General features: G+C 45.7%; 1 protein-coding gene across 1 annotated transcript; it reads left to right on the top strand.

The window, feature by feature from the left end:
- The first annotated feature begins 9,034 nt into the window (after nucleotides 1–9,034).
- Nucleotides 9,035–59,121, top strand: ADRA1D (adrenoceptor alpha 1D). Its single transcript, XM_069856650.1, has 2 exons — nucleotides 9,035–10,045; nucleotides 57,136–59,121. The coding sequence occupies exons 1-2, from the start codon at nucleotides 9,079–9,081 to the stop codon at nucleotides 57,702–57,704; spliced, it is 1,536 nt and encodes a 511-aa protein (XP_069712751.1). The 5' UTR covers nucleotides 9,035–9,078; the 3' UTR covers nucleotides 57,705–59,121.
- The last annotated feature ends 12,968 nt before the right edge of the window (nucleotides 59,122–72,089 follow it).

Consider the following 72,089-nt stretch of genomic DNA (forward strand, 5'->3'; position numbering starts at 1 on the left):
GCAAACATCTGGCTAATGCTCTTACATTCCCATTCCTACGCCTGTTGCTAAATTCATTGCCACTTTTAACTCTGTAGGTCTCATCAGGTTGCAATATTTGAAAGAGCAGCTAGAGATACAATTTCCCTTCTCTTTTGATAACTTTGGATATTTATATATGTGCAATCTCTTTACTGGAAATCATATTCCCAGAGTAGGAAACTACTGGGTTAGCATCACTCATTGGGACGCTCTTTTTGGTTCAGTGTCAGGATTGGCAGGAGAAGAGAGGAAGCATATGAGGGATCAAGCAAAAAGACCCAGAAATGCATTTCTTAACTTTCATGGGGAGGTCAGGGAAGGCTGAGCTGATCCATAATGAGTTGAAATATGAATAAGGAGATCTCCTCCTGCTGCTCTCAGTACTGCCACAGGCTTCCATTTTGTGAGGGATTACATTTTGACAGAAGGAAAAAGAGTGGCATACAGAAGATATTTAACTCACTCAGACCCTGATTACCCATCATATAGAACCAGACAGATCTTTAAGCTTGTGAAGCACAGAGGTGGCTGAGCTCAGTCCAGCCTTTGCACACTCCCCTGTAACACACAAATTCCTGTAACAACCACGTTCGGAGCACAATCATGAGCAATTAAGGAAAGCCTGGGCTGGCTGGTGTTGCATGTCATCAGAACTGGCAAGATAAACCTCTGCCAAGAGGGATTTCATTTGGGCTGGATGAAGGAGAAAGTCAGCTGGAGAGCATTTTGGTATATTGGGTCAGTTTTCTCAGAAGACATAAAACAGGATGGCATCATTGTTTCTGTTGGGGAAAAGGTATCAGAATTTTTTCCTGAAGGGGTGGTAAATGCTTGTGTTTGTACTGAGAGAGACTACATGAACAAGCCTTAATTAGGCATTGCCAGTCACTGTTGGCATTAAAAGCAAGAAAAAGAATGATGCATTGGGGGTTTTTTGCCCTCACACTCCCTTTGCTTTGCAAACATTTCAGAGACAAGGCACTCGTGTGCTTTTATCATAGAATAATAGAATGGTTTGGGTTAGAAGGGATCTCAAAGCCCATACAGTTCCAACCCCCTGTCATGGGCAGGGACACCTCCCACTGGATCAAGTTGATCAAAGCTTCTTCCATCCTGGCCTTGAACAGCTCAATTTCCACTGTGTAAACTTTGGTCTCTGTAATACGCACGGCAACTGAAAAGGAAACAGGAGAAACACCATCAGCAAATAGGAGACAACCAAAGCTGGCGACTCAAGGTATTAATGCAAGAGAGATTTTCTTCTAGTTGAGGATTTCACAGCAAGCCACCCTCAGGCTGTGGCTGTACCTATGCCTTGTGTCTTTGCCCACCAGGTAGCCAGCTTCGAGAACATATTTTATTGACTCCTACCTCAAGGTGGACATGAGGTGAGGAAGCCAGTCAGGGGGTGAACTTGCTCAGTGCCACAGAAATAAATGAGCCTTCATCCTCTAATACGTTAGTTGGTTTATTAAAAAAACAAACCTCATACACATTGAACCCAAGTTTTTTTCTCTGTCAAGAGGTAGTTGCCAAAATGCCTCTGGTTATTTCTAAGTGAAGGCAAAGTTAAGGAACAGTACTCAGTCTGCAGTGTTTAATTTTAGTCTGAGCCTATGCCACTCATTTTCACGCCATGTATTTATGTTTGTGTTTACTGGTGCTAAATTAGAGGGTGGAAGCCTGGCAAGTTCCTGTGCTCACTTAAGAAAGCAAACAAGATACTGGGAGAAAATGCAAAGTAGCTTGAATTTACAGAAATAGTATGTATTTGTATTTGTATTCGTATTCGTATTTGTATTTAGAATCATAGAATCATAGTATCACCAGGTTGGAAAAGACCCACCGGATCACCGAGTCCAACCATTCCTATCAAACACTAAACCATGTCCCTCAGCACCTCGTCCACACGTCCCTTAAACACTGACTAAAACCTTTTGGCAATGCAGTTTGGATGATACACCCTCACCATAAGAAGGATGTTGAGGCTCTGGAGCGAGTCCAGAGAAGAGCAACAAAGCTGGTGAGGGGGCTGGAGAACAGGCCTGATGAGGAACGGCTGAGAGAGCTGGGGGTGTTTAGCCTGGAGAAGAGGAGGCTGAGGGGAGACCTCATTGCTCTCTACAACTACCTGGAAGGAGGTTGTGGAGAGGAGGGAACTGGGCTCTTCTCCCAAGGGACAGGGGACAGGACGAGAGGGAATGGCCTCAAGCTCCACCAGGGGAGGTTCAGGCTGGACATTAGGAAAAACTTCTTCACAGAAAGGATGATTGGGCAGTGGCAGAGGCTGCCCAGGGAGGGGGTTGAGTCACCTTCCCTGGAGGGGTTTAAGGAATGGGTGGACGAGGCGCTGAGGGACATGGGTTAGTGTTTGATGGGAATGGTTGGACTCAATGATCCGATGGGTCTTTTCCAACCTGGTGATTCTATGATTCTATGACAATTTCTCTATGTCGGCCAAGTCCTACTTTGGCCTCCTTTTCCTAAAGATAGTTCTCAGGACTTTTATTTGTAATCAAAAAAGTCAGCTGTGAGAGGCAAACCTTCACAAATCAGAGGGGCTTTGGTTCAGGACTCTACTTATACTTGTCGCTTGAAGCAGCTGGTGGGCTGAATTTCTAATTGGTAGGGAAAAAAAAATACAGTAACAGCAAATAAGTGTCGATGCTTGGGGGAGGTGACATTTCAAAAAGACACAAAACTGCCAACAAAAATATTTTTCTGTGATAATGGAGAAACCCTTCACTGCAATTTTGACCTTTTGTAGCTTTTTATTTAAATATTTAGTTACGCTGTGATTTATCCTTTTTGCTATCATTTATTTTATTCTATATATCGGTGTCTGCATTTTGCCTCATTAGCAGTTGTTCTGCTAATTGTTAATTCTGTTAGTAATTTCTGAAGCAATTTGCCATATGTTTTGCTCAACCTCCCTCAAAAAATAGCTTTTTGAAGTACAGATCTAAAATGTTCTGTTTGGTATTTAAGTATTTCATTATATGGCTCTGAACAGAGCAAAAGACAAAAAAAGAACATCCCTGAGGAATGCTTCATTTTGAACACATCAACATTCCCACTGAAATAACAAACATGTCCAACCAGCCCTATAAAATACTCTTATCTGCTTCTTCTATCTACCCATCCCACCTGTCTCGGCTGCCAAGATATCAGCATGCCACACAGAGCTGTTCTCCTTGCACACAAAATATCTGGCCTCTTTCCCTGGCTCCTGTCCACTGCATTAGGCTCTGTCTGAGATTTGGGGAAGAGGTTTGCTCCTCCTGAAATACCCCTAGCCTACGCATGTCAGCAGGCATCGATTGCCAATAGCCTGAAAGATACTTTACCACCTCGTTTCATGCCAGCTCTCATTTGTAGACTTTGGGGCAGCTTCTCTAAGCTTCTGCTTTGCTTCAGCACTTGCTCTGTCAGCTCTCGCACCTAGAAAGCCAAAATATTTTCTAATCTTGTGAGTCTTCACTGTTAATCACAGCCAGGCTCTTTAAAAGTGCCTTCATTTTACAGAGTGAGGTCAGAAATAAGGAGTTATTGTGCTTGGTGACCCTTTTCCTTCTTTTTTTTTTTGAAATTTTTCTCTTTATTTTCTTTTTTTTATATTCAGTTGCCCCAAAATTAAATTAAAACCCACAAGAGGGAAGGTAAGAAATTACTTTCTGCATAAACAGCAGCAAACCATGAAATAGCAGCAAATTTTTGGCTTGATCAGGGAAGACCTTCTAATCAACAGCATAAGGAGGAATTGGAATCCACTGCCACTGAAGAAAGCCACAATGAACGATGGGTTTGGAAGAAACAACTCTATCTTTGGTAAAAGGGCTTGGACCAGGTCATCACTACCCCACCAACGTGTGGTGTGGGGACCACTGATGGCCACCAGAACTGCTGTAGGGTAGCAGAGAGTTAAAAATCAAACCAAACTTAAAGCAGAAATAAGGTAGATAACTGAAAAACATAGTTAATGCAGTAACAGTGTTGATCCAACAGTGGCTGGGTGGCTCAGGGGACTAGGAAGGCAAGGGGAAAGGGAAAGTACAACACGGGTCTGGGAAGTTTCAGGTAGATGTTATGAGAGGACTGTCTGATTTTCTTTTCCCCCTCTTTATCACTCAGCTAATACAAGCTATTTTCCCTCCTTATCCTTCTTGCCTCATGAATTAAGACATAAACATTCAAAGTGTAGTCTGATTTTTCCTAGACTTAAAAAAAAAATAAAATTGCAGCAATACAACTGTATCATTCAAATATGCATTCATTGGACAGTCCTTACAAATCTCACTTACATCAACAAAAAGAACTCCTGACACCAAAGTCAAAATAACCTCATCACAACACTGACAAAGGTGGACAATTAACCACACTCCACCCCTCTTCTCTTAACTACAAGAAAAATTCCCCACAAAACTATGTTCTTTGGCAATGTCCAGTCCCTATTTTGCCCTTTACCTCTCCCAATTACTGTCCACATCTCAAATTTCTTGAGAGTTCCACATTGGGCACTTCAAGGGACAGCACTACAGGTTTTAATCACCCCTTAAAAGTACTTCTAGATTGCTTTTTAATATGCTTGAAGACCTGGGGTCAGCTGGACACAGGAGCCAGCAGAGCTAGACATCCTCCAGTGGGAGTGGCACGCAGCAAAGACTGATCCCAGCTTCCAGGGGACTGTTGAATTAACTGCCCGTGACATGGAAAGCCCATTTTTACAATCACTTAAATATTATCATTTCAGCACTGTTCTGCATTGAATATGACCAGGGTCCATCTCACCCGGTTCTGGACCTGAGAGATGCTCTAGGCGTCTTCACCACAGTTTTGAAGAGCAAGGGTGCACTCAAGGCTTGACTCTCCTTCATGTGCCTTGTATAAACCTGGAGTACTTGCAAATGTTGATCAAAATCCTTTAAGCTGTGGTCTTTTGTACTGAAAAAAACTGCCTTTCCTTTTCAAGATTCAAGCATAGCGTATAATTACAGTGTGACAAACCCTGTTCATCAGGTGTATCTGTCTTTATTTTTATTAAAAACTCTATTCACATCATTATATAGCAATACCCAAGTCCTAGGATAAACTCTGCCCCAAAGAGATAAAGAAAGGTAAGAAATAGAGAGGAAAGGGATGTAACACATCAAGAGCGGAAGGACCTGCACCTCCTTCCAGCTCAAACTCAACAGATTGGCAAAGTCCTGGGCACTCACATATCTCCATGTGTGTTTACTCCAAACCCTTCAGCTCCTCCATGCAGACTTACCTAAACTGTTATTTGGGTTTAAATGCATTACTATAAACTTGTTCATTAGTTTAAATTAACCATGATTGCCCTGGTTTAGACTGAAACAAGGAGGCAGATAGAAAGCATTGATGTAAATGGACCTTAATAAGTTAATATTCACTAGCTGAGGTGTGGTGATGGTACGGAATGCGCTGTCTCCCTACCCTCATTGGGAGGGGAAAGGCATCAGTGCAACCTCAAAGGTTTATGCATGGCTGGGACAGATCTATCAGTCCTTAGCAGCACACGAGGTAGCAGTCCCAGCTGTAACCCCACCAAAACGTGCACCATCATCTCAGCTATTCCATCCCTGCATCCCATTCGAACCCTGCGGTCCACTCCAGCTCCAGCCTCTCAACAACATGAGTAAGTAGTTTTTGAAGAGGTCAAGAGAGGAGGAAAGATCAGGGGATGCAATCTCCACTCTAATGGCATTTCCTATCGTGTCATTTGGGAGTACCCCTTCTTTTCTGGTCAAAAAAGCTGGTTAAAATCCCACTGTGCGTGAGAAGCTCGGTCCAGCCTTAAATTTGGAGAAAGGCACATGTTTTCTTTATCTCTGTATGTCACTGGACAGATTAGATGAGATATATTTATCTAGACCACAATCTGTGTAGCTGCAAAGATACAGCTACAAAATTCCATGGGTTGAGATTATCCCATGCTGAGTTTAGCATCCCAGTAAGAAATGATACTTCATTTTGGTGGTTGACATGTTTTCACCAAAACATAGGGAAAACGAGAATGTGACCTCAGATGCTGGGTGTTTTGGCGTATAGGGTTTTTTAATTCACATTAAAAACAACTTAAAGGGTTTTTTGAGTGGGTTTTTTTAAGCAAAACTAACCTTTTGAACATTCTTCTTGTACATAATTTGTTGCTGTTTGCTTGTGTTTTCCAGTTGCTCTACTATGCTTGTTCCTAGCATGGTCAAAAATCCAGTTCTAAGTAGGAAAGTAAAACCTTAAGGAAAAGAAAAGTGCATGGAATAAATAAGGATGATCATAAATGTGTCATTTCCTGCCATGACTGTCAAGGGAAATAAGGGAACAAATATACACTTTTTTTTTTTTGTCCTCCCTCATATCCCATGAACCAACAACAGATCTTGCATGCTGACAGAGCAGCAGTTAAATCACCTCCTTGTCCACTTGGACTGCCCTTTAAAGTCATTTTTTAAGAAAGAAAAGTTGAAAAATCATGGATAAACACAGTCTAAGGAAATATTTCCTGTGTACAGTAGAAAGGAGTCAAGGGCAAGCCCCTGTTCAACACAGGGGTCAATCCCCATGGCAATGTATGGAGGCAGGAGAGTAGAGTTACTGGGAGGAAACTCATGTAAAACAGGATCTGCTTTTATCAGTGGGGGGGGGGGGAACCAATTCTGTTTAAATTAGCCAGAAATATATGCCTATATGTTTTCATCACAAACTGCCATTTCCAAGTCACGCAGCAGGGCTAAGGCACAGCTCCTGATCATACACTGTCCCTGAATGCAAGACCCTGATGGTCCCGTCTGCTTTCTGAAGCAAATAGCGAGGGTACTTGGGTTGGGGTGACAGGATTGGAGGACAGAAAGGAGACCTGCTAGCCTTGCAGAGAATCCCTCCTGGTGGGATGATGGAGTCAGGGAGGACCTGCCAGCCTTGCAGGGCATCCCTTCTGCTGGGATACTGTGGCTGGAGAGCCTGCCAGCCTCACAGGGCATCCTTTCTAATAGGATGCTTTAGCTGGGAGGGGAAGATCTTCCAGCCTTGTAGAGCATCCCTTCTGATGGGGTGCTGGGGCTGGAGGGGGAAGACCTTCCAGCCTTGCAGGGCATCCTTTCTGGTGGGATGCTGGGACTGAGGAGTGCCTGGCAGCCTTGCAGAGTATCCCTCCTTGTGGGATGCTGGGGCTCAGGGGGACCTGGAAGCTTTTCAAGGTATCCCTCCTGGTGGGATGCTGGGAATGAGGGACCTGCCAGCCTTGTGGGGCATCCCTCCTGGTGGGATGATGGGACTGAGGAGTGCCTGGCAGCCTTGCAGCATATCCCTCCTTGTGGGATGCTGGGGCTCAGGGGGACCTGGAAGCTTTTCAAGGTATCCCTCCTGGTGGGATGCTGGGACTGGGGGACATGCCAGCCTCGCAGGGCATCCCTCCTGATGGGATGCTGGGACTGGGGGACATGCCAGCCTCACAGGGCATCCCTCCTGGTGGGATGCTGGGACTGGGGAACATGCCAGCCTCGCAGGGCATCCCCCCTGATGGGATGCTGGGACTGGGGGACATGCCAGCCTCGCAGGGCATCCCTCCTGATGGGATGCTGGGACTGGGGGACATGCCAGCCTCGCAGGGCATCCCTCCTGGGGGGATGCTGGGACTGGGGGATCTGACAGCCTCGCAGGGCATCCCCCCTGGTGGGATGCTGGGACTGGGAGACCTGACAGCCTCGCAGGGCATCTCTCCTGGTGGGATGCTGTGGCTCGGGGAGCCTCGTGGCGGTGGGGTGGGGGTCCATGGTCTGCAGTGAGGGGTGCAGCCCAGGACCCCGGGACGTGGGGGGGACCCACCGGGTAATCCCTGCGCTCTGCTGCCCCCTGGCGGCACCGGGCGGCGCGGCGCCGGGGCGGCTGCAGCGCGGGGTACCTTCCCCTTCCCCCGGGGTGCCTGCATCCCGGTGCTGCGTGCCCCTCACCCCCACGAGTGGCTGCCTCTCCGTTTATGGGGATGTCTTCTCCCCTCAAGGAGCTGCCAGCGCCCCAAGAGCGGGTGCCTGCCCCCAAGTGCCTGTCTACCCCCTCCGCTGGTCCTTGGACCCCCCGAGTTGTGCTTGCCCTCCCTCCCCGAGTGGGTTTCTGCCCCCCATGTGCGTGTTTACCCCCTCCTTTGCTTCCTGAAGCCCCTCGTTGTGCCTGCCCTCGCCTCGGAGTGTGTGTCTGCCCTCCAAGAACGTGCCTACCCCTTCCGCTGGTTCTTGCACCCCAAGTTGTGCCTGCCCAGCCCTCGGAGTGCATGACATCCCTCCAAGAAGGTGCCAACCCCCTCCTCGCCCCCAGCTGTCCCTGCCCTCCCTCCCCGAGCGGGTTTCTCCCCTCCCCCTTCTGTCGGTCCTTGGACCCCCACAAGCTGCGCCTGGGCTCCCCCGGGAGTACGTTCCTGCCCCCCAAGATCCTGCCTAACCCCTCCGCTGGTCCCCGGAGCCCCGGAGCCGTGCCTGGAGCGGGGACCTGACCCCCCTCCCCATCCCCTCTCCTCCCCCTCGGGCGCTGCTGCCGGCTTCACCCCGTCCCGCAAAGCAGCGCTGCTGCCGCCTCCTCCTCCTCCTCTTCCTCCTCCTCCTCCTCCTGGCTCTCCTCCCCCTCTTCCAGCGGCACCTGACGTGCGGGGCTCCCTTCCCGCCCCCCTCCCGGGTCTCTCCCGAGCGGAGCCGCCGGGCGCTGCCCAGCGCGTCCCCCGGAGCATGCGAGGGCAGCCGGGGGGCTCCGAGCCTTCCTCGCCCCGGGGCGGGCCGGCAGAGGGGCTGAGCGGCTCCCGGAGCCCTCGGCAGGGAGGGGGACAGCGCTGGGGACGGCTCGGAGCCGGCTCGGGGCTCGGGAGCGGCGAGGAGCAGAGCATCCCGCTCTCCCTGCATCCCAGCATCCCGGCCGGAGGGAGCGGGTTTGGCCCCGGGGAGCGGGGACCGAGGGGCTGAGCCGGTCGGAGGGGGTGGCGGGGATCATGCCGAGGGGACCGAGCCTCGGCGTCGCTTTCTCCTCGCTCTACATGGAGCCCGGACCTTTTCTACAATGACTTTCCCCGAGCTGAGCAATGGCAGCTTGAGTGGGAACCGGACGGGACAGGGCAGCCGGAGCGGTGCCAACTGGTCCTGGGGGCTGCAGGGTGAGGAGATCCCCGAGGGCAACGGCACCGCGTTGACTTTCACCTTGGACGTGCAAGCGGTGGGCGTCGGGGTCTTCCTGGCCCTCTTCATCCTCTCGGCCATCGTGGGGAACATCCTCGTCATCCTCTCGGTGGCTTGTAACCGGCACCTGCAGACGGTCACCAACTACTTCATCGTCAACCTGGCCATCGCCGACTTGCTGCTCAGCACCACCGTGCTGCCCTTCTCGGCCACTCTGGAGGTGCTGGGCTTCTGGGTTTTTGGGCGCATCTTCTGCAACATCTGGGCAGCGGTGGACGTGCTGTGCTGCTCGGCCTCCATCATGAGCCTGTGCATCATCTCCGTGGACAGGTACATCGGCGTCAAATACTCCCTCAAGTACCCCACCATCATGACTGAGAGGAAGGCGGGGGTCATCCTCGTGGTGGTCTGGCTCTCCTCCATGGTCATCTCCATTGGGCCACTGCTGGGATGGAAGGAGCCGCCACCACCGGACGAAAGCATCTGTAGCATCACGGAGGAGCCGGGCTATGCCCTGTTCTCCTCCCTCTTCTCCTTCTACCTGCCCCTCATGGTCATCCTGGTAATGTACTTCAGGATCTACGTGGTGGCCAGGCGGACCACCCGGAGCTTGGAAGCAGGGGTCAAGAAGGAGAGTAATAAATCCATGGAGGTGGTGTTGCGTATCCACTGCCGCAGCGTGCTGGAGGAGCCTCTCTCCAGCACCCGGAGCAAGGGGCACAACTTCAGGAGCTCCCTCTCTGTGCGACTTCTCAAGTTCTCCCGTGAGAAAAAGGCAGCCAAGACTCTTGCCATCGTTGTGGGTGTTTTTATCCTCTGCTGGTTCCCCTTCTTCTTCGTCCTGCCTTTTGGTAAGTGACCCCATCCCCCATCCCCACCTCGCTGTCCATGGCTGAGCCCCCAGAAGCCTGCTCCTTGGGAAAAACTTCCAGGTTACAAACTAATACATGGAGATGAGGGATAGGTGACTAAACCAGCAATGAATTAATTCAATTAATTAACACTTATTCAATATTTATTAATCGGAGTCATATAATCAATCAAAGTAAACAGCAAATGAATAAAATAACAGCATAATAATTGGTTTAATTAATTCATTCTGCGTTCAGCTGTTTAATTAGTAAAGTTCAGGCAGAGGAGGAAGCAGCTCTGTTTCAAACAGGCTGGAATTATGGCACAGTGGTCTCCAAGCAGCATTGCCGTCCCTGCCCCCAGCCTCCCTTCCTCTCGGTTTGCTGGAGGGCAACTGGATCTACCCCTGTGGACCCAGAACTCCCACCTCTGTTGTGACCCGGTGAAGATGTTGGACATGTTTGTTCCTCCAAGGACAGCATCAGAGCCTGGAACATAAGTCCTCCTTGGACACAGAAGGAACAACAGTGACAGGGGATGAGGAAAAGGCTGAGGTACTTAATGCCTTCTTTGCCTCAGTGTTTAATTGTAAAGAAAGTCCTTCCATCTGTGTACAAACCCAGGAGCTAGAGGAGCAAAATGAGGCTCCCATGATCCAAGAGGAGGTGGTCAGAGCCTTGCTAGCCCGACTAGACACCCACAAGTCTATGGGGCCGGATGGGATTCATCCAAGGGTATTGAAGGAGCTGATGGGGGACAGGACAAGAGGGAATGGCCTCAAGCTCCACCAGGGGAGGTTTAGGCTGGACATTAGGAAAAAATTTTTCACAGAAAGGGTCATTGGGCACTGGAACAGGCTGCCCAGGGAGGTGGTTGAGTCACCTTCCCTGGAGGGGTTTAAGGCACGGGTGGACAAGGTGCTAAGGGGCATGGTTTAGTGTTTGATAGGAATGGTTGGACTCGATGATCTGGTGGGTCTCTTCCAACCCGGTTATTCTATGATTCTATGATTCTATGGTTCCTGACTTCCCAGCTTGCCAGTGTTGACCAGGGGCCTGAAGCAGGACGGGGTCTTATCTACAAGGTCCTGAGTGATTTCCCAGGACCAATCCACCTCCTGCGGGAGTTGTGCCCTGAGCTCCTGTCCCTGCCAGGGTGTCTGTGCCTCTGGATGTTCGTTTGGGGTGTCTGACAGCTTGTGCTCTAAAATTTAGGCAAGTTGGAGCCCAGTGCACCAGTTTCTCCTGGTGTAAAGGACGCAACCCTCTGCGTGCAGAGGAGTCTGAGCCGGCACAGAGCCCACTGGGCAGGGGGCACGTGTAGCCTAAAGCAACATCTGCTTCCAGCACCCGTGCTGCCCAGAAAGTGCAGGGAAGCCAGTGCTTTTCATCCTCGCCTCATCTAACAGCAGGCACTCAGTTCAGGGCATCAGATTAACCTTCTGGAGTGGTGTAGCTAGACCTAGGAGGAGACAAGAGGTTTAAATAACATACGAATATAGAGGATGGACTTTACACAGAGCTCAGCGAAGCAGAGAGGTCTGTCACTTTGTCTGCTGGGTGGGACCCACGTGTCCCACAGCCCACCAGGGACTTGTGTCCAAGTAACCCTGCAGCCAGGGAAACATTAGAGCAAGTTCTGCACTTTCTCTCAGGGTTTTTCAAATCTGCTTGCTCGCGGCTGCCTCTCAAGTCAGTGGAAGCAGAGCATCGTGACTGCAGGACTCATTTTGACCTGCTGAAATTTCGATCTCCCTCCAGCATTGTGGCTGTCCCCCTGGGGACAACTGGAGCCTAAGGCTGTTAGACACCTGATGGGGGCCGCTCAATGCCAACCTGCCTTCCAGTGGGATAATTCACCAGGATCAATGATGTCTTGCAAGCTGAGGTGTCCCTAGGGTCATGGATCAAGAGTGTGGGTGTCTGGTCTCACTGTGCTTCTGTCTTGCACTTCTTTGTTTCAGTTTCTCTCCATGGTGAGGGTGGTATTTGATGAGTTTATCTCAGCTCTCCATAGGGGTGAAATTGCTTCTGTGAAGAGTTTTCACCCTCTGAGAGCATGAGGGTTTGTGGTATGTCTCAGGCAGGCAGCATTAAGGCTGCAGTAAACTTCTTTCACCGCAAGAACTCAGATGAATTATCCTGTCTGACTGTGCCTCAGTTTCCTTTTAATTCATCAGCTGTATTGAGGGATTTTTGTAGCCTGCGAGTAAATAGTTTGGGAATTGTAGGGCTCAGAGAGATGCTAGTACCTGAAGGCTAAGCTCTCTGGACAGTCCCAGTCTGACACTCACCTCCTTAGCTGATCAGAAGGGCAGAAACTCTCTCTGACCCTCATGCACACCTTTACACCTTACAGCTAATTAAGCTGGGAGTCGGAATACTGTTCCACTAAGTTATTCCTTGTACTTGGAAACAGAACAAACATCTCACAAATACTTTTTTTGTTAGAGAAGTATCATTTTTTACCATATCTGTCCTCCCTTGAAGCCCTTGAACCAGCTTCTCACTGATGTAAATCCTCACTGTTGCACAGAAGTCAAAGGAGACACTGATTTACGCCACATAAAAATCCAAACTCCATTCTTAACGTACCTCCCGTGAACCCATTTGCTTCCTCCAAGTACACAACCTGCCAAGTTCTTTATAAACATGGCTTTGATCTTTATTTCCTGCTGTATTATACATGTAATATAAACAAGGCGAAAGATCATTTATTTTAGAACTACAAAATTTGCTGCCTTTGATTTCACCCCCTTTATTAACTGCAATTTCCTATTCAAATCTGAGAAACATTCAATGTTTTCTAGGAGGAGAACAGAAACTTCTGCAAGGTTTAATCTCTGATTTCACAGCTCAGGAGGCAGTTCTGAAACTCAGAGGAATCAGCAAAGTTCACTGTAAATCCACGAACTGAAACATGCTGGGGACGATTCTCCTTGGAAAGAAGATTGGGAATGGTTCAGTAGAATGGCTTTTTTTATTTATTTGTTAGACAAACTTACATGAAATAATTGTGCAGCCAGCAGGGCGAGGGAGAGGATTCTGCCCCTCTACTGTGCTCTCGTGAGACCTCACCTGGAGCCCTGTGTTCAGTTCTGGAGACCTCAGCACAGGAAAGAGATGGATCTGTTGGAGCAAGTCCAAAGGAGGCCACGAAGATGATCTGGAGGCTGAAGCACCTCCCAGACAAGGACAGGCTGAGAGAGTTGGGGTTGCTCATCCTGGAGATGAGAAGGCTCCAGGGAGACCTTATGAATGGTCTTCCAGTACTTACAGGAGGCCTACAAGAAAGCTGGGGGTGGGCTCCTTTTCAGGGAGTGCAGGGATAGAGTGAGGGGGAACCGTTTTGAGCTGAAAGAGGGGAGATTTAAGCCAGATATTCTGAAAAAAAATTTTACCGTGAGGATGCTGAGGTGTTGGCACATGTTATGCAGAGAAGTCATGGATGCCCCAACCCTGGAGATGTTCGAGGCCATGTTGGATGAGGCTTTGAGCAACCTGATCCAGTGGAACTGGATGATCTTTAAAGTCCCTTCCAACCCAAACTGTTCTATGATTCTATGAATTTGGGGCCAGCTGGAAATTATATAGATATATATTTTAAATGAAAATGAAGACGAGAAACAGAAATCACTGTCAATTGAAGTGAAACACAGTGTTTCAATTTAAGCAGAGAGTGAATGGAAGATTATTTTAAAAAATGAGTACTCAGATACATTTCAAAATGAACTGTCACATTAAAGTGAAATGAGGAAGTGATCTGTTTTCTTCTAAAAATATTGAAATGCTTTGATTTCTTTTTTTTTAATTTGACATGAATTGGCAAGAAGTTGACAATGAATGACACATTCTGTTGATTGACTCTTATCTGATCATATTTTTAAAGGAGAAGTAATTTTGTCAACTGGAAAAAGATGTTCAGCTTTACTTAGCATGGACTTAGGAATTAGAAACTTCTGTACTGGCTCTGTCACCAGTGTCTGTATGAGTCTCCACAAATTGTTTCATCTTTCTGAAGTTTCCGTGTCAGTTAAAAAGAAGTAATAATTATCCCATCAGCGTTGAGAAACAGAAATAATCAATAATTAAATAACGAGACCTATGTTTGTGCCAAATGCTCTCTGCCATTTCTCCATGACTGAGTAATCTGCAAAGATTCTTCTTTAAATCAGCTCAAACTCCCCAACACCTCCACAGTCGATTTATCAGCTGAGTAATTTAGCTCACTCTTGGGTTTATAACATGTCCCCAAGCACAGGATGCCACCACCAGGAGTTTTAACACAATTAACAGTTTCTGTAGCTAATGAGACTCTTTAAGCAGCTCGTTGTGCAACAAGAGATGAAATCCTAATTCCCCACACAACTCGTTTAATGGAAGCAAGACATCTAGGTGAGAGAAATCTCCATCCTGTGTCAACCAAAGCTTTCAGGAGAGAGAGAGAATAGAGAAACTTTCTCTTAAATCACACAGCCACAGAGGCTTGCTCTTCTGCTAATGGAAAACCCTGCTAAAAGTTAGGGGCTGGATTTGTCCTTGCGGTAGGGTATCAATGCAGTGGGTCAAGGAACTAAAGCCACACCTATAGATAGACAGTCACCTGCTTTCTCAAACCTGATCCAGGAGGAAGCAAGTAAGAGCAGGAGGAGGGATGGAGCCCAGCTCCCTGTCCACACTTCAGTAGCTGGGGATCATGCAAATACAGTATGGGACATCTCAGGAGTGGAGGCAGACCTTCACCATGACTACCCTAGAAGCATCCAAGAGAAAACAACTAACTCTTTGGATCAAGAGTACACTACTCAGTACCCAGGATAGTAATTTGTACTCCTCAGTTACCCTTGTATTTTAAGAAGGATAGTCTACTCTGGGTGGTGTGCTCCCATGTTTGTTATTCTTTGGAATTGGTTAGAAATTAAGACCAATGTGAGAAAGGCACAGCAACAGCTGTAGCTAGTACCTCACAAGGGAGAAAACCATAATTCAAGGACCCCTTCACTCTGTCCCTCTGCAAGCAGCAGGTTACCCGGACAAGTAATTACTCATGGCAGAAGGGTTGGAACTGGATGATCTTTAAGGTCCTTTCCAACCATTCTATGATCCTATGAATGACTTGAGAGAAGCCTCAGTATGAGGAAAACTCTCCATATCCATGCATTGGGTTGATGGCTTTGGTGTGGAAGCTGGTACTCATTTCCAGCTACGATCCAGAAAAATAGTCTACTGTCTCTTTTACCTGCATTCTGAAGGAAAGGCATCTGCTACACACACCAGGCTTAGAAAGGTCTCCTGCAACCAAAACAAAAATATTTTCATAGATGCTGCTTTGCACAGGGCAGAAGTCCTTTCACAAAAGGTTTTGCAGAAGGTTTCAGCAACTGTCACTTATAAAATGTATGATGAGGAAGACAGCACAGTAGGTAGAAGCACATTTCAGATGAAACCAAGTCTGTTCTGGTAGAAGAGGAGAATCCAATTCTATTCTGGCAGGAGAGAATTTAGTATGGTTTCCTAAGGGAAAAAGACTTTACGTCATCACTCTGTGCCTATGTGCATGCAAGCCTTTCCCTACCACCTGTTGAACTCTCATCAGTCTCAGTCACATTTGAGAAAGTGCTAAAAGACCTCAATATACCAAGTTCCTATTAAAAATGGGTGCATAGGTAAAGGAATGTGAACGTTTATACTCTCCCATACTGCAGAGTGAGCTCAGCCCCTGGTTAGACATCAGAAAGTGCTCACTAAAGATCAAGGCACAATTCCACCAAACCCCAAACTTCTTCAGTTCTGCTGTGCCCAGGAAGACCTGATCAAAAGCATGACTTAATAGGATAGGATGAAAGATAGACCATTCAATACTTTGATTGTCAGGGCAGTGTCTTATACCTCCTGAAATTTTCTGAGTCATGGCGAAAGTGGCAGAATTGGCATGGAAAAAGAAATGGGCAACTATTTTGGAATAATTAGCTATGATCCAGAGCATCAAATCAAACTGGAACAAGATCAATTGCAATGAACTATTCCATCTGCCACATGTCCCTCATTGATCCTTGTCCACAGGAAGAATTTGCATTCATTAAGAATGCCAGCAAAGACACTGACCCAGAGTCTCAAAAGCTGCTAAATACCGGGCTCCAGTTTGATTTATTGGACATCTTCCAGGCAAAAGGTAAAATCTGCTTTGAACCACTGGATGTTTCCATCAAATTTGCTCAGGCCAAATTAGCATAAATTCATTAAATTAGGGGATGGATTGGTCTTCTAGCCCATCTCCCTTTCTCAGGGAAAGATCACTTGTCTCCACACCATTCTTGACCTGTTTTTCAAGACCGTTCTTGAAGCATTGCAGTGTGGGTAAATCCATTTCTCTCCCAAGCAAAATATACTGTTGCTTCAGTAGCCTTCAAATGTGACTTCTACTTCTTTTTTACTTATTTCCCAGTTCAGAGTGTCTGACATTACATTAGGGCTGTGTTGTAGTCTAACAGAATATCACTTCTAGGGCATGATAACAAGGATGCATGTGGTGGCCTTGGCATGGGAGGTGTACATGGGGTATAGAGCCCAGTGGGATAGCACTGGATGAATAGTCCAGGCATGGGTCACCTGGCTGGGAGTCATGGGCATTGATTGCATCTGGCTAGTGATAATACAGTGGAAAAGCAGCCTGTGAGCTGGGTTTGTTGCCGGGGAGAAAATGTTGACATCCTCCAGAAGGGCACAGGAGAGAATTACAAGCAGGGACATGGATAACAAACCTGTGAGTAAACTGTATAGCTAAAGCATTTGTCAGTGTGGATTGACTCATTTTGCCCTAGTGTAGAAACTTCCAGAGTGCCGAACAACAGGGAAACAGTCTACATGTGTTTGAAAATACCCAGCAAAAAATTATTATCGGGTGTCCCAATGATCATGCTTTTCCCTTCCTATCCATTATCCTACAGAGAGGGCTTAGAGACAGACACAGAGGGTTGGGACAGTTTTTGCCATCTGTCTTGTTATGAGACATGCGACATTCTGGACCTCAAATAATTATTTGGACACCCAAAATTGAACATAGGTTTTGCCTCTGTCTGGCCAAAGCAATGCATTGATTCACTGATGTGACTGGGAATAAGACCTAGATCTCTCATGACCCCTGTATGGGATTACTCTGCTTCCAGTCTACCCACCACACCACCAAATAAAACTATTTAAAGCCAAATGTCTGTTTTTATATGGCAGTGTCCTGATGCATCTGGAGGCAGTTGCTGTAATGGATGTACCACAAACATGGAAAAAATAGATCCTCCCAAATTTATAAACTACTGTGTTTCAGTAGGCAAAATGTTATAAAATATCTCAACGGGAGTTTTGGAATCAATAGCAAAATACATCATGTAACAGTAAACACATCTAAGCTGAGTCTGATAGGTTTCTTATATTTGCTTACACAGAACTTTGTCCTGGGTATGCTGGGAAGGAGCTTTTAAGTATGCTGATCTATCTTAGTTAATTTATATTTGGATAAATACTTGCTCATTAATTCTGATAATCGCATTAAGGAGATGTATTGAAGACTGAATGGAAGGGTGGAGATGCTCTTTGGTACAATCATGCAAAGTTGTTGTTTAACCCTTTGCTACCAGCTGGTTTTCAATTGGTTTTGCTGTAACGAACAGCTTGAACCGGGTGCTAGCAACCATGCCATGTTGGCAAGTAACAGCTTTGTGCTACGGGCAGGGTTTTAATTAGAGGTGTGCTCACTTCAGTGAGTATATACAGCACTTTTGCCCAAGGCTCTAAAGAAAATGAGTATATTTCCTTGGGAAAACAACCCAAATTGTCATCTGATTGATCTATCGGGACTTGCTGTGATTAGTGTATTGTGTTCTAGGTAGGGCTGATAGTACTTATTAACATTACAGGATCCTGCTGGAATAAAGTCCCAGTTTCTAGTGGTAAACATTATCTATTAGATAAACTTTTCTGTTCCATGTCTTTGTAACAGGCTTAATTTGTTCTGCCAAATGAGAGACAAAATGAGATAGCTGTGTCTGAGAGAGATGACAGGAGAAAACACACCATTCAGTCCCTATAAGACATGTTACGGGGACAGCTTTGAGTTTAAAAATCTCTGGCAGTCATACACATCAGAGCAAGAACTTGACATTTTAATCCATCGGGGCTGGGGGTCGCTTTATGTAAGGACCGGGCAAGAATTAGAGAAAAGTGGCCCAATAAGGCCAACATCTGTGAAGAAAGCACATTTATGAGGTGTTGGCAAGGATGGGTAGTTTAGCAAGACTGGAGCTTGGTGAGAAAAGAGTTCTAAGACCAATGACTTGATGGTGCCTGGTGGACATTTCTACTCCTCTGCAGTCCCCTGTGCTGCTCGTTTTCATACTGTTCCCATCTTCTCGGATGACAAGACCATCCCTGGTATTGGATGCCGACAGTACACAGTCTTCAGCAAATTACTTTTCGGCTTTCTACATAACCAACAATGAAAAATAGGTATTTTCAGGCTGTAGTTCATCTCATCCTAATATTGCTACCTAACCCACGCTCTCACCCCAAAAGTATGTGCCTCCTCAGTGCTTGTGGGGGAGGCCAAAGATCACTAGCTACAAACTGTTCAGTACACAGCCTGGACATTAGGAAAAAATTTTTCACAGAAAGGGTCATTGGTCCCTGGCAGAGGCTGCCCAGGGAGGGGGTTGAGTCACCTTCCCTGGAGGTGTTTAAAGGACGGGTGGACGAGGTGCTGAGGGACATGGGTTAGTGTTTGATAGGAATGGTTGGACTCGATGATCCGGTGGGTCTCTTCCAACCTGGTGATTCTATGATTCTATGATTCTATGAAACTTGCTGAGATGAATCTCACAGTGAAGCCAAATAAGGGACTACATTTGTCAAAGCCTGACACACTTCCAGCTGGAGCTGATAGAAGTTACGCTTTAAGGATATGAAGTGCTCCATAAGATCAAGGGCCCACTCAAAATATAGGCATATCTTGGCATTGCTTTGTAGGTGGGCTGGTACAATGGCTCTAAAGCACATTTTTCCTCCTTGGAGAGCTGTGAAAAGAAAAATAGATTTGCTTGCAAAATATTTGGCCATAGCTGAGTGCAGTACCTTCAGATATCCATGAGGAAACAAATAGTTTTGTCATCAGAACGGAGTTTGGGTGAGCTTATGAAGTATGGAGCCACATACTAATCAGTGAGGAGACACTGGATATCTCAACTGAGCTATTACTTAATTGAACACACACCTTTCCTTGCAACTGGTGTGGCAGGGGCACTGCAGAGACAGTAGAGCATGATCCTGAAATTAAACTCTTTAAATATAAGAAGCTACCATTTGCCAAATGGGATTTTCACTTTGACCTTGCCGATCTTTTGAGTGCTTAACTTTGTAACTTCCTTAGCATTGATTTAGATTAGATACTAGGAAGAAATGTTTTCCTGTGAGGGTGGGGAGGCCCTGGCCCAGGTTGCCCAGAGAAGTTGTGACTGCCCCATCCCTGGAGGTGTTCAAGGCCAGGTTGAATGGGGCTTTGAGCAACCTGATCCAGTGGGAGGTGTCACTGCCCATGGCAGCGGGCTTGGAATTCACTGAGCTTTAAGGTCCCTTCCAACATAAACCATTCTATGATTCTGTGATTCTATTAATTTAGGGGTTTCATTATATAGGATATATATTAATTGGCTGCAAGTTATTGTTTCGTGTCTTCAATAGAAACCAGTGTTCTCCATAGTGGTAAAGCAAGACAAGACAATTTTTAATGCATAACCAAATTGCAAAGCAAACAATGTGAAAATCTCTTAAAATATTTGTTCTCTGTATGAGAAAATACTTTTTGCCGCAGCTGAATCCTGGACTCAGCATTTGCAAGGCTGTGGATTATGCACGTTTTTAGCAATCACCTTTCCATGGACACAGGTGGGATTCTGAGAGGTGCCTGCAGCAACATCTACTTTTTAATACAAGCTCCTAAATTCAAGTGGCTGATGAGGACAGGAGCTGCCTGAGGAAAGAGGAGGGCTCTTTGGAATTTCCCTTTCCATATTAATTCAATTCAGAAAATTACAGTTCTGCCCCTGGATATTTCTATGTAAGTTGCACGGCAACACTGGGATTATATTTTCCCTGTCTCTTACCCTTGTTAACCTTTATGTGTTGCTCCACCTAACTGGTCTGCATTTCCTAGTATATCCCACTGTCTTCCAGTTAGCCAAGATACAAGTGCTAGCCTATGTAGCACCACAGGTTGTATTATACCATCCTCCAGAAAAGTAGTAACAGGAAAGCAATTGAACTGTAACTTTCACAAGAAGGACATTGTCATTGACAAGAGAAAATATTTCAGGGTTTGGTTAGTTGTTTTTTGGGGAAAAAAAAAAAAGGCTGAATAAGTCTCGCATGAAATATATGTAGTGAAAAAAACAGTTTTCCATCTAATAGAAGTTTAGGAGTTTTTTGACCAGCCCAGGTTGTCCCAGCTCCTTATTCTCTTTATCCATTTTTCAAAGTCCTCCTCAGGTATCTAGCATTGAGGCTATTTAGCAGGGTTTTCATCCATCATTCCTTACAGGAAAACTTTATCCTTATTGTGTTGAGTATTCTCTGGAGGTTGTGAATCAGTTTTGTTTTCTGAGCAGACCTTTTCCCAGAAAAGCCTGGTACTGCCTACTCTTTGTAAATGCGGGTTTCTGCTCTACATGGTGATCTATGATAATTATTGCCTCTTTTCCTTGTCATGTTAGAATGAGGCAATAACCCTGAGATTGTCATTCACTTTCTCTTGGGTTGTCACCAAAGAAGATCTGTTGCATGCATCAACTCAAAAGAGCTCTTCTGAGGATAGTCAGTGGTTTATTCTTCTGTGCATTGGCTATGAAATGGTGGTGCAGGCATCGATGACTTTTGCATGGGCCAGACCCTAGAGAGTTCTGTTCAGGTTGTTCTTTTCCTTTCTTTGCAGCAGGTGCTACGTCATGGTCATCACCATGGCTGTACAGGGCAACTAAGCTAGTGAAAGGTCTGGAGAACAAGTCTTATGAGAAGGGGCTATGGGAACTGGGATTGTTTAGCCAGGAGAAGAGGAGTCTGAGAGGAAACCTTACCACTTTCTACAACTACCTGAAAGGAGGTTATAGTGAAGGGGGTGCTGGTCTCTTCTGCCAAGTAACAAGTGATAGGATGAGTGGAAATGGCCTCAAGTTGCACCAGGGGAGGTTTAGATTGGATACTGGGAAAACTTTCTTTATCAAAAGAGTGGTCAGGCATTAGAACAGGCTACCCTGGAAAGTGGTGGAGTCACCATCTCTGGAGGTCTTCAAAAAGCATGTAGATATGGCACTTCATAATATGGTTTAGTAGGCATAGTGGTGGGCTGATGGCTGAACTTGATGATCTTGGAGGCCTTTTCCAACCTTAATAATTCTATGATTCCATTCTATGATCATTTTTGGCTAGGGAAGTTGCAGCACCACTTACAGAACTGTGGTTATTTGGTAGCTCTCTAGTATTTCCAACACGACAGTTACTTCTGCCTGTCCTGCTTTCTCTGTTTTGGTGCTGCATAAAGCTTTCATATGGATAGAAGATTCTATTTCTCCCTGCACAGTAATTTATGGCTGTGATTAGCCCAAGGATGGATTTACTGGAGTGGCTGGAGCAGGATATGGCTCTTTAGCTACTCCTAATGAATAGCCTTTCTCTAAGAGGGCTTCTTAGATAATGCACTTGGAGCCAAGCCAGAGAACCACCACGTCTAGTGGCAGAAAACCAACTGCAAGCTCACTAAAGAAAGGGCATTTCCTCCTCCCAGGAAGCTTCCAACCTGAGGCAATTCACAACTCAATCATTAAGGCCCCTGAAATGCAACTTTTTTTTTCCCCCCTCCAGTAGCGGAAAAAAATATGAACCAAACATTAGGAAGGGATTCCTGCCCTAGATAAGTTGAAGTTGCCTTTCCTGATGCTCACAGTGGGTACATCGATGGCACTGAGTGAAGGAACACTGGCAGGAGATAGCGAGTACTGGACATGCCCCATCAGCTCTCTCCAACACAAATCTGTCCAAAAGCATCCTTAGAGCACTATGAATTTGAGACAGTTGGTGCCACTTGGGTTCAGGACCAAGAATCAGACCTGCCCCTCTTTTGTTCAGCAGTTTGTTTATTTATCACAGCTAATGGGATCTGCGTTTCCTGCAGGGAGATAAAGGCTACAACAAACTACAAGAGTTATCTCTCTTGAATTAAAGATCTCCTGGCTGCATTCCTCCGCAAGACAGCTGCAATGCAAGGCTGCAAGTGCTGAGAAAGCACGAGACAACAGCCAGGATGCAAATCTTCCAAAAAGGGTCTGTGGCAGAGAAATAAAACACATGTGGAAGCCCTGCAAGAGGTTTTTCTATGCCTGAATCAGTTATGCAAGCACTGAGCAGGGCAAGCCCCCACTATGAAAGGAGTCTTCCCCAGCCTTTTCCAGGGGGGATATACTGGAACTGGGTCCAGGTCTTCTGCCATGGACAACACCTTTGTGATTTAGGTGGAGAAAAGCTAACAAAGAAAGAAACTTTAAAGGGAAATTAATATCCTAATCTAAAACAGATTATTTCTAGTATAGAGACAGTGGGGATAACTTTATGATGCTCTTTTGTTGTGGTAATGAGACAAGAGGCCAACCGGACCAGGAAAGGGATGGAAACCCTCCCTGCAGCCAGGAGGATGGTTCTGAGTCAGGCGTTGCCAACCCAGGACAGGTCAAGGAGAGAAAATAACCAGCACAGAGAGCTCATGCCACATCTCATCACTGGCTGTTTTCCAGCTGCAGGTTTCCTCTGACCAGCCTCACAGGTCTCTGAGAAACGGCCCATGGATAATGATAGGGATTGTGGAGGGCACTGGCCCCAGAATCCAGGAACTCAGAGCCGCATGCAAGCCCCTAGGTCACCAGGGTGAAGTTGGCAATGGTGCTATTTCTTGCCTTAGGTGAGTAACCTCTCACCTGTGCTCAGGTGAGGGGCGTGACATGTGTTTCCACCCCATAAGTGATCTGAGAAATGCAATTTGGGTGGCCCTGGGGCACACACATGCACAACACAAACCTGAAGACACCATCAGCCACTCACCAACCTAGTCTGAACGCAGAGAGCAGAGGCCTTGGGTTCAGCGCAGCTGCCAGCTCTTGACCCTCTGCCTTTAAAGCCAAGTTCTGTAGGAGAGACTTGTCAGATTGCACTAGAAAAGTTTTTCAGCCGTGGGCTATTTCTGTTCCCTGAGCCCCTTCCATAGGAATTATCTGGAAAGCTGTGAGGATGTGTTGTGAAGTGGAGCTGGCGGGCAGCCAGAGGCTTGTCTGCTTCCCTCAGTGTGGCACTCAGGCTGGGGATTTGGGGAAACAAAACGGAATGACTTCACGTCACAGGGCTTGCTACTCCTCTCTCAGAGACAAGCATGCAGAGACACTGGAAGAAGGAGCAAAGCAGACAGTTTTCCCAGTATTGCATCTCTCCTTTTACTTTATACAAAGGCCTGTAGTGATAGGACACTAGGAATGGCTTTAAATTGGAAAGGGGAAGATTTAGACTAGACATTAAGAGGAGATTCTTCCCAATGAGGGTGGTGAGGCACTGGCACAGGTTGCCCAGGGAAGCTGCGGATGCTCCCTCCTTGGAAATGTTCAAGGCCAGGTTGGACGGGGCTCATGGTAGTGGGGGTGGAATTAGATTATCTCTAAGGTCCCTTCCAACTCAAACCAGTCTATGATTCTATGATTCTGTCTTGCAAAACCAGAGTTACTTGGGATTAATCATGTTGTGCTTCACTTCCAGTGACACCACACAGTTATATCACTTCAGGGCTGTCTGCATTTTGAACTCTCTGAGATCCATATCCATGCACAAGCCCATTAGTCATGAGCTTCAGCCCCTCTTGTGTCAGGTGTTGTACAAACGATAATGTTATATTTAGCATGGAGAAGCTCAAAGTAGTGAATCCAGATAGGTGTGGGAGGTAGGACAGCACCCAGTGGCATCTGCGTGCATTCAGACTGCAGTTTTCATGGTATCGAGGCAAAGGAGTAGGAAATAGTGGTGCAGGTATTAGCAGGTAACTTCTGCAGTGCTCAGAAGGCAACTGGGGAGAAAGGTCCAATTCCCACTGCATCTCAGCAGCTCCTTGGTTATCACCCTCTCTCCCTGAGTCCCCAGGCATGAATGAGAAGGGAAGCAATAGTGAGGAGCTGTTTCAGGGGAGGGGGCATTCAAGTCATTATTTCTGGTTTGCAAGTAGGTAAAAAGATTAGGGGGAGGACATGAGTCATAGGTGAAAACTTCTGTATATAGTTGTCTATGGGTAGGTGTCTGCATGTCAGATGGATGTCTCAGCTCCCATTATTGTCCGTGTCTAAAAAAAGCTGGATTGCAACCAGATTTGGATTGCAGTTTACTTCCCTAAGCGATGTCCAATGCTGTTCAAGATCCCCTAAGGCAGATGAGAGAATCATGTGGGGCTTTGAGTTGCAAGGCAGAACCTAGAGAATCCTTACACTCTTCTAGAGGGATACCCAGAGACCAGGAGGGACTCCCCAGGGCATTTATGTCTCATGCCAGTAGACAGATAGGTAATCTTGATGTCTGCTTTAGGATGACCAGGATTGCACCCTGGATTGCTTTCACAAGAAATTCAACAGAAAACCAGACATCTACATGGAAAATACTTCTGTTAACCTGCCCACACAAACATTTCTTTCTTTATCCCATAAACTGGAGTGGGGGTTGTGCCCTGAAGTTTGGTATCTTTGTGTGTCAATACCTCCACTCAGATGCACACTTCCACAGGCGAACTCTGAAAATGAAAATAAAAATAAAAAGGTCACTGCTGTTTTCTCAGGTGGCCTATGAGGAGCCAGCCTGGCTTCCTTTACATCACTATCAAGCATTAAAAACCACACCTAGTGCTTTGATGTAGTAATAGCAGGGAAGATATAGGAAATTCCTAGAAGGAAGGGCTGACTGGTAGAGATAGAGAAGAAAAAAACATCTGAGTGACTGGTCTGCCCTGTAGGTGTCTACTGTAGGTTCCTTTACTTGGCATGTGTATCTGGGCAAGTAGAACCCAGCTGGCCAACTAGGTGGAAAGCATGGAGTTAACTGTCAGTGGTGGGCTTGACCTCTCCATTTAGTACACATGGTGATAGTAAGGCTGTTGGATAGAGCAGTTGTGTGCACGAAGCTCATCTCATCACAGCTTTAGGTCTTCACCCACCTGCTAATGCTGAGATGTGAGAACAAGCTGAGAAACACACAGCATGACAGGCTCCTCCTGGGCTACATTAACACTCCTTGATGACCCCAGCAGGCAATGTGGCTGCTGCTCTCCTGCAGGATGGATCCATGAACCTCCTTGAAGGTCAGGGGAAGCAGGACGTGGGTGGTTTCATTTTCCTGCTACAATGACAGGGCAAGGGAAAGTATTTACATTCAAAACAGAACTTTCCCAGTGTCTGAGGCTTTTTAAGTCAAAAGCAGTGAGGGTAGGGGGCTGAGCCACGATTGTTTACATTGAATGTGGCCATCAGCCTGTCACGTTCAGCTGGGAAAGGTCTGTTCCTTCACTTGGTGTACACTCTCTGCACACCCACCAACATGCACTTAGAGGAACCAGGTGATTAAATTAGCAGCCTAATGTATGGAACAAAAATAATTTGCTCCAAAACCATTCTGAAAGCAGAAGTGGGTGACTCAGAGCAGAATTCAGGCAAGCTATCGAAAAGCAAAGAAGACAAAAATGTGATCCCATCTGCCATCCTACCAAATGCACTGGCAATCCCTCAAATGCTTTCTTCCTTTGTAGCTCTTCTTCTTCTCCCTGTTTCTCCTCCTGTATCTACTCCTCTGGGGCTCTGGTGTGCAAGTACCACAGGCAGCTGTCACCATTTCGAGAAAGGTGTAACAGCCATTGCAGATCTCTAGGTTGCATGATCCAACTCAGAGTTACCTGAACTCTATTTATGTCCCAGTCCCCGACCCACTGCTGTCTGTGCCTTCAGAGAGGCCGTTCTGGATCATATTGCTCCCAACTCTTAGAAACTTTATTGTTTGCAGCAGGAACATAGCTATGCCTCATTTGAAATTGTTTTGTATCCATACCATCATCTTCCTCAAGTATTTATATTCCCTCCTTGGCTTCCACTCTTCTGGCAGACAGGTGAGTCTGATGTCTTCTTCCTGTGTAGCCTCTTTTTATTGCATTGAGAAAATGAAAAATTATCCCACCTAATGAATTCCCTTTTTCTTTCATCAACCACATTTCTCCACTAGTCTGTCTAGATTTACTCCCCTTTAGGAGAAGATCACTTATGGTTTGGTCACTTTGGGAGACCAACCTTGTACTTTACACTCAAACTCTTGAAGTAGCACCAGACAAATGGATGTCTTGACAACAATGGAAAGGTTTTCAAGTTATGCCATGGGAAAATTAAATTGGATATTAGAAAAAAATTATTTACTGAAATATTGGTGAAGCATTGAAACAGGCTGCCTGGGGAAGTGGTGGAGTCGCCATCCCTGGAGATGTTCAAAAAACATGTAGACATGGCACTTTGTGATGTGGTTTAGTAGGTGCAGTGGTGTTGGACTTGATCCTAGAGGCGTTTTCCAACCTTAATTTTTCTATAATTCTGTGACAAGCAGTCCTTTCTGGTGATCTCAGTTAGCAACAGTAGTTGCAGATCACGGCTTCCACCTAGAGAAAGGATGGAGAAGTCAACCACCTGCACTGTGTTGGTGGACATCCCCTGTGGTTGCTACCATGCAACCTGTGCAGCTTGGTGCTCTGGCTGTTACTCCAGCATGGTTCGGATTCGTCTGAATCATTTGGGGTCGAGCCTAAATGACCTCTAAAGGTCCCTTCCAACCCAACCTATTTTACAATTCTATGCCACAGAGATCTTCAAGGATGAGTGTAATGGACCTGCCATGTCCAACTGCATACTCAGGATTGTACCAGAGGGTTTATTTCATGAGCTACTGAGAATTGTTGGGTCCACTGCTGCCATTTTGCTCCATGAGTAACTCTTCCAATGATCCTACTTCCAAACTCAGCAGGAAACAGCTCCCAAGGCCACAAAGCCGTGAGGTCCCCATTAGCCAGTGCTGAAATGCAGATTCAGAAATGCTTCTCTACTGTCAGATGTGAGTCATCATGCCTCTCGAACACTTGGTTATGGTCACCATGGTGACTGGGTCAAGCACCTCAGAAAAATGGTCAGGGAAAGTCCATTTTTCTTTCTCCTATTTACCTCTTTCACTTTCAAATGCCTGCATCTCACCCTTCTCCTCCTCCAGTCCAGGACTGACTTGCATTTCAAGGATAAAGCAGCTCACAGGAGAGCAAGTTTTATTTTATCCCGAACTTCAATTAACAAGGAAACAATTCTACCACATGCATTTGAAAAAAACGCCACAGTCCACGAGAAATCATTTTGCTTGTGAATAGGTAGACAAAGGGACTGGACCAGCCACAGGAGGTATCAGGGGCTGTTTTCCCTAGGACTCTTTTCCCATCAAATAGTCCATCAGTAAGATTCTCAGGTGGACAGGCATTGGAAGTTATTCTTGGCTACAATAAAGCAGGCTGTCTTCAATACAGATGATCATGCATCATAGATCCACCACCGCGCAGCACCCAAGAAAAGAAAACACCTTTGCACCAGTCACAGGAGCAAAGGGTATCAAGGTTAGACGCCCCTCTTGCATGAAAAATTTAGGACCCTCTTTCCTTGGCCGGCTCTTTGTTTATGCTTTGCCGTGCTGTCCCATTCTCTCCCAATTACACTGCCCAAATTGTCCCATTGACCTCTCTTTGCAAGCACCACCCAGCCCCTCAGGCAGGGAGCTTTGCTCTTCTCCCTTCTCCCCTTCTCATTGCAATGGAGACCTCAGAGGTTATAAAAAAAGTCCTATTCAGGGGTCTGGCAGGCACACAGCCAATCGTGGGGGCATTTTTAATGGCTCTGCAAAGCAAGACACTGAATTTAGGTGTCTGCATTGGGATTGCCACTGGAGTTACCACTGTTGTCGCCCTGATACCTGCACAGATCCTTGCACCCAGAGATAGTTTCATTCCTTCACAAGATTGAATCCTTCCTCATTTAGTGGCTGTTGGTCTCTACCCCACTCTGAATGCCTCTCTTAACCAACTCTGAATGCCTCTTTTAACCAATTCTGCTGGTCCTAGCCTGGTCACTCCAAAAAGTTTCAGCACTAGCAAGCTTTCCCTTGGTTTCATCCTCTCCTATGTTATCATTACTGCATGTTGCTCTGTTTCATTCCATCCATGAAACGGAAACACTATGGCAGGTTCGGGTTCCTGCAGAAACCACAAAGGCTGACATCAGCTCTAAGCAGTAGCTGTGCCTTTATTACCCCTGATACTGGTAAGAAGCAAAAATTATCCCGCTAGACAGATGTTTCCATTAAATATGGGAATGCCTGCAAAACCACTTTGGAAAGCCTTACAAATGAAAAGCCAACCAAGCTGTTTATTGCCATTAGCAAATAGCAAAAAAAAAAAAAAAAAAAAAAAGCCTAAACAAAACAAGAGAGAATGCAAGAATGTGACCATTTAGGAACGATTCATTATTTGTTATTCCTACTAATAAAATCTATTTGTACTGCAGTTACATCCAGGAGCATGTGTGTAGAAGCTGGAAGTCCCATAGGGAAATGGTAATTCCTCACTCCAAGGACTTTATTCCCTTGGTTTTGTGAGCTTAACTGTGAAAACTGTTGACCTCTGGGCACCATTAGGTTGTGGGACTACCACAAGTGATCGATAGCAGATGCACAGAGGAATATCGAGCATTAAAATGTGTATGTTTTCTGTGAAAAGTTAGATAATGAGATTGTTGAATCACCCAAGCGAGATCCTGAAGGCTGATAATGGTCTTTTATCAGGAGGTTTAAGTTTTCGTGAAAGAGGAGAGAGAATTACTGGGTCAACAGAAGAAAATTAAACTGTTTTTCAAAATGACCCATAACATCCCAATTTCCCTCTGTGTTTTGGTTAGGTTAGGTTCGTAAACTTAAATGTAGGAAATTTCAGTACAAAGTACTTGTCTGAGCCTGTTCCTCCGTATCTCAAAAGAAAAGTTTAATTTAGAAAAGTTTCCAGATTGAAACTTTACATTTGTTTTGCAAATACTCTTTCTCTCTCATTTGCATTGGCAAAAAAATAATTTGACAACCTTGTCCTAGGTAAATATTTGTGTTTTCCTCCTGGAATTTGTATGCTTTGCAGTGAATGAAATAGCTATCTGATTTATTTTTGACCTGATACCATTAGATGTCTTTTTGCTGGCAGGCTGCATGAGAATAGTGTCAAGAGAGATATCCTGGGACAGCCTGCAAAGTTCTTGGGAATCTATACATAAAATGATTAAGAAGGTTGTACAATAGAGCAGACACTTGTTACTGCTATGAATAACCATGACATTTCTTGGTTGTGCCTATTTTTCCATTTCCCTTTGCAGAACAAGTCCCAGACAGAAATGCACCATTGATGGAATTCCAAAAGCCATTTTCAGGGGACCAAGTGTCCTCTTTCAAAGGAGTATCATGGATTGTTAGTCACCCAGACCTTAAAAAATAACCGCTCTTGAGCAGGGGGGCTCAGTTTGACATTGTTGGCTTTCAAGTTGTCGGTGCCCTTGGCCAAAGGAGCAGCACCAAGGGCCAGGCACCAGGTGAGGCTCAGCCATGGAGCCAGATTCTTCCCAGTGTTGCCTCGAAATCCTTCTCTGGGGCTCTGGGCATAGATGGCATCGTACAAACCTCATTATGTGAGCCACAGCAGGGACGCTTGTGCCAGAGGAGATGAGGAACGAGGGCAGATGCTTGGCCGTAGTTTCCCAGGCTAAGTACCAAGGCAGCCCTGACAGTCTACAAAGCTAAACCAGAAACTGGACCGTTTCCTTTCTCTCAGAGAGCATCTAGGGATTTCTCCATGCCAGGACATCAGAGGAGATTATAACCAGCTGTCTCATGGAGCTAATTGATACCAGGCCTCTTTATTCCTCAGGGAGGTCTCTGAAGGAACCAAGCCAAGGAAGGTTGAAAGGAATGAAAAATACATAGATGTCCCAGAGTGGGAGGAGGGCAGAGACCACCTTCAATCTGGGGTCTCCTCCAGAGAGCCATCTCCCAGCTGGTCCAACACCTCCCCTCTTCCCTGAGAACAGAGTCCAGCAGTGGAATCTGGACTGATTTGTCACCTAGTACCCAGGGGAATATCTCATGTCGCCCAACCTCTTCCTTTTCCTGTTTAAATATTCTAGTGCAAGGACAGAACAGGATATTAGTACAGGGTGAAGGGATTGAGAGGAGCCCTGCAGAGAAGGAATTGGGGGTGCTGGTGGATGAAAAACTGGATATGAGCTGGCAATGTGCTTGAAGCCCAGAAAGCCAATTGTATCCTGAGCCACATCAAAAGAAGCATGACCAGCAGGGCAAGGGAGATGATTCTGTCCCTCTGCTCCACTCTGCTGAGGTCACATCTGGAGTACTGCATCCAGCTTTGAAGTCCTCAGCACAAGAAAGACATGGACCTGTTGGAGTAAGTCCAGAGGGTCGCCGTGAAGATGGTCACAGGGCTGGAACACTTCTGCTATGGAGCGGGGCTGAGAGGGTCAAGATTATTCAGCCTGGAGAAGCAAGAGCTCCAGGAGACCTTATTGCAACCTTTCAATATAACAAGAAGGCTTTTAAGAAAGGTGAAGAGAGACTTTTTACCAGGGTCTGTAGTGACAGAGCAATTGGCAATGGTTTTAAAATAAAAGAGAGTACATTGAGAACAGGCATTACGACAAAATTTTTTCCAATGAGGACAGTGAAACACTGGAACAGTTTTCGCAGAGAAGTCATGGACTCTTCCTCCCTGGAAGTGTTCCTGTTTAATTTGGATGTGGTTTTGAGCCACCTGGTCTAGTGAAAGGTGTTCCTGTTCATGGCAGGACGGTTGGATTAGATAATTTTTAAAGGTCCTTTCTAACCCAAACCACTCTGTGATTATGTGATGTGATGTCACCCCAGTGACTGGGAGTCATCTGGAAACTTAGAGGGGTAGCCATGCTCCGTTCCCTGTCTTCTCCACAGGGTCAGTGTAGGTTACCCTGCAACTCAGCAGAATGCCTGTGTGCTTTGATTTGCAGAGAAGGATAAGTTAGAGAACTCAAAACAGAAATCTCTCCCGAGAACAATCTGAAAATCACTGTCCATTTCTCAAGGCATGTTTTAGTCTTCACCAATAACTGCAAGGACTTCTTCAAACAGAAAGAGAAATTGAGCAGAAACATTTTGTCCTCCGTTCTCATCAGCGATGGAATGAGTAAGAAATCTCTGTTTCCCATTACTTGCGTCACTTCTGCACGTCCAAATCAGCAGCTTAATTTTTTGCCTAATCCAGCGTGGCTGAGGATGGAAGTTTTGACTTTTACAGCAGTCGGGGGTGCAGGACTGAAATGTCTGTTGGCACCCCTGCTGCTGCAAAGCACAAACGTTGTGTGCAGCCCTGCATGTATTTGCATTTGCAAACCTGAAATTGGCAATTCCACCAGATACAATTGGTAGTTTAACTGCCTGCAGGTGATTGATTGGCACCTTTTGCATCAATTTCCTGGGAAATGGTGTGTTACGTAAGTGAAGGAGAAGGAGTGAGAAACAAGAAGAGAAAACCAGTAGGCAGAGGTTAAAATGGGGATGGAGGAAAAAATCCATCTGTGTCACATCTCTCCACCCTCCTTCATGCATGCAGCCATGCCAGAAGGCCCTGTGCTCCCCATGGTCAATCCAGAGTCAGCAGAAAATGCAAACCAGACTCGTTTGACCTTCTCCTTGTTGTGTTTTGGGCATGGATTCAGCCTCTTGCAAATCTGTAAATGACTTGTCACTCTGGGTGCAAACGCCCAAAGTAAGTGAAGCTCAAGGCACAAGATTCCCAAGTAGTAGGTCTGGACACGGCCCAGTGAAGGATGATGTCAGGTGGAAAACCAAGTGGAAATGTCCCAGGTTTAACAACCTCTACTTCAATCACTACTCATAGCTCCTATTCAGGCCAAATTTCCATGGCCTTCTTACCATACAACCAGCAGAATGAAAACCTTAACAGCTCTGTGCTAAGACAGGGTTGAATCCTGGATCCAGCACAAGTAACAAGGAAGCCCAGAGAACCCTGGCTCCAGAAAGGGTTTTTTTCATGCTTCAAGGCTTCCTGCTACAAGTATGTTAATTTGGACGACTTTAAGACACTCCACATTCATAGAAACATACAGTCATAGAATTGTTTGGGTTGAAAGGGACCTTAAAGATCATAATTCATTAACATCAAGTTCCAAACCCCCTACCATGGGCAGAGGTACCTTCCACTAGGTCAGGTTGCTCAAAGCCCCATCCAGCTTTGCCTTGAACATCCCAAGGGATGGGGCTTCCCAGATTCAAAAATTCCAAGGACCACAGGACTTCCATCGCCTGATCTCCTGTGTTGCTCAGCCAAAGGAAAGCCCAGTGAAATTAGCTGGCCAAGGACTTCGCATCTTCTGTACCTTGTGCCTGGGGAGGCCCGAGAAGGAAGCAAAGAGGGAGCCTGCCCCATGGTGCAGATCCATCAAGTGATGGTTGACTGTCTCCATGGATTAACAGGTGTTTCCATTTTAGCTGATAGTTGTCAGGTTTCCAGGGATACATCCTTTTTAGACAACAGTGTGCACTGGAGGTTCTTAGAATTCATGCTTTTAGATTTATAATTCCTTGGAAATTTTCATTAATTATTTTTGTTGCTTTCTGGTTTTGAAAGAAAACTAATATCAAACACTGAATTTTCCCACAAACCAGGATTTCCAGGCAGCTCCGTTCCCAAGCAAGTATTGACACACTGAAAAAGATGAATCTTAATAATTCCATCTTGTCATATTAAAGTCCTGTCTGACCATGTTTTTAGTGGTGATTGAACCATCTTGACCAGACAATCAATTGCTTTCAAAGTCAATTATTCTGTGTCTCTAAAATCAGATGCAACTTGAGACCTGTGTAAGTCAGTAAAGTTATAATTGGCCCGATGTGCACACATTGTGTCAATCAAACTCAATGAGTATGTTATACACCTCCAGACATTTACAGGGGATTTAAGCACCTAAATTCTAATCACCGTGTAGGGAGATACAGGGCATCATGCTGTTTCCATTAAACGTGTACTAGGATGTCCTTGCTAGCCTCCAGTTTCTACTTCAGGATGTGGAAGATCTCCTGTGGGTCCTGTTGCCAGTCCTTGGTGAAAGTTTTGGGTGTCCTGTGTCATGCCAAACAACACAAGGCACTTCTGCATGGACATAGGAATTGAGCCTTTCACTTACATGCAGATAACTGAATTTAGGATTTAGTTTGTGAGATGAATCATAGCCTTGAAGACCCCCAATAATCTGGGTGCTCTTGCAGGACAGGGTTGCAATAGATGACCTTTAAAGGTTCCTTCCAATCCAAACTATTCTATGATTCTATGAAACAAGTTTGCTTGGATCCAGGATCAGCCCAAACTCAACTCCATGCCTGGCAGGGAGCATCTTCTTTTCCACTCAGACATGGATGTAATCGTATTAGTAATGGCAGCGTATTGGTGTTTTATAGCTACTTCTAAGAGGTATTAAAGAGGTTATTAGACGAGGGCAAGTACAGCTGAGCTAATCTGAGCTTTCAAGCCAGGACGGTAAAAAAAATAAAAAAAAAAAATAAAAAAGAGCTGTAGAGACTCAGCTCTAGAAATATGACATTGGGCAGCCACATGTTTGTGTGCAGATCTGGAAGCAAATCATAGAATCACCAGATTGGAAGAGACCTACCAGATCATCGAGTCCAACCATTCCTAAGCCCTATGTTCATATAAAATGATGAGTGGATCGTAGTGATTTGATTTTTGCAAGTATAATGGGAGGATATGAAAATGCTCAGAAGCACTAGGGAAAGCCTCACCTCCAGATATCCAAGGTTGAAGGCAGAAGTGTCAAGTCTCACATACTGCCTGTGTTTTGGGTCACATATACAGAGAAAGCAGCCCAAACACCTTTTTTCTTCACGCACGAGCCCCAACACACATGCCCACTCATCAAGATTTTAAGCAAGACCTTGGTGCAGTTAAAAAAGCAATTTTTTTAAGCAGAAAAGAAGCTGCCTGGCTGCAAACAGTAATTACTCCCCCCTTCCCTCCTGTCTTGGGTCATACACTCTGGAAGGCAGATGCATATGATGAAAAGACTAGGGTATCCAAGTGATGCTACGTGGCCCAGTGAATAATTGGGAGATAGCATCCATCAGCATATAGAGTGTTGGAAGAGCTGGGATCAGGGGATTTGTCAGCTTTCCTCTAGAGATAAATGCCAGGAGGGCATTCTATGTGTCATCAGGCTTAGCCCAACAGAGAGATCAGTATCCAAGGTACACTTGGAATAAACTGTATTTATTAAGGCATTCATCAGCAGTGATTGCTTGGCAGGCAGTGGAGACACAAGGCCAGGCCAGGCTCTGCAGTTCCTCTCAGAGCTGCAGCCAGCTTCTCAGCATAACAATCAGCTCTTCCCAAAAAAAAAGGGCACAGCAGTGAGAGAGACACCCAAAGCACCATGTGGACTTGCAGATCTGACTCCTAGAAAGTAAGAGTGTTGAGACAGGGGTGTGATTTTTTTCATAGCTTCATGCACCCTACTTTCCATCCACCTGGGACAAGTCCAGCACTGCAGCTTCAGTTGGAGATCTAGCACTGAGGAAAATGTATTTGTTGGACTGCAGTGTTCTTCAAGATATTTGATGAAAAAAGAGCCATACCCTCCAACAATCTTATGCTGACATGCTTCCCAGGGACTTAGAGTCTCACATCCCAGCCACTGCTCTTCTGCATTCACATTCAGCCTTCAAGTCTGCCTCTTCTAGACTCCAAAAAACATCCTGGTCAATTCATCAGAGATATTTTTATTATTTTTTTCTTAATATTCATTTCATTTTGCAGTACAGACCAGCTCTAGCTGTCCAGTTCAACCCAGAAGAGCTGTGAGGTTTTGAAAGTGCCATCTCTCAAAATATTTCTCTCAGCATCTCACAGTGAGAGCTCCAGGCGGCATTCACACCAACTGAGCCTCTGAGGGGAGCAGCCCCATCTACTCTGTGCCAGCAGGAGGCAAGGGGACCTCTCAAATATAGAAAAAAGGTGTCATTTACTGAAGACTCAGACCTCACATATGCAGAAAATAATATCCCAGGTGCATCTATGCTACAGTCATGGGACTGGGACCTTTTCATGGGAAAGCCCATATCTCCTACGAGGCATCTGACACCTGGAGTCAAAGGACTTGGCTAATGTGAAAAAAGCCACAGCACCAACCTCCTTTCACATGGATCTACAGGGGCAGGCGTGCAAGGGACAGATGCACTTACCCTGAGAGACATTTGAGGACCACTTCTTTGCTTTCTCCCTGACCCATTTTCTTGGGGAAAAGACGTTGTTCTTAAGGAAAACTAGTACGTTTCTCAAGAACTATGAGAGCAGCTGTGATGTTATCCCATCACCTGCTTTTGCCCCTTGAGGTTTATCTTGAAGACTTAGGCTGGTTTCTGGCATGGCAAAGGCCATTTCTGAGGCTCTCAGCAGACGTCTACACCACTCCTTATGAGTGGCAGGGGCATGGCAAAGGAAAACACAACAGACAGGGAGCGTTGAGTAGGATAGCCAAGGAAATAAAATGGAAACCTTAGCAAAAATCCAAGGAAATAAAGTGGAAACACCTTAGAGAGAGGAATAAGGTGGAAGGAAGGGAGAAACAAGGCAGTCACCTACCTACCACCAAGAGGAGAAGCAATGTGGGCTGATGGGAGTGCGAGGATGCAAAGCCTCCCAACTCCTAGTGCTTATGCTGTGTAGGACTCCAGTGCCGCTGAGCAACAGGCAAAGTTTGCCAAGTGCTAGCAGGCAGGGCTGCCCTGGGTTTGATTTTCCTCATTTGGGCATGGCCAGGAACGAGCATGTGTCCTTTGGCACCTGTCCCTGCAAGAGTGAGATGCAACTGCAGAGAGGAAAACACAGGAGCGAGTCGCTGGCAGAGGCTGTTTGCTTTCCTGTGCCAACAGGGAATGGGAGATGTTTTGTTGAGGGTCTTAGCACAATCATCACAAAGAAAGTGCTCTGTTTGTAGGAAGGGGGTGGGAGGTATTGCTTTTTAAAGCCATTTTGATTGTTTGAGGACTTTTTCTTTGCTTAGAATCATTAAGGTTGGAAAAGACTTCTAAGATCATCCAGTACAACTGTCAGCCCAACACCACCGTGCCTACTGAACCATGTCACAAAGTGCCACAGCTACATGTATGACACCTCCAGGGATGCTGACTCCATCACTTCCCTGGGCAGCCTCTTCCAATGATTCACGACTCTTTCAGTGAAGATATTTTCCCAAATATCCAGTCTAAATCTTCCCTGGCACAACTTGAGGCCATTTCCTCTTACCCTGTCACTTGTTACTTGAGAGAAGAGACCAACACCCACCTCACAACAACATCCTTTCACGGAGCTGTGGAGAGTGATGATGTCTCCCCTCACTCTCCTCCAGATTAAACAGCCCCAGGTCCCTCAGCCACTCCCCATAACCCTTGTTCTCCAGCCCCTTCACCAGCTCCATTCCCTTCTCTGGGTGCGCTCCAGCCCCTCAGTGTCCTTCTGGTAGTGAGGGTCCCAAAACTGAACACAGGATTTGAGGTTCAGCCTCACCAATGCCGAGTCCAGGAGGATAATCCTTCCCTACTCCTGCTGGCCACACTATTTTTATCCAAGCCAAGATGCCGTTGGCCTTCTTGGCCACCTGGGCCACTGCTGGCTCATGTTCAGCCGCTCTCAACCAACACCCCCAGGTCCTTCTCCTCCAGGCAGCTTTCCAGCCACTCTTCCCCAAGCCTGGAGCTGCACAGGGTTGTTGTGTCCTAAGTGCAGGACCCAGCATTTGACCTTGTTACACTTCATCCAATTTACCTCAGACCATCAATCCAATCTGTCCAAACTTGATCTTGTTTATATATTTTCTGCTGGACTGAGAGGCAAAAGTTCACAGGTCAGGAGAAAGAGATGTTATTAGGAAACCTCTTTTTCATGGAGTTTTACATCAATACATCTCCTTTTCCTGCTTTTTTGAGGGTCCTTAGAAACACTCCTATGTTTTGTGGGCAGGGCAGGTGGTCAGGCATCAAACAGCACAGGACAAGGACACCTGAGGCTTCTCCCACCAGCTGTCTTGTGTCCCCAGCACTACAAAGCCATATTGATGTGCCATTCATTGATTTCTTCAGTAGCACAAAAAATGCAGCTTTAAAACTACTAGGACCAGAAAAGCTGTTCAAAGCTGACTCACACCTCTGCTCATGGCACCCACAGGTCCTTGCAGACCTTGCCATCAGCACCAGCAGATAAGAGGAAGAATCCAGAAAGCTCCCTGTGGTGTTTATACCTTCCCAGCTTTGTTTGTTCTAGGTAATTACTAGTACACCAACGGATGTTAGCTCTAGATGTGAGAGTGCAGAGGGACTAACTCATCTCAAATACCAACACTGTAGCTCATTGTAATAATTAAATGTTGACATGATCCCCAGCAAGAAAAATCTTAATTAGTTTCAATTAAATCCCTTGACACAGATGCTGCACTCATTGTCAGTCCCTCTAATTAAGAGCAGATGCATCGAAACGTAGGCATCGAGGCATGCACATGTCAAACCTGGGGAAAGATCTTGCAGCAGGGAAGAAAGGTCCACTCCTATTCTCAATTAAAGCAGTTGCTGGAGCAGGTCAACTGATTTTCCAACAGTTCTTTCACTTATCATGTCTGCACCCTCTGTGACATAAAGATTTTCAGAACTCTTCTATCCTCGGGACCTACCACATTTTGGAATATAGTTTGTTAATCATCATCACAGTTTGCAAGGCTAGAAGAGACTGTGACTGTTCTGACTACAGGCTGTGATTTACAGATGACTGCACACCTCAGCATATCGTTCAATAATTTTTCAGCTCCTCCTTTTCTCAAAAACAGTTTACCTCTTAGAAAGACACTCAGCAGGACTGCAAATAATGGAGAACGCACATCTCTAGTTATGCTTTTTCCAGCTACTTTATATCCTTGCTATTAAACATGACTGCTTTCTTCACAGGGTAAATTTATCTAGCTATAGCTTCAAGCCGTTAAATTTTTCTATCATTCTGGGCTAGATTGAAGATAATGTTTGTTATCAAAACCAGCTTCCCCTGTACTTCACTGCAATGCATGAGCAAGTTGCTTCAATTTCTCTTGGATAATTCCAATAGATCAAGATCCTTTAATCTCATGCTCTAAGTCAAGTTTTCCAGATCTTTGTGTTGTCTTATAGAGCTCCTCAGGGCATTTGCCATCTCCATGGCTTCTTTTCTGCACTGCTGAAATGGGACATGATTTTCCATATGAGCAACCTCAATTTTTCATTCATCCTTGGCCTGGTTCATCTGTTCCTGTTCTTGGCTTTTTTATGATCTGAGCTTCTGTTACTATTAGTAAAGCTCTGTGAAATGCCACTCCTAGGTGGATCACAGGTGCCTTTATGCCAACAGCCTTGACAGCCTGTGATGGAGGAGCAAGTCATCTGCAAGAGCAAGTCATCAGCTGTTAGTGGAAGGAAAGATATACCTGGAGGTTTTCAGAGGATGTATAGATGTGGCTCTCAGGGACACAATTTAGTGATGGATTTGACAGTGTCAAGTTAGCAGTTGTACTCGATGACCTTAAAGGTCTTTTCCAACCTAAACAATTCAATGATTCTATGATATCCTTCTAAAGAACCATTTCATCAAAATGTTCCCATGTGCTACTGTTCAGGACAGGCATGAATACTAATCCAGAACTGATGGTATTGCTAATGTACTGGGATTGCTGCTGAGGACCCTCACATTCAGAAGGTAATTTCGTGCTTAATGCCCATGAGTTTAAGGAGACTTCAGTGTGTACTTGCCTTTAAAATCTGTGCCATAACATTTACATTAGTGATCTTCACCATCTTCGCTTCATTCAGTGTTAAAAGATGTTTGTCTCTAGGTACAAAAAAGTTGATAGCCATGAAGAAGCCTATAGCTGGTGTTGTCTGAGACACATGGTTTCAGCTGCCAGAGGAATTGCTGTTTCCAGCATTTTTAATAGCTGGAGGCAGTTCTGGGCCCCTCACCACAAGAAGGATGTTGAGGCTCTGGAGCGAGTCCAGAGAAGAGCAACGAAGCTGGTGAGGGGGCTGGAGAACAAGTATTACGAGGAGCAGCTGAGAGAGCTGGGGGTGTTTAACCTGGAGAAGAGGAGGCTGAGGGCAGACCTCATTGCTCTCTCCAACTACCTGAAAGGAGGTTGTGGAGAGGAGGGTGCTGGGCTCTTCTCCCAAGTGACAGGGGACAGGACAAGAGGGAATGGCCTCAAGCTCCGCCAGGGGAGGTTTAGGCTGAACATTAGGAAAAAAATTTTCACAGAAAGGGTCATTGGGCCCTGGCAGAGGCTGCCCAGGGAGGTGGTTGATTCACCTTCCCTGGAGGTGTTTAAGTGATGGGTGGATGAGGCGCTGAGGGGCATGGTTTAGAGTTTGATAGGAATGGTTGGACTCAATAATCCGATGGGTCTTTTCCAACCTGGTGATTCTATGGTTCTATGATTCTATGATTCTAAATGTAGAGTCTCTTTACCCTGCAACAGATTCATTGCATGAGACAAGACCAAACATCTCTGTTTGCAGATCCGCTGACTGAGACATGCTGGGACCCACTGGGAGCCCCTCATTGGACTCCCAGACTCCTTGCCTTTAGAGGATACTGCTAGTGGGAGTGCAAAAGCAAGCAAGTTATGCATGGCACTGTTTTCTTGTTCCCCTGTCTTGAGGACCATCAAAGTCTCCTGAGAAGGAGGTGGCAAGTCAGAAACTACTTGTTGATGATGGAAGAAGAAGACATAATCACCTAGAATGACAGCAGTCTTGACAGCAGCTGTCCACAAAAGCAGCGCTTTCCTAGGTAGGGGTAGAAAGTTCACTTAGGGTCACCTCCCTGGAACAAGAAGTCAATATGCAAAATTACTATATCCAAAAGATAATTAGGAGTCAAGGCCACATCAAGACATGGAAGGTACCTGATATCTCGTGGCTATTACTCCTGAACACTGAGTGAAGATCACAAGAGTCAAAAAGGCTTGTTTACTTAGCAAAATGGCAAGAGAGAGGCAGGCAGATGTCTCATGGGATGTACTCAAATTGCCATGAAAACTGAGTGCAAATTTCCATCATTTCCATTTAGGATCAGAGACTTAAAAAGAAATAGACATAGGGCACAGACGGAGCTGGAAGCATGTCGGTGGAGAATGAGTCTCATCACCACAATGAGGCACTTTGAGACACTCACCTCTCCTCAACAGAGATCCCATTGCCCCATAAAGGCATTTAAACCATGCAATGCAGCAGCTTTCTTGCAGTCTCTCTCCTTAAAACTCCATGTGGCTGTAAAACTTAAACAAAACTAGCATGATATGATGGTTGATCCGCTGCTATGTTTCTTGGTCTTTCCCAGCATCTCTTCATGCTCATCTCTATGACTAAGACAACCAGGCAGCCAGGTTTTGCCTCTTGTCACATTTTACTTTTTATTCAGGCATGACATCCAGGTGAATTGCTCCGGCAACAAAAAAGATGAATAGTTTGGGGTTTTCCCCCTTGTTATCCCTTCCCTCTGACAGGACCGGACACCACTGTGTGTGATTATATCTTGCCACCAGCTCTGTTGGAGATTTCTGTAGTCTGGACATCACAAATTCTCTCTTCCTCTGACACGGTGCAACCCATGCAGTCTCTCCCATGCACACTGCCAAATGTACTGCAGGATCACAGATACTGGGGCACAAATCTCATGTGTGCAGGAAACCTTTGCTCAGTGTTGGGTAGCAAAAAACACCTTCGGGGACTCTTTTTCCCAACACTCCGTGTTTGTGCAGCACTGAGCACAAAGTGTGGTCCCCTCAACACATCAATGCAAGTGAATAAAAGGCATCTGGATCAATTTTTTAGCCATGTGCCTGGCATTTCCACAGCTAAACCCCTGCCAAACAGGGACTTGCATACAGGTACATCGCTTGGCTCTGCTACCATTGCACCATCTCCACACCAAAGTCGAGCCAGGGTCCGTGTTAACAGCCTGGGTGCTCCTCAGTCAAAATCTGGTCCCTTACCTTGTCCGTATTCCCTGTACCCACAGAGATATGGCTTAAGTGCATCACTGCTGGACAACCAGATAAGAGATATACAGCTGGTCATATCAGACAGATGACATGACCCTCCCTGTGGAGGTGGAGGAAAAGGATGAGTGATCCTTCACAAGCAACCAATGCGGCATTAAATAGGAGACTTTATCCTTCAACTCAAGGGCTTCAGGAACTGTTGGGAGCAATGAGGATATTGTTATCTCACCATTTCTGTTGTATTTTTGGAGTCCTATTACTCTGACCCATTGTTTTCTGAGACGGGGAAAACATCTCTTTTTTAAGTGTACTGTTTTTAGAGCTTAGTATCAGCTGAAAGCTGGCTTTCAGGGCTGGGGAGAGAGAGATAAACTCTTTGCTCTTTCCCCTGAACAATTCTAGGTTGGGGGAGAAGAAGGAAATATCTTTTTTTTTTTCTAGTTTTCCTTCTTAGAAAAAAAAAAAGAAACAAAATAAAAAGAAAAGTCAAGCAATGAGAAACTCTGCAGATTTTTCCATGCAAGCTAAAGCCAGAAGGGCTGTACCTTGGAGCTGGGTGCGGAAACAGGGCAGGCGTTGGAGGGTTTTCCCCTCCAAGTCTGAAAAGAAACAAGAAGTTAGCTGCCTGGTCTTGAATAACACCTCCTGAGCCTGTAAAGCCTGTCACAATTTTACATCAGAGCTGAATATATCAACCTCCCCCATCTTTTCTTTCCCACCCTTTCCTCCATGACATCACAGCGCCCAGGTCCAGCAATGTGGCTCTCTGGAGGTTGCTGTTCAGCATCCTTCACAGCCAGCAGTGCCAGGAAGGGGGGAACAGGCTGCGAGTGCTACGGTGCCAGGCTCTGTGGCCGGTGACGTGCTGTCTGCCCAATTCTGATATAAACAGAATGTCCTTGGGACCAGCACGGTCAAAATGCACTGAGGAAGCTCCCACACCTCCCCTTGATAGTGTGTTTTCCAAACACTGGCGTCCCGCCACTAGCGAGTTCTCCAGACTTGGGGCTACCAGCATTGCCAACAATCAGCTTAAGTAAACCTTCCACTGTAGCATCCTTCTAGATCAACGGTCTTATCTCAATTTGTGTCCCAGCAATGCTCACCCACCCAAGGTGAGCACTTCTCAGCCCGCACTGTAAATTGAAGTCAGGACTCACGCATTTTGTTCTGGGGGAGATTATTTTCCTGGGTTGGGCTCAATGAAAAATTGCCTTTTTCCTTTGTGCAGCTTGGATCTGGCTTCACTGTACATAAAATGCCATGTGTTCCCAGCAGGATTCAGCCCTTCCAAGGCCTAACCTACAGCCAAATCTGATCTATGTATTTACGAGCTGTAAACAGGACGGGGTGGGTGAGTTCACATTCTTAGAAAACCAAGTGCAGAGAAAAGAACTTCTGAGTTGGAAAAACAAAGAGTAGTCTTGGGTCTGACCCAGCAAACACAGTGGTTTTTCCAAGACTTGGATGACTTGCTTGAGAATCATTCCCCTCCACTTACTTTTCTACAGGATTTCCCATGCTTGCTCTTTAGTTGGAAAAAATACACGTTCTCAATGTTTCTGACCAAAGTGAAGTTGACAGCTCGATAGAAAGGGACATTGTATCTTGGAGGTGAGTTGGAGCCAGGCGTCTGTTTGCAGTAGCTACAGAGGAACAGCAGTTACTTGGAACGGGAGGTTTAAGGAAGCTGTCGAGAGGAGTTGCGGAGAAGAGGCCAGTTGGAGTGCTCATCACAAAGCACCACTGTGTCTGCCCAAAAATGCAAGAACTGGTAATCTAGAACAGTGGTTCCCAGACTGGGGTCTCCAGATCTTGATGGTTAATGAAGGCTTGCTAAATGGTTCATGGAAAACCAGAGTATAAGGGAGCCGGGAATACATAAGTCAAAAGAGTTATCACAGGGTTAAGTTACAGCAGTGCTTCTACTAATTTGCCTGCCCTGATGGAAAGTTTGTCATTGCTTCTGTCATCATAATACCTAGGGTTTTCTCAAGTAGATTGCTGTGGTGAATCTTCAGCTGACCCTCCAGAGTCCTTTTTGGCACCTCTCCACCTTGGTTATTGGGGATTAGTCTTAGTTCAGTATGTATTTAATTAGAATATAAATAGGATGTTGAGGTGTTGGAGTGTATCCAGAGAAGGGCAGCGAAGCTGGGAAGGCTCTGGAGAACTAGTCTTATGAGGAGCAGCTGAGGGTCCTGGGGTTGTTTAGCCTGGAGAAGAGGAGGCTGAGGGCAGACTTCATCAGTCTGCCTGAAAGGAGGCTGTAATGAGGCGGGTGTTGGTCTCTTCTCCCAAGTAAAAAGTGGTAGGAGAAGAGGAAATGGCCTCAAGTTCTGCCAGGGGAGGTTTAGGTTGGATATTAGGAAAAATTTCTTTCCCAAAAGCGCGGTGGGGCACTGGAAGAGGCTGCCCAGGGAAGTGGTGGAGTCTCCATCCCTGAAGGTGTTAAAAAAATATGTGGCCATGGCACTTCGTGACATGGCTTCGTACGCATGGTGTTGTTGGGCTGATGGTTGGACTTGATGATCTTAGAGGTCTTTTCCAACCTTAATGATTCTATTAATATTTTCATCCCTCTAAATTGTAATGCTGATGATTGTGAAGTTCTTGTTTTTTGCAGTAGAATCATAGAATCATAGAATCATAGAAGTAGTCCACGAAAGAAACATTTAACAAACAAAGTCATGCAATATTTCCTAGTATTGATTAAATGCTACATTAGTGTGAGGTCTATTGGGAATCTCCCACAATATTTGTCACTTCCACAGTCTGCAACCTCCACCTAGCTGAGAGCATCAGTTCTTCACTCTGTTTATCCCAGGTTTGAAAGCCAAACCCTGAAAAATTGTTTCAGTGTATACTAGGATAATGTCCTCAGTTGGATGGTCAGTCTGAAACAGATTGTCTGGGTGGCTGATGGAAGCTGGCTGGGACCACAAAGAACTAGAAAATCCCCCATAACCCACACACTGCCTTTTATAAGGTGGTTTAGGACAGACAGGAATGTGAAGGCTGTATTCCTAACCAACCTTACGTTAAATTTTGCCTCCACACCTGAGAAATCCAATGTGATAATTTACTTTCCTGTAGCCCATCATGGCAGGAACAGAAATCCACAGCAGGCACTGGGGCTGTTGATGTCCTGTGTTGCTGGGTAGCTTCTGCTTGTGTCTCCTGAAAGGACATCACTTGAGGCAATTCTTTATGTTAGGCTGGACATTAGGAAAAAATTCTTTACAGAAAGGGTCATTGGGCACTGGAACAGGCTGCCCAGGGAGGTGGTTGAGTCACCGTCCCTGGAGGTGTTTAAGGCACGGGTGGACGAGGTGCTGAGGGACATGGTTTAGTGTTTGATAGGAATGGTTGGACTCGATGGTCCGGTGGGTCTCTTCCAACCTGCTTATTCTGTGATTCTGTGATATGTCACGGAGCGAGGCGAGGAAGATTTTTGGTTGAGGCAGGGGATGAGGATGGGCACACCTACTGCACTCTTAAACCAACTGCCACAAGACTCCAAAACAAGGAGTTAATAGTAGTCACTCTTCCTTGCTTCTCTGTGCATAAAGGCACCAGTTTAAAGGTCTTTGTGGCCTTGACATTAACTTGGCACAGCACAGGACTGCTTGTGAGATGGATAGGTCAAAACCTAATATTATTTGTCACCAGTCATATGAGATTCATTTTCCTGAGCTGGATTTATTCTAGATTAAAAGCCAGACATCAGAGATCAATTCAGTAGCCCAAACACCAGTCTCTAATGCCATCTGAACCACCCTAGGGTCTCTGAGGCACGTGCATAGGTCTGAGTGTTATGAGACAATTTACAGAGGACCCACACTCTGTTGGAACATTATCAGTAGACCAAGATACACTGGGGTATCTAAAATGGCTCTGGCCTCCTATGTTTATCCAAACAAGTCGCACCAGTGAGGGAACAATGGAAGCATCAGCAAGCTAAGGACATCATCTCCTTCTGTGAAGAGGGCATTATGTAAGCCATCAGTTAAAGACAAACTTCATAGAATCATTAATGTTGGAAAAGACCTCTAAAACTGGATCCAACCATCAGCCCAACATCACCGTGCCTACAAACCATGTCACAAAGTGCCATATGTACGTGTTTTTTTAACCCCTCCAGGGAAGGAGACTCAACCACTTCCCTGGGCAGCCTCTTCCAGTATCCCACCACTCCTTCAGTAAAGAGATTTTTTTCTAATATCCAATCTAAACATCCCCTGCTGCAACTTGAGGAGATTTCTTCTCATTATCCATGGCTAAGAACCTATGCAGTTTGCCATCATACTGTTTGATTCACGAGGCTTGAATAAGTTGTTTCTTTGATTGTTATTTGCATCCTATGACTACGGTTGGATTTTTGCCCTTGAGACATTCTGCTTGAGACATACTCTTGCTGCACATGGCAGCTACTCATCTGGTCCATAATTGCTTCCCTTCCCCAAGGGCTGGTCATACTGACTGCATTATCCACAAGAAGAGACTCCCAGGTGCAGATGAAGCAAGACCTTCAAGCTCAGGGCACTCCGCCGTTTGCAGAATCGAGAGCCACGGGAGGGCTCCTGAATGACACACGGATTTTTGCATTGCCCTGAAGGGAACCTAGCAACCCCACACGTCCATTGTGTTCATTCAGATCCTGAGCCAGATGGAAATTTTCTTTTCAGAGATCACTCCAAGCGTGTTTCCTCTGTTTAACCATCCAGGAAAGAATCTCACTGTAGTCTCTGCTGTGCTTAGTCTAACATCAGCAAGCAAATTCCCATCTTCTTCCTGCTCAGGCAGCAAGACAAGAGCTCTTGACATGCAACTCAGTTCTTCTGACTTCTTCCTTCTCTCAGGAGACATTTTTTTCCTTCATTTGGATCTGGCAAATGAGAACCTCCCTGATGTCTCCCTTTGGATTTGCCAGATTGGCCAATATTCCAGACTTTTTTTCCTCCGAATTTGATTTATGTCCTTTGGCTGACTCTTTGCTGGTTTTAAGATTTGGTTGAAAGTCCCCTTGGGGCTGGAGTCAGGGTATTAACTCTGAATCATTAGAACAGGTACATGTACATCTTTCTCAAGGATAAGAAACACTGCAGAAATATTACCTGTAAGAACTCCTTTACTAGAAGCCAGGTGAAAAAAATCTTACATTTCTGTCTTCTTTTTAACCTTCTGACTCAGTTTCAAAGCTCACCTTCCTGCTGACCCTGCCATGTTCACCATTCTCTGTAGCCCTGGACCTACAGTCCAGCCCCTCTTATCAGGGGACAAAATGAGTAGCTAAAAAGGCTACTTGTGGGCAGGGTAATGTTGAGGTGAGTTTGGTTTGAGGACATGGAGAGGATAATGTCTACCAGCAAGCTTTTGGCTACCCTCTGTGCAGCCCCTCTCAACACTGAACCAGCCATGCTGTTCATCACAGAGCATGCAAAGCATTCATGATGAGAAAGAAGCACAACCTTAGAGCACCTTCCAGTACCTGGAGGGGATCCAAGAAAGCTGGGGAGGGACTTTTTTACAAGGGCATGGAGGGATGGGATGAAGGTGAATGGCTTTAAATTGGAAGGGGGAAGATTTAGATTAGACATTAGGAAGAAATTCTTCACGATGAGGGTGGTGAGGTGCTGGCACAGGCTGCCCAGGGAAGTCGTTGATGCCCTCTCCCTGGAGGTGTTTAAGGCCAGGTTGGATGGGGCCTTCAGCAACATGGTCCAGTGGGAGGTGTCTCTGTTCATGGTCTGGGGGTTGGATCTGGATGATCTTTATGGTCCCTTCCAACTCAAACCATTCTATGATTCCATGATCCAGCAAATCACAAGTTTAGCTACTACGTACTCAGGAACCAACCTGACTGCTAGGGATCAGCTACACTGTTATTAAGAAAAAAAAGACGATAGAAAAAAAAAAATAGCCAGTTTATGGTCGCAAGCCCTCAGAGTAAGAGCTGGAGAGCAGATTAGAGCAGACTAAGTACTAAGCACCTGGCTCAAAGCCCATCTTGGGCTGTAGGCAGTGTTCCAGTGGTCCTACAACATACTTACTCTCCTGTGGTAGTTGTGAATCTTTGGAAGAGCAGGGAAGTTTTTGTGGCAGCCCACCCAAGTGGGTCATCAGTCTGAAACAGATGTGGCATGAGGGCATATGGAGGTAATCAAGGGTGCAGAACCTGCTGGGGCAATGTTAGAGGACTACATATGGCCTTTTGGGAACAGTCTCTGGAGTGAGCTGTTCCCTGGACCAAATTTATCTGGAGTGCTCTAACCAAACCATGGTCAGCAAATTAGCACTGTGCACAATCCAAGACTTGAAAATACTTGTAAGCTTTCTTCTATGTAACAGTGCAGATGTACTTGTGTGGCACTTCACTGTGCCACCCTTCACCTCCATGGGAAGCTCACTGATGAAATTCTTCCAATGATTCAAGTCCTATCCTGCACAGGAGAGAAACTGATGCATGGGAAGGTTTGGCAACTCCTCCAAAGAGAGGAGGAGACCATCAGATGCCAACGACATTGAGGATGATATCTATCAGGAATAAACCTGGACACCTGTAATGTGGATGCCTATGAGCCAGGAGTCTGGATCCTTATCTCAGAACTGGAGTGACCACTTGCCCAGTAGAAGCTCATGCTTTAGGACAAGATGGATCAGTCCCTTCTCTCTTCAGAGTCTACCAACTAAACCCATTGATTCCAAGAGGAGCCTAGGGACCTGTGCAGGTACCTGAATTCAGTTAGATGACTTCGTTGAGCAACGAAGCTGGTGAGGGGGCTGGAGAACAGGCCTTATGAAGAGCGTCTGAGAGAGCTGGGGGTGTTTAGCCTGGAGAAGAGGAGGCTGAGGGGAGATCTCATTGCTCTCTACAACTACCTGAAAGGAGGTTATGGAGAGGAGTGTGCTGGCCTCTTCTCCCAAGTGACAGGGGACAGGAACGAGAGGGAATGGCCTCAAGTTCCACAAGGGGAGGTTTAGGCTGGACATTAGGAAAAAAATTTTCACAGAAAGGGTCATTGGGCACTGGCAGAGGCTGCCCAGGGAGGTGGTTGAGTCACCTTCCCTGGAGGGGTTTAAGGGACAGGTGGATGAGGTGCTGAGGGACATGGTTTAGTGTTTGATAGGAATGGTTGGACTCGATGATCCAGTGTGTCTTTTCCAACCTGGTGATTCTATGATTCTATGATTCTATGATTCTATGACTCACAGCAGATAAGAACAATTTCAAGGAAATCTGATGTCTCAGAAACATTCTCATGACAATGACTCCAATCAGTGGTCCAGATTCATGTGATTGCTTTGAGAAAATCTCCAACATGAGTTTTGAGGCAAATGCAGGATATTTTCAGCCTAAGTCATACTGATGTGCTGCAACTTAGAGGGAAGCTATGGAGACATCACTACCATACCACCTAGAGGTTAGGAGATAGGTTTGGGCACACAGATTAGACCAGTAAATTATCAGAACAAGGTTCTGTTTCCTTATTCTTCTCTTGCTGACAGGCAGGCTGCACTCAGTCCTCAAATTTGCAATCCTGCTTGGAAGTGTTGGTGTTCTTCAGAGCCCTTGAATCCCCCAGGCTGGTCACTCCTGTCTTTGAAACCTCACCATCCCCAGCCATGCTTCCATGAGCTCTACCACACCACGCGCTGCCCTCCCTTCCCGTGGGGAACCCACATGTAAGTTATACACACCCCACTGTGGGCTTTGGCATGGCTAGAGGCTCTTCAGGAGGGCATCTCCAGCCATCAGCTTGGGACAACACCACCAAGAAGGTCAGTAATGGGCAGGGGAGGGGTGGCCTCTCCCTGCTTTTCTTCTTGGATGAATCAGGATGCAAGAAATTGGAGCAAGCAGGCATGCCTATGTACAGAGAGGCATGCAGACAGCTCATCAGGGCTTCCATTGGTGTGACGGAAGCTGTCACTTATCTATGACATTTTTTATGGGGTCAGCTGGAAGGCTCATGGGCCTGAGGAATTCCACTTGATATCCCAATGCCATCGTCCTCCAGGGAAAATGCCAGAGTCAGTGTGAACACGCTGTCCTTCTTCCTATGCCAAGCAGTCCAAGGAAGGCAGTGAACTGCTCCATCACTCCCAGACACACCACCAGCTGCCAGGAGGTGTTAACCCTCTAGGGGCTCTGATGCACCAACAGATGCCCAGTGGAAGTGATCAATATCAAATGGAGGAGAAGACTGAGAAAGACTGGGCAGAAGCTGAGACTCTCAGTCCAAACATAAGCAGAATTCCTTGCTGACATCCAGCCTGTTCTTCCATAGCTTGGCAGCCACATCAGGGAGGTGGTCCATCGAGGGGTGGGCCAGAAAGGAGCTGGCAAGGAGAAATGCAAGCTGAGTAATGGCCAGAAAGTGGCAGCTCATGATTGCTTTGGACTAGATTTAATTAATCTAGTTTGTGAGGGCCAGAAAGAAAAAGGAGAGACTGACTTTCTTTGGCCAGGAGAGCCCACAATGAGCTTTAGCAGCTAAAGTAGTTCCTGTATCAGGGTTTTTCCTATACCAACTGCAACTCCTTTGACTTGCTACTCTGAGGCATCCTGAGGGAGTCCTCAAAGCCCTTCTGACCTTCAAGGCCACATTCAGGAGAAGCTTGGGTGATGGAACACTTGTCCCCACCACAGACCTAGTCTGTATATGGATTTCTGGGTCTTCCTAACTCAAGAACAGAGTAGTTTGCACGTTGGTAGTTTTTTTTTTCTTTCCACAATTTTGGGCAATCATTTTTTAGCATCCACAGCCTCCTGCTGCAGGCACATCCAGAGCTGAGCAACATGCTATGAGATGAACCGTCTCCTTTTCTTTGCTTTTAACCTACCACCTGCTAGTCTCCATCTCCTGTGATGCCACTTGTAGTGGAAAAGGCAGTGAATAATAGCTCCTTATTTACCTTCTCCATGGCATTCCACTGACGCAAGGACCAACTCTCCATCAGCTATTTTTGTCCAGGACCGTTCTCCACTGAAATGGTTTTAAATTGGAACAAGGAAGATTTAGAGTAGACGTTAGGAAGAAATTATTCACAATTAGGTTGGTGAGGCACTAACACAGGTTGTCCAGGGAAGCTGTGGATGCCTCATCCCTGGAGGTGTTCAAGGCCAGTTTGGATGGGGCTTTGAGCAGCCTGATGCAGTGGGAGGTGTCCCTGCCCATGGTGGGAGGGGTTGTAACTGGATGGTCTTTAAGGTCCTTTCCAACCCAAAGCAGTCTATGATGATTCTATGATGAAAAATCCACACCAAGCAACAGTGAGGCCTCTTGTCAGTGTGAACAACCCTGCTAGTCCTCACATTTCCTACTTGTGATGGGACAGCATTGGGGCATGACTTTGGCACTTTGTTTTAGCCACCTGCTATCACGTCTGCAGCAATTTTTTGTGCCATGGACTATTCAGGACATGCTGTAAAACAGAGACCTTTTAAAACAAAGATGCCTCTGCCAAATGCAGCAGAAAGCAAGACTGCTCACAGATTCTGGCTGCATACTGGGAGCTGGGGCCAGAATTTAGATTGGCCTGAGTCCATTTTCATTTGTGCATTTGTCTTTTTTTCTTGTTTTGCTTTATTTTTTTGAGTGCTGAACACTGGGACCAGCAACTCTCCAAACAACCCTGTGATATCACCTTCAAGTTAGTCATGGGGAGGGCAGGGTGGAGAAGTGGAGACAGGGAAAGGTCATGAGATCACTCAAACAAGCTAAAAAAAAATGAGATATGTGTTTGGATATGTGAAAGGGAGACTAAATCGAGTAGACACCCAACACAGGGTGTCACAACGTTGGGGAGCACGCCCATAGTGTCAGAGAATTGTATCTGGGTGCTTTTTCCCCAGATATGACCTAGGAAAAAGAATGCATAGTCGCATACGTAGCATACAAACATATATGCATGTCCTGCACAGATACATTTGCTGTAAGAACACATAAATTACTCTTTTGCTTTCACTTCAGAGCACATACCTTACTGGCTCAACTTTTGCATCACCAAAACCATGAAGTTCAGACTTCAGATCATTTTTAGACTGAATCCAGTCACTATGCATGGTGAAGGCAGCTTTCCCTGAGCTCACCTGTAGCTTTCTTAATTTCTTCATGATCCTAAAGGTAATTATCTAAGGTTACAGTGGGACTTGCAGTTCTTGCTCAGACCCAGCTCTATTACTCGGATTCAGATTCTGCAAGATGTGGAATGGCCTTTTATAAAATACTGAAAGGAACAAAGCTCCACAAGGACTTTCAATCCCCCTAGTAGCATTATCATAATATTTCTTAGGAGAGAACAAAGTCCTCAGCAGAATCTCCATAAGTCAACATAGATTCTTCTCAAAGAGGCAGTGGGAAATTTGAAGGATGAGACTCTGCATTCCACCTTACCTGGGAGCATCCTAAACTGAGATACAATTAGGATCCTCCATCCAACAGGAATGTGAGGATCACTAGAGAGGCAGTCAGAGTGGAGAAGGGGCACCTCAAAAGTGTGTCCCTAACCCCCAGGCTGTCTCTGTTTCATGTGTGGATTTGATTAGGTTGGATAGAGACTTCTCTGTTGGGAGCACTGTCCCCAAAAGCAGCAGTCCCATTCCAGCAGAGTCAGGACAAGCCAAACCGTTTTCTCTCTGTGAGGTCTCTGGGATCCCAGATGCTCCAGCATGACAGGGGTTGCTAGGTCCGAACACACATACTGCATACAACATCACTGCTGACCACACTGAAACCACCTTGTGGGTGGATATCTCCAAGGTGGGTGTCAACACCTTCTCCTTCGGAAAGTACACCAAGCTTTGCCATGAAGGGTAGAGATGGATGCTCAAGAAAGGTGTCCAGAGGATGACTTTGAGTGGGTAGGCATGGCTTCTCTTAGAAACAGGGCCAAGTTTCACAAATTTGTACTGTGCTACAAGTCCTACAACATTTGGTGTCCCTGGTCTGTCTTTGATATTTCCCTGTTCTGGCTTTGATGCTTTTGCCACCAGATCTTACACTGAGATGTCAGCTAAGGTACTGGTGCATTACTCTGTGTTGCCATAATTGATATTTTAATCGCACTCTCTATTTCTGGACCTTGGATGCATCCAGTTGTGTTTCCTGACCTCTTCAAGTGTCCATTAGTCCATACCATCTTCTATGCATCCTAACAATATCTATGCTCCTGTATAGTAAACTGTACAAAGCCCAGTCCTAAACCTTTTCCTTTCTTACAAATGTTGTTGCATATTTGTGTGTATGAAAGCAAGAGCTAATTTCTTCCATTCTTTACTTGTTCCCTACATAAGACTCCACAGCTCTTCCTCAAGCGCAGCCTCCCAGTGCCTATCAGGAGAGTCTGATGCTGCAGCATGTACAAATTCACCAGCCAAGGACATGTTCTGAGGACTCCCTACCTAGTTCTGTTCATCCCAGTGTGATCAAATGAGGAAACTATGGATGCACTCAGTTCACAGCTCTTCCAAGGGGCACGCTCATTTGCATGGTAATGAGGATGGTAATGAGCCCCTTGTATCCAGATGAACACAAGGCTCTAGTGAGTGAAAAACAGCTAACGTTGAAATTCAGAGAATTCATAGCTTATCTTCCTTTTCCATTCATATTTTTCATCTGGATGCAAGAGACAAAGCATGTAGTGCAGAAAATGCATTGTGCAATGAACCACTAAACACCAGATATAAGTTATTATTTTAACAGTCAGCAGGCTTTTTAAGCAACCACCAATCTCTTAAGTAGCCTGGCTCAAGCAGTAATTGCGAGTCGCAGTTCTAAAGAGACCCTTCTTTTATTTGCTTTGTTACCATAGCTTTTTGTTTTCCTTTCCTCTTTCCGAAAGTTAAAAAATGCTACAGAAAGCTGCAGCTCCGCTGCGAACCCAGGGCACGCTGCGAACAGGGTTCACAGCGACACTGTGGAGGAGTTTGTGGTAATTAGTCCATTTCTCCAGTGGGGAAACTGAGGAACAAAACCTCTCCCCAACAACAGAATGAGCAAGATTGCAGGATTACATGCTTAATTAAGTTCTTCACCTGTCTTGACCCCAAATGTGCTATGGTAGGGTCAATATGGAATAACACAACGTCTTAGGTTTGAAAGCCACCGATCTCCTTGCAAAGAGCACAGGGTTCTGCACAGAGGCTGGTCCACACACAGGATAGAAAGAGAAACTAGCCTGGTCACCTTCTATGACAAGGTGACCTGCTAACTGGATGAGGGAAAGGCTGTGGATATAGTTTTCTTGGACTTCAGTAAGGCCTTTGACACAGTTTCTCACAGCGTTCTGCTTGAGAAACTGTCACCTCTGGCCTGGACAGGCGCACACTCTCCTGGGTGGAAAACTGGTTGGCTGGAGGGCCCAGAGAGTGGTGGGAAATGGTGTGAAATCCAGCTGGAGGCCAGTGACAAGTGGGGTTCCCCAGGGCTCAGTGCTGGGTCCAGCCCTGTTCAATGTCTTTATCAATGACCTGGATGAAGGCATCGAGTGCACCCTTAGCAAGTTTGCGGACGACACTAAGCTGGGTGGAATTGTCGATCTGCTGGAGGGTCGGGAGGCTCTGCAAAGGGATCTGAACAGGCTGGACCGCTGGGCAGAGTCCAATGGCATGAGGTTTAACAAGGCCAAATGCCGGGTCCTGCACTTGGGGCACAACAACCCTGAGCAGCTACAGACTAGGAGAAGTCTGTCTAGAAAGCTGCCTGGAGGAGAGGGACCTGGGGGTGTTGGTTGACAGCGACTGAACATGAGCCAGCAGTGGCCCAGGTGGCCAAGAAGGCCAATGGCATCTTGGCTTGGATCAGAAACGGCGTGACCAGCAGGTCCAGGGAGGTTACTCTCCCTCTGTACTCGGCACTGGTCAGACCGCTCCTCGAATCCTGTGTTCAGTTCTGGGCCCCTCACCACAAGAAGGATGTTGAGGCTCTGGAGCGAGTCCAGAGAAGAGCAATGAAGCTGGTGAAGGGGCTGGAGAACAGGCCTTATGAGGAATGGCTGAGAGAGCTGGGGGTGTTTAGCCTGGAGAAGAGGAGGCTGAGGGGAGACCTCATTGCTCTCTCCAACTACCTGAAAGGAGGTTGTGGTGAGGAGGGAGCTGGGCTCTTCTCCCAAGTAACAGGGAACAGGACAAGAGGAACTGGCCTCAAGCTCTTCCAAGAGAGGTTCAGACTGGATATCAGGAAAAAATTTTTCACGGAAAGGGTCATTGGGCACTGGCAGAGGCTGCCCAGGGAGGTGGTTGAGTCACCACCCCTGAAGGTATTTAAAAGATGGGTAGATGAGGTGCACAGGGACATGGTTTAGTGGCAGGTAGGAATGGTTGGACTCAGTGATCCAAGAGGCCTTTTCCAATCTGGTGATTCTATGATTCTGTGTGGGGGAGACTGGGCAGGAAAACACTCATGCTGTGTTGTCAAGACCTGAGGTTGAGGAGAGGAATTGATGCCAGGCTTGCAAAGTCTTTTCTGGTCCACATTGCCCAAAACAGTAGGTCCAGTGAGGTGGATTGGGGGCAAAGCAAGAAAGGGGAGAGGCTCAAAGCCATGGTTGGATGGAGAATAGAGGAGATGCTACATGCAGTGCAAAGGGGGATTGTCCCTAGCACCATGGGTGCATTTAAAAGCTCCTGGCTAAACACAAAGGGGAGTGTTTCTGCTGTGGTTAGAATTGGATGTAGGGAGCCTCCCACCAACCTATAGAGCTCACCACTGTCCCGGAAAGAATAAACCCCTTTAATCAAAAACAACCAAGATGGGATCATTGCTTCTACAAAACCTAACCCTGATGTTATTGCTCTGTTCAAAACCACAGGCTATAACACTAGCAGCTGCTCATTAAACTGCAAATGCCATTACTTTCCTTGAAGGTCCCAGGTCTTTCCAGCATAAAGACATCATCCCTGCTTACTGTCCTTATACAATGCCTTCTTCAGCACACACTGACAGTCAGTATGTGCTCCAACCCCACAGCTTGGGTTGGCTGAGAGCGGATATTTAAGCTGAACGGCTGCATCTGTTCTTTCCCTGCCTAACTATCAGAAAATGCTGAGATCTGTCTTTCTTCTCCCACACAACCGTGGTGGAGTAGCCCACATACCTAATGCTGAGTCTGGCTGCAATTTCTACACTTATCAGGGACAGATGTAAGAAAGCTTTGTTGGAACTACTGCTCTGTGTTTCCTGGATGATGATTTTTGTCCAGCAAACAGCCTGGGGAGGCTTTATGTAGTGTCAGTCCTGAATTTCTGGCTCCTGGCACCTGTTTTGCTGTTTTGACACCAGGCTTTTGGGCAAAGGGAAAATAATAATGCTATCCAGAGCTAATGTTGTTTACTAAAATACAAATTAACGCTCTGTCACATGGCAGCATGATTTGTCATCCAGAGCTAAAATTAAAAGAAATTAAGGCTGAGTCAGAAAGTTATTTCAGAGCTGAGTGGGGAATGTTAAGTGATGGGGGCATGTGGGAGCAACACTGACATCTTCTGGCAGCAAAAAAAAAAATCCCAAGCTTTATCACCAAGAAAACCACTGTGGACCTCCAGCACGGAAGCACAAATAGGTGTTGGGGTGGATAAAAGTGCTTTTTCAAGTAGCTGGTACTGTGGGGGTGGAGAGTCACTGGCACAGGTTTCCCAGAGAAGCTGTGGCTGCCCCATCCCTGGAGGTGTTCAGGGCCAGGTTGGATGGGGCTTTGAGCAACCTGGTGTGGTGGGTGCTGTCCCTGCCCATGGCAGGGCAGTTGGAACTGGATGAACTTTAAGGTCCCTCCCAACCCAAAGGATTCTAAGATTCTATGATATGATTCTCTATTATCTGACCCCACTTTAAGTGTCCACTTTAGCATCACTGAACAGAGACTGTGACATTGATGACCCAATATACACAAGTGTAGGAGGTGGAACGGTGTTGCTCTTCCATCAATGCAGGTGACAAGGTCGTATCCAACCTTTTGCATTGCAGTGGTGAACCTTGTAGTGGAACAGGTAGGAAGAGACAGGCCCCAAGAACTGATCCATGCAAACCAGCCAAGCAACCATTTTCTCTGTCGGATTGTGATTGGGATGCAGCCTGTCTGCCTTGAGCAGGGAGGTTTGGGGACCACTGAACCCGTTGCCCAAAATTACGTCCTCAGCCCCTGCTACAGAATCTCATAAAGCAGCCAGGATATGGAAGATACCTCTTGGGTGTAAATCTTTTGCATCAATTCAGAGCAGGATGGCTGAAACCACAGTGAGGGAAACAGGCTTGGCCATAGGTCTGGTGTGTCCTGCAGCAGGACTTTCAGTCTACCCTCTGGAGTGGATCCCCTTCAAAACATAGTGTGTGCTGGACTCAGAGGGGTTAGCTGTATGGTGGTCGGGAGAGAGTTGTGAGAAAAATCCTCCACCCTTTCCCCCTCTCATTCTCATGTAGCTGCTGCAACAATTAACAGGCTCCCTCCAAGCTATATGGCTTTCCTTCATGGCTCACAGCTCTGTTTGAGGGTGCTTGGTCCATTGCTAGGAGACTTTTTTGCAGTGGGGGCTAGGAAGCTCCTGTCAAACACATAGTATTATCCATCGTTATCACTTTAGGGTTGATGCCTTGCAATCCTGCAGAGGCTGGATCTTCACTCTGGTGGAAACGGTATTGCTAGGGAAGGACCCAGTAGCAGAACCACACCTTCAGCCTTTTCTGCAGGTCTTACCTCTTCCAGACTGGGCCGACCACCACCCTTGCTACCCTGTGCTGCCATATCCTTCCCTTTCCTCTAACCATATTTCTTTTAATCTCTTCCAAGGTTCTTTCTTCCCATCTCTGAAGCCCTCTGAAATGGTCTTCAAGGTCATCTTTTGGCTGGGATACTTCAACAGCTGCGTGAACCCAATCATCTACCCTTGCTCCAGCAAAGAGTTCAAGCGAGCTTTCATCAGGCTGCTGAAGTGCCAATGCCACCGGAGAAGACGCCCCATCTGGCGCGTCTATGACCACCACTGGCGAGGGGCCTCTGTGAACAGCTCGGTGCAAGACTCTGAGATGGATCTGAGGCCCCGGATTAACACCCTGAACAGCTCATTCATATTTAACTCCTCCATGCCTGAGAGAGCCAGTAAGAGGCGAACACTCAGCTTCAAGGGCTGGAAAATGCTCACTCCTTTCCAGAAACCAGCATCCACCCAGCTAAAGGAGAAAATGAACAGCCTTTCTAACAAAATCCGAGGTGGCTCCAGCAAAGGAGGGGTGACAGCCACCTACAAAACTGAGGTGGAGTCTGTCTCTATTGGAATCCCTCATGACTTCACAGAAACCATCGACTATCAAACCTATGACTTAAAAGACTGCTGTGGACTGCGAGAAACAGATATCTGAAGCCACAAGGACAGCTGTTGATGGTTTCTTTAGAGGTATCTAGCAGAAATGTAAAGGGATATCATCTGTGGGTCTGTCAGGTAGACTGGAAGTAGCAATCAGGTATAAAATGCAGTTGCCCAAAGGTTACACAAGCATCCTCCACGTGGAGGTCAGCCCCTTCTCTGGGATTATGGGTTCCTCAGATTAGAGCCAATGACATATTCCATTTTAATGAGCCGCAATAGGAGCGGAACTTGTGGGGTGGATATGGCCTTAAGACAAGAGCTGTTTCCTCCAGTGGATGGTTATCTTTGTACTTTGGAACAAGATGTGCAATTGAGGGAAACCAGGATGTCTCCTTTGCCTTAAAAACAGCACCACAAAATCTAATGGAAAGATCAAACCCCGAAAGATCCTACCCCTGCCTTAGTACATATGATCATATTTCCATCCAGAAGCAGCACTTGGAAAGGACAACACCAAGCAGTATCTGGCAGCTGATCTATTAAATAATGGGTTGGGAGCTTGTAGGTCCATGGGGCTAGACCTTTGCTGAGGCCTTTGCTTTGGAGAAAGAGCAGACTGTGGTGTTCTCAAGTAGGGTGGGAAGATCCTGGCTTTCAGCCTTCGTGTCTGCAGTGACCACAGCTTTACCCCTTTCACGTAAACAGGTTTTATGCCAGAGTCCAGCAGTGTACACTGATACCAGTGGATGTGCGGGTCACTCTTCTCAAAGTCCAGCTTGTGATGCCTTTCTTATTTCAGTTTCCAATGAAACACTTTAAACCCACCTTACTCTAGAGCACATCCCTCTGTGATACAAAGAGGAAGCAACTCCTTTAATTGTTGGCCATCCCTGGCCTTCCTCCCTCCCCTTCTTGCTCTTATTTGTTGCGTCTTTCAAAAACCACAGAATAAAGGCGCATCATAGGGGCTTCCCTCAGGTCCATAGTAATCCTGTGCTGTGGCTCAGGAAAGGTGAAATGGTTGAGTTTGGGGCCTGTTTCTACTACCCGAGGAATCAAAGCTCAAACGGAGCTGGCACACACTTGGAGCGCCCTCGTGTTGACGCAGCTTCTCCCCAGTCAGGGTCATGCTCATGACTCTTTTCTCAAGTGGATTCCCATATGCCTGATACGTCAAAGCCTTTGGTGGCTATCAATAATTGCCCTTGGTTCCATCTGCTAGCACGGTAAAGCAGTGTCGATAAGGAGGGGCTTTGGCCCTCTCACAGCCCCATAGTGTGAGGTCACTTCAGGAGGGCAGCATGGCCTCCTCTTGGTTGGATGGAGCCCTTCACCACAAGAAGGATGTTGAGGCTCTGGAGTGTGTCCAGAGAAGAGCAACGAAGCTGGTGAGGGGGCTGGAGAACAAGTATTACGAGAAGTGGCTGAGAGAACTGGGATTGTTTAGCCTGGAGAAGTGGAGGCTGAGGGAAGACCTCATTGTGCTCTACAACTACCTGAAAGGAGGTTGTGGGGAGGAGGGAGCTGGGCTCTTCTCCCAAGTGACAGTGAACAGGACGAGAGGGAATGGCCTCAAGCTCCACCAGGGGAGGTTCAGGCTTGACATCAGGAAAAAATATTTCACGGAAAGGGTCATTGGGTACTGGAACAGGCTGCCCAGGGAGGTGGTTGAGTCACCTTCCCTGAAGGTGTTTAAAAGATGGGTGGATGAGGTGCTGAGGGACATGGTTTAGTGATTGATAGGAATGGTTGGACCTGATGATCCAGTGGGTCCTTTCCAACCTAGTGATTCTATGATTCTGTGACAGGCCCACCTCAGCCAGGCTCACACAGACAGTGCTTGGCAGCTCAGAAGAATGGTCACCCAAACTCTGCTTGGCCATGTATTTCAGGCACTGGTTTTATCAGATTTCAGAGAAGCAATGAGGCACAAAGGGATATCATTAGATCAAGCAGCAGGCAGAGGCAGGAGACACATACGCAGTGGACACTTAAGTCTGGATCTGAGGTGCAGCACCTTAAGCCAGGTGAGTAAAGAACAGCAACATGAAGTCAAGGGGTGGAGACATGATACCTAACATGCCCTGGATGGAAACTCATCCACATCAGCACCATCCCCTGCAAAGTCTTTCAGCACATCTAGCTAATTTTAGGAGTCTTTCATTTAGGAGTTTTTAGGACATTTTAGGAGTCTTTCAGCACATCTAGCTAATCCTTGTAAGGGTGGCTGTCTAAGGAGATTAAAGGCTCCTAGGTGCAGGAATGAGACTGCCACCTTTCCTTCGAGGAAATCAAAACAGAGGAAAAGTTGGCCTTCCTTTATTTCTTACTTTTTTGTGCAGTGTATACTGAGACACGATCTCTCGAGCTGGCTGTCTCAACACCTTTAACACCTTTCTGCCTTTTACTCAATGCAAGAGACTGAACTGAGCGAATTACTGCACAAAGATCTGCAGATTTTAGCTGAATATTTTCCAAGCCTACCAAGGCACATGGGCAGCATTGCATTTACATTGAATCCAGACTCACTGCTGCCTGTATGTTCACAAGTGGCATTTGCCAATAAAACCTGCAAAATCAGCCAGAGGCTGCCAGCTTGAGGTGTTCAACGCTACCAAAGCAAAGGTCCAATTCCCCATGGGAATTCTGGATGGAAACTCCGTGGGGAAATGCACCTGGTTTTATTCTCCCATTTCTTTGACCCTGAAAAGCAGCAAGACCCTACAGTGAAGATGAGGTGGCACAGAATGTCGTTTGGCAGTGGACTGCAGCTGCCACTGGTTTCCTGGATGGTTTTGGGTTCCACACTGCAGGCACTGGGGACATAGCAGAGAAGGCATCAGGGAGAGGGCAGTCAATGAAGAGCAGAAATGCACAGAAAGTCAAGGTCAAAACTACTCCTCCCACACTCCACCCACCTCTCAGGGTGCATGTGCACGCATGCTGCTGTCAGTGGGAGTAAATGCACCAAGTTCTGTGGTTTTCACCCCTGTCCTAGTTCCAGTGCTTTGCAGATCGTGCACATCCAAGTGCATAATGTCAGCCATCAGGGGACACAGTTTAGGATGAGCTATGATACACCTGTCCTCAGAAGTGAAAGCCTAGTCAAGGGGGAAGATGGATATATGCCATTCAATGCTCTCTGAAGCTCAGGAGAGGATCTACCTGGTGTCTCTCCACAGCCAGAGACCCATGGCACATGGTAACATGAGCTTCCATGACCATACAAACACACATACACACTTTACTGCATTTATACGTATAAGTGTCCTCTCCAAAGTGGCAAACATTCTCCTATAAATGAAGACTTTGCAGGGGCTTTCAGCAATTGCTGGCAAGCAGCTCATTCCCACGACTGAGCAGACATTGCTTGCATTTCCTCCTGATCTTTTAAACATACTTGTTTCTTTTTTTCCAATTTTGAAATTTTACAGCCTCCAGCCCCTCAAAAGCATCCAGAAAGGAAAGAAAGATTAGTCTAGGGGTTTTACTGCCTGTCCCTCCCAATTCTTTACAGACCTATGGAAGGGAAAATGAGGATACAGTCTGCTGAAGCACACATCTGGATATACACAGAGAAATGCCCTTGCTCTGGCTCATTTACTTTGCTCCACTGTAGCTCTCCCTGCATTGGATCAGGCCCTGAGAGATACCCTAGAAGGTGCTGTAGGGAAGTCTTGGGCTTTGCTGTACTGCTTTCAGTCAAAATACTGGTTTCTCACCTAAGCCAGAGTCTCTGTTTCATTGAGAAGCTTCCACCAGAAGAGAGGCAATGCCCTGGACTCTGAGGCTTTATAGATTTAGAGTAGATCAGGCTGCTTTAGTTGGCAGGGGAGGAAGGACAATGTTGTATGAAATACAAGCTGAGTGCCTAAAACTGTGCATTTCTCTTTGATTCTCTTGATCTCCAAGCTCTGCCAAGTTTGGAAAAATGGGCTCAGACTTTCAGGAGGTAAATTTGGTCTGATCCCACTAACTTCTCTGGACGCATAAAGGTGTGACCAGTTGAGGGTATGTTCCCATCTCTCCAAAGCTGCCAAGCAGGCCATTTCCCAAAGCACCCCATCCCTTGGTTATCCAGCAGCTCTCACCTCATCATGCTGGCTTCGTGTCACTATTGCATCATTGTCAGACATTGCTGCTTCAACAAACCGAGTGTGCAGGATGGTGAGCAGCAGCTTTTATGACTCTCGCTAGTCCTATTTAAGGGGGAAGGAAGGTCCCTGTCAGCCTGAGCTGGACTGCAGTTGGGTTGCATAACTATTGTTTACAGTGTGTATATAAGTGTACATTTTCTTTAGCAGACATTGGAATTTTTAATGTATAGATTTTTATTTTTCATCCCCAGATGTATTTATTAGCCGGAGTATTTCTGTTTTGTGATTCAAGTTCTGTCAGACTGATGTAAGCTCTATGAAACAGAATGCACATATTTTTGTTGTTTGTACCAAATACATGCACAAACCTGTCTAAAATGTTGCTGTAAATTACTGTTGTGTCTGATTTTTGAAACAGGGGTTGTAAGGGATGAGGGAGGGAGCAAGAAAAAACCTGTGAATTATCCACCTTTGTTTTTTCCTCAAAGACTTTGTTGTGGTTTCTTAAGGATAATCGTTCCCACGTGTAAAAATTTATGATAAACACAAGACAGCAGAGGGCTTTCAGCTTTGTGCCATGCAGGGATGAAGGGGTCTCATCAGCCATGTCTTCTGATGGTTGAACTTGATGGTCTTAGAGATCTTTCCCGACCTTAATGATTCTATGATTCTGTTCTCCAAGGTGCTCCCTGGAGCAGGAGGAATCTTGGTGCAGCCATGACCCATGGGAGTGGAGGAGGGCAGGAGAAGGAAAGGCTATTGCATAGTTGATGGTCAGGAACAAGATCTGATGAAAGAAGTTCCATCAGAATAGGATTTTTTAATGAAAAGTGAAATTTCAGCTTATTGGAAATTGCTCTGGGAATGTTCATTTTCATTCTGAAGTTAAAATTCCAGTATCACTCACAAAACCACTACCTGTAGTGAAATGGAAATTTTATTTCTTATGCTCCCATCCCACTCCAGGTACTCACTCCATCTAGCAAAATGCAACCTAGTGGCACCTCTAGATACTGGGCAGCCATGGCCATGGGCCATCATGAGAAGGACTCACCCACCAGCTCCAGGAAAATTCGGTCATGACTTTGCTTGTGTTTTGCTAGTGCTCATGTGTGGCTGAGACAGGCTGATGCTGGGGAAGGTGGACGGATGTTGTGTCCCCTGACAAACCTGCAGCAAAGAATGCTCTTGGCTAGTGGTGATCACACTTTGTAAAGAGACTTGTACTCTGCACTGGTGAGACCGCTCCTCGAATCCTGTGTTCAGTTCTGGGCCCCTCACCACAAGAAGGATGTTGAGGCTCTGGAGCGAGTCCAGAGAAGAGCAACGAAGCTGGTGAAGGGGCTGGAGAACAGGCCTTGTGAGGAACGGCTGAGAGAGCTGGTGTTGTTTAGCCTGGAGAAGAGGAGGCTGAGGGGAGACCTCATTGCTGTCTACAACTACCTGAAAGGAGGTTGTGGAGAGGAGGGAGCTGGGCTCTTCTCCCAAGTGACAGGGGACAGGATGAGAGGGAATGGCCTCAAGCTCCACCAGGGGAGGTTCAGGCTGGACATCAGGAAAAAAAATTTCACGGAAAGGGTCATTGGGTACTGGAACAGGCTGCCTAGGGAGGGGATTGAGTCCCCTTCCCTGGAGGTATTTAAGGGATGGGTGGACGAGGAGCTGAGGGACATGGTTTAGTGATTGATAGGAATGGTTGGACTCGATGATCCTGTGGGTCTTTTCCAACCTGGTGATTCTATGATTCTATGATTCTTTCCCTTCTGTTTGACGGTCAAGCCAGGCTGCTGCCCTACTTGGGTGCCAGAAGGAAAGCGTTAGGTGTTTTGCTGTTGTCTTGCCTAAAGGTATGATGAGAAAGACCCGTGTCATTGCTACAAGAACTGAATGAGCCACAAGGCTGTGTATGTTGCTTCTGGCATCTTTCCTTGCCCCAAGTTTAATCTATTGAGAACATTTTGTGGCCTGAGATAGAATGCCTCCTTCTCTCCTTCATCTTCTGCATACCCAAATCTGTTCCCCCTGCCCACCAAAAGCCTTACTCCTTATGCTTTTCACGTGCTGATTGGGTATTGCCCAGGCAGAGGAGCAGATTCACTTGGAGGGGGAAGACTGCCAGGGCATCTTGATCATGGGAGGCTTTTGGTTCCCTTGCTTCACCCAAGGCCTTAAAATTGTTTCTCCATGGCACAGTCTTTGTAGACAAGCTTCAGCTGCAGAAAAGGCGTTCTTCTGCTCTGCTGGGTAACCAGCGGACACGTAATTTACAAAGCATCTTCATGCTTCTGGCCACAATCAGTTATGAACTTGTGCTTTTGATTGCCAGCAAGATAAGGTGCACCCCTAAAAGCCAGGTGAAAGCTGTCCAACTAAGTTTAATACTATTTTTATTTTCTTTCTTTCATTTTTACTCAGATTTGAGATAAACCATCATGTGTTATTTCGGTTGCTCTCAGCTCCATGATGGACTTGTCAACATTTGCGACTCAGTGTTTGCTAAAGGCTCCAGGGAGACCTTATTGTAGCCTTCCAATACTAAAGGGGACCTACAAGAAAGGCGAGGACAAACTTTTTAGTAGGGCCTGTAGCGATGGGGCAAGACGTAGTTGTTTTAAACTAGAAGAGGAGAGATTCAGACTAGATTAAGGATGGAATTTTTAAAATAAGTGCAATGAAACACTGGCACAGGTTACCCAGAGAGGTGATAGAAGCTCTATCTCTGGAGGTGTTTCAGGCCAGGTTGGGTGGGGCTTTGAGCAACCTGATCCAATTGAAGATGTCCCTACTTATTGCAAGAGAGTTGGATTAGATGACTTTTAAAGGTTCCTTCCAACCTGAACTATTCTATGATTCTGTATCTGATACTGGTAAGGGAAAAGCAAAGGGAAAATCAAAAAGGGGTGTCATATGCAAAGATTGGATCAATATTTGATACCAGGACAGATGAAAACTGCACCTCTGAGTAAAACTATGATGTAGTTTTACTAAAAATTTACTGAAATTTGATAGCTGTCTTTTTTATTAATGAATAGTCCAGTTCAGAAAGGATAGAATGGGCTTAGAAAGAGTTCAGAAAAGGCTGACAAAGATGAACAAAGATATGGGATAGTATCCAACCAAAGATATGGGATATTTCCCATCCAAAGAACAATTAAATCAAAGGGCACTTTCCTGGAAGACAGAGAAGATCAAGGAAAAACTATGAAGGTCTATAAAATATGGACTGTCAGGGAGAAGGCAAATACTGGGTGATTGTTCACTGTTTCTCACATTACAAGAACTAAATGACATCAAATCCAATTATCAAAATGTACAAAGCAAGGTAATTCTTCACATGGTGCATACATAACTGGTGTAACTCATCACCATGAGATATTTAATCTGCCAGAAGTCTATAGGGGTTAGAACAGCAATTAGGTGCCTTCATGGCAGAAAAGTCCATCAAGGGTTTTTTGAAACATTTATTTAATCTCTGAGCTGAGAAGTCCCTCAGGCAGCAATTACTGTCAGCTGGGAAAATATTTGAAGAGCTATTTCATTGTCGGCTTTTTCTTTTCTTCTAGTACTCACAAAGTTTCTATCAACAGAGAGTGGGGACTCAACTAGAAGGACCGAGGCTCCAAACTCATCCAACCATTTGTGTGTCCCCTTCACCTGGAACTGCCAAGAGATTTCCCAAGAACCTTCATCCACCTTGTGTCAAGGTTTCAGTTTTATTTACACATTCAGACCCCTAAATACCCTTCTATGGAGGCACAGATCATGCAGACTGACATTAAGGCCACTGACTGGGAGGTTTGCTTTTCTTAGGTGCCTTTAGTGGGATTCAACTCATGGATTAAGACATCGCTGTCTCAATAAGGTTTTCAAATCCATGTTTAAACTCCATTATGATGATATAAGCCAAAATTATGGAGATATAAGCCAACTGTTGCTTGAATATAGAGGTTTCATGCTGTTTGAGCCATTCTAGGCTATCCAACACATCTGTACACGGCCTGGAAATAGAACATAAAGCCTGTTGTGTAAAATTGACACAGGGAAACAGCAGAAGGACCTGATCTGTAGGGAAGGAGAATATATAAATCTTGGGTAAAGAGCAGTGAAGGTCTGATCCCTCCTTTTTACTCAGAGGAAAGAGGACACAGGATATTTACTGTGGTTTAACGTATCGTCAGAAGTCAGATCAAAGCTTGACTTGCAGGATGGGCCACACCACCCAGTCCCTACGGCACCCTGGGAGACAAGAGTCCTGCCAAGAGTCCAGGAAGGACAAGATAGAGATAAAAACCTATCCTGAAGTCCCACGAGGGCAGGAAAAAAATGGGATTGAAGCAAAACGTTAAGTTCTGTTCAGTTCAATAAAGCAAACTTAACTAACTTTAAAGGTTTCCTGTGTGCAATGCTGGTGGATAATAGATGTCTTGGGGTTTGGTGGGTGGGGTCCAGACATCAAAAATAATTTTTATGCTTTTTCTGGAAATGTTATCTACCGTTTATTATGCCCAGCTCTCCAATTTCATTTTCACAACACAAACTCCACCAGGACGTTTCACACAGCTTGGAAATTGCTGGGCTTTATGCACTTTTTCTCCTTTACCTTCAAAAAGATTGAAGCAAGTCAGAGTTATTACCCAGGACGGGTCCAGCTGATCAATGCCAAAAATCTTGCTTAGACCTTAAAGAAAACATCTGAATTTTTCACAGAAAAAATAATCAAGGGCCAGTCCAGCTCCTGTGATGAATAATTCACTATTCCTTCCTCCACAGCTGCTACCTTCTGGATGGAAAAATAAATTCCCTAAAGGCTACAGTTGATTCTGAAGTCTCGTGGAAATCTGACCATAATTAAGTAGCAGCACAGAGACACAGCACTGCCTGTTCAAACACCACTGCTGACTCCTAGCAGATATACCGTTGCCATAAATACAGATGGAACAACACGTAGATCAGAAATTTGAATTCTGCTGTGGCAGGAAATAGAGCCGGTCCCAAAGCCCAGCCCAGTCAAGGCCAGGAGGCTTCAGGTGGCACAGTCAGAAGAACAGCATTCCAAGAGCCTTTCTCCTTGCAGAATGGAGAGTTTCATTTCCAGAGTTTCACAGGAGGTGTTCCAAATACAGAAAACTGGCAGGAACACAAAAAAAGACCAAAAAAAAAGCCTGAAGCCCAGCACAACCTGTTTTGCATATGCAAACCTATAGCAACATTGAGTTATCCTAAATACTGCTTGTTGTTTACAGGTTGTCTTGACACGGACTGGAATCTCTCAACAAATTATTGGGGAAAAGGAATGCCCTTGGGTAACCCTGGTTTTATCATAGCAGGTAGTTTTATTGACTTAAAAGGTTTTCTACCTTGACAGCATAAACGTTAATCTGTGAGTAAATTGCCATTATTTTATGCATGTTTACCACTACAGTCTTCAACCAATGATTCAAGGAGGAAATCCAATTTAACTTTGATTACTGTGGTGCTTTCATTTCTAACCTGTTCTAGGCGTGGAAGTTTTAATGTCAATTCTCAAAGCTTTAATGTACGGAGGTGTATAAATGCAGTTTTATATAGGAAAATATTCATATATATGTATAAATAGACATGTCTACATAGATATACAGAGGTACACAAATGTACAAATATGTATAGTTTTTATCCTTCAGGTGTTTCTTCCCCTCTCTTGGCAACACGACTATTATGTTTGTGGCTAACTTCATAGCCAGGCTGTGTCCTATGTACTCCTGAGAGAGAAGCTACCACCCAAAAGTCAGCACGTTAGAGTGCAGCTACTAAATCAACATGCGGGTGACACAGAATAAAATAATAAGTTCTTAACATTCTGTTGCTGAAATCAATTCCCCAGAAACAATGTAGATTCCCCATCACTGGAGTTCAAGCAAATATTTGTCTTAGGTGGCATTTTAAATAGGACTGAAGAGACAGCTACAGGTGATGGGTAGTTTAAGCCCTCGGAGGTTACTATGATCTATAGCATTCCATATTCTATACTGTTGCATATGTTCTTCTCCCTAACCTACCCCTGAGGAAATAGAAGATTGTTTTCTCATTTTTTGTTACTTGATTGTCTTCTGCTGTTTGTACTGTAGCTATGAACCCCACCCCTAGCTTTTCAAACTAAGCAAAGATGAACGACTGTGCTAATAGACTGCCTGTAAAAAGGAGTAATCACTGCCCTTACAAGTTGATATAGTTTAGCTTTTCTTTCCAGTCTCCACTTGTTTCTGTTAGCCTCTAAATTATCATCCTTGCTTTGGCACAGTGCAAGAGTCACGTATAGAATCATAGAATGTTTTGTGTTGCACGGGACTTTAAAGATCATCCAGTTCCAACCTCCTGCCATGGGCAGGGACACCTCCCACTGGATCAGGTTGGTCAAAGCCCCATCCAACCTGGCCTTGAACACCTCCAGGGATGGAGCAGCCACAACTTCTCTGGGCAACCTGGGACAGTGTTTCATCACCCTAACAGGGAAAAATTTCTTCCTAAGATCTCATTTAAATCTCCTCTCTTGCATGCTTCAACAGAGCCCCTCTCTCTGGAGACCACAACTCCAGCAGTGACCAGTTGGGCTGTGGGTAAGCAGGACACTTTCATTCAGCAGGCAAAGTACTATTAAATGCACTGGTAGGAAGCTGAGGTTAGGCAAATTAAGATTAAAAACAAAATGAGAAAAGGGAGTAATAAACAACTCCATCAAATTTACTTCAAAGTGTGAGAAGTTCCTAAAATGTAGAAACTGGGGGAGAAGAAAAGACAGATTTATTTTATAACACACGCACTGTCTCAGGAAGATGTAATGGGCTTGAAGTAAAAATTTGCTTTCCTGCCCTGCTTATGGAGGAGGTCAGGCTAAATTATCAAAATACTCTGCATGCTCTTGAAATAAATGTTTTTCTGCCTGACTTGCAAGTCCTGCTGATCTAAAAATATTGCCCAAAGACTGCACCCTTTTTGTTGAGAGGAGAAAATATGCTGCATTGAGGTATCAGCCACTGACCCAAAGGAAGCTGGATGGAAAGGTCTCCTCTCCTCTCTGCTCCACTCCGCTCCTCTCTTCACTCTTTTCCATTCTGCTCCATTCCCCAAGTCATTTATTTATTTATTACAGTATTTTTCGCATCCATTTTCTTTTCCTCCCTTGTTTCTATCAGGGGCCCCTGCAGCTGGTGTTAGCTGGTAGAAATTGCCCAAGCAAGTTATTTTTAACTCTTATCATTTAGGTTTTTATTTTGGAGGGATTTATTAGCAGAGAATGAATGCTGACTGATAGCCTGAGAGATCTCTCTCTCCCCAACTGTCTTCTTTTTAAGCCATGGAGATGGATTTTGACACAGGGCATGTAAAGAATTGGCCACCAATAGGCTCCAGATCACTGAATTTTTCTTACTCACTTTTTATCCCACATCCACTTTCCACCTCCAGGTTACCCCGTGGCGATAACTTCTTGTAGATAGGTTGCCCAGTTCTGACATGAGATAATTAACTGTTCCCCACCTGTAGATGGATGTAACTAATTCATGTCTTACAGACCCCTGTGTCCATCCTCATCATCTCTTCTCCAGTGAGGAGTCTTATCATATTTATCCTATCTGAATATAAAGCTTTTCCAGACCTCTTCACACTTTCCACCCCTTGGTCTTTTCTAGGTCAATTATATCCTTTTTGAGAGTGCGTGGCCAAAGTTAACCTGAGTATTTCAGCTCTAGTTCCACCAGGGAGATCATTAAGTGCATAACAGCACCACACACACAGCATAATGATGTTTTTCTTTATCCTAAACTCTTTTCGTAGTAATCCCTAACATTTTATTGGCCTTTTTGACCCCCACTGAGCACAGAGCTGTGGTTCTCATTTCAGCTATTCACAAAGATTCAGCATCGCTTTCCTGAATGCTAATGACAACTTTTGAGGGCATGATCACTTATGCATAGTTTTTTCCTCATCTACGTTATTTTGCATTCATCAGTGTTTAATTCACCACCTGCTAATCCAATACCATGACATCTCTTCCACAAATATTCACATTTAGCTTTAGCATTGACTACCCTGAATAATGAAGGATTGTCAGCAAACTGTCACCAGCCTGTTTACATCTTTTCCCACATCTTTTTGGAATACAATTACTATTATGGGACCCAGCATTACATTAAGGAAATTTCTAATAGCCTGCCTCCACTGTGAGAAATAACTGTTCAATCATATCTTCTTTTTCGCTTCTTCTCTGTTTATTCCACCAAAAGAATGTATTAAATATATTTATTAAATCAAAATAAATTTAAATTATTAAAGAATATATTAAACCAGAAGGCCTTTATCATAGAATCATAGAATCACTAGGTTGGAAAAGACCCACTAGATCATCGAGTCCAACCATTCCCATCAATCACTAAACCATGTCCCTCAGCACCTCATCCACCCGTCCTTTAAACCCCTCCAGGGAAGGGGACTCAACCGCCTCCCTGGGCAGCCTGTTCCAGTGCCCAATGACCTTTTCCATGAAAATGTTTTTCCTAATGTCCAGCCTAATTATTAGTTATTAGACCAGAAGACCAAGCAAGCTAACAGAATCCTGGCTTGTATCAAAAATGGTGTGATCAGCAGGGGTAGGGAAGGGATGGTGGCCCCGTACTAGGCACTCATGAGGCTGCACCTTGAATCCTGTGTTCAGTTTTGGGCTCCTCACTAAAAGAAAGACATTGAAGGGCTGGAGCGCTTCTAGAGAAGGGGAATGAAGCTGGGGAAGGGGCTGGAGAACAAGACTTATGAGAAGCAGCTGAGGGAACTGAGGCTGTTTAGCCTGGAGTAGAGGCGGCTGAGGGGAGACCACATCGCTCTCACCCCATGAGAGAAGGTTGTAGTGAGGTGGATGTTGGTCTCTTCTCTACAGTAACAAGTGACAGGATGAGAGGAAATGGCCTCAGGCTGCACCAGTGGAGGTTTAGATGGGGTACTGGGAAAAATGCCTTTACTGCAAGATTGGTGAAGCAGAGGCTGCCCAGGGAAGTGGTGGAGTCACCATTCCTGGAGGCATTCAAAAAATGGGTAGACATGGCACTTCAGGACATGGTTTCATAGGCACGGTTGTGTTAGGCTGACATTTGAACTTGATTATCTTAGAGGTCTTTTCTAATGTTAATGATTCTATTCTATGACCTTTCACATTATCTCATGAGAGCTTACAGAGATGGGAAGTTTTTTAGGATACACTGCTGAGTATTAACCAGAAGACTGTAAACACCATGAAACCTTCATAAAAGAAAGCAATATTGACTATATGGGGAGAGAAGAGGAAGAGTAGTGGATAGTATCACATGAGAGGAATTTGTAAAGGCTATTAGTGCATGGATACTGTGTACAGCGTGCATCGCTTGCCAGCTTCACTAAATAAAATACTTTTTTTCCGTTGGAACAATGAACCGGCTAATAGCAAAAGTCAAAGTGACAGACAGCTGGAAAGAAAAGGGGTCATGTATTTATTTTAAACAAGAAAATAGTGCTTGTGTCAATGTATTCCTAGAAAAACTGTTAGCAGCACAGAAAAAAATAAAAGTCATGGGCAGTGAAAAGATACAACTCAGGGCTGGCATGAAATAGGTTATTCCCATTGACAGTCATAGAATCACATAATCATAGAATGGTTTGAGTTGTAAGGGACCGTAAAGGTCATCCAGTTCATTCCCCCTGCAATGAGCAGGGTCATCTTCAACCAGATCAGGCTGCTCAGAGCCCCATCCAACTTGACCTTGAATGTTTCCAGGGACAGGGCACCTCTCTGGGCAACCTGGGCTAGTGTTTCACTACTGTCAGCATAAAAAAATTCTTCCTAATATCCAGTCTTAACTTTTCCTCTTTTAGTTTAAAGCCATTATCCTTTGTCTTATTGCTACAGGCCCTGCTAAAAAGTTTTTTCCTACCTTTCTCATAAGCCTCCTTTAAGTACTGAAAGGCCATAACAAGGTCTCCTCAGAGTCTTCTCTTCTCCAAGCTGAACAATCCCAACTCTCTCAATCTGTCTTCACAGGGGAGATGTTCCAGGCCTTTGATCATTTTTGTGACCTTCCTCTGGACCTACTCCAACAGGTCCCTGTCTTTCCTGTGCTGAGGAAATAATCCAGGTAAATACAATAGTAATAATTAATAATCTAGGTAAATAAGTTTTTTAAAAATCCATAATTGCACTAGGTTACAAATACATAATATACCTTAAAAATAGGCAATATGTAATGGAGAGTCAAGGTACAAAAATAGTTGAAAAAGGATTAGGAAATATCTTCAAATTAAATTGGAATCTCTCTGCTGAGTGCAGGACAAAGGAGGAAAAG

This window comes from Phaenicophaeus curvirostris, chromosome 4 (genome assembly GCF_032191515.1).
Source record: "Phaenicophaeus curvirostris isolate KB17595 chromosome 4, BPBGC_Pcur_1.0, whole genome shotgun sequence".
In the NCBI taxonomy this organism is placed as follows: Eukaryota; Metazoa; Chordata; class Aves; order Cuculiformes; family Cuculidae; genus Phaenicophaeus; species Phaenicophaeus curvirostris.

What these genes read in the sequence shown, in the direction of transcription:
- ADRA1D (XM_069856650.1), top strand. Translation starts at nt 9,079, where the DNA reads ATGACTTTCCCCGAGCTGAGCAATGGCAGCTTGAGTGGGAACCGGACG. An exon ending in CTTCTTCGTCCTGCCTTTTG is followed by an intron (nt 10,046 to 57,135) that starts GTAAGTGACCCC and finishes ATCTCTTCCAAG; the next exon opens with GTTCTTTCTTCCCATCTCTG.